The sequence below is a fragment of the Dermacentor albipictus genome, chromosome 7 (genome assembly GCF_038994185.2).
Source record: "Dermacentor albipictus isolate Rhodes 1998 colony chromosome 7, USDA_Dalb.pri_finalv2, whole genome shotgun sequence".
In the NCBI taxonomy this organism is placed as follows: domain Eukaryota; kingdom Metazoa; phylum Arthropoda; class Arachnida; order Ixodida; family Ixodidae; genus Dermacentor; species Dermacentor albipictus.
The window spans coordinates 17,607,467-17,679,555 of record NC_091827.1 but is presented as its reverse complement, the minus strand read 5'-3'; the positions used below and the strand labels follow the sequence as shown (position 1 = coordinate 17,679,555).

Sequence of the window (72,089 nt, the reverse complement as noted above, 5' to 3'; positions counted from 1 at the left end):
GACATCTTTTCGTGTAATCTTGTTGAGGCGACGATAGTCCACACAGAAACGAATCGAGCCATCTTTTTTCGTAATGAGTACTACAGGAGATGACCAAGGGCTGCAGGATGGCTTGATAACACCACGTTCAAGCATGTCTTCAACTTGCTCGGCGATGACACGACGCTCGGTGGATGACACGCGGTACGGACGCTGGCGTAATGGTGCGTGATGTCCCGTATCAATGTGGTGAGAGACGGTACTTGTGCGGCCTAATGATGCTTGGTTGCAGTCAAAAGAGGCGTGAAAATCATTTAAAAGAGTAATAAGCCGCTCACGTTGTGTCGGCTCGAGGTCAGCGGCAATAGAGCGACAAAAAACATCCGGTGGTACTCGGTTAGATGGCACATGGGGTGCCAGTGCTGTTACGTTGGCAGTATCCACGTCGTCGGGAACAGGGAAATGCACAATAACGTCAGCGTCCACAGTCTGGATGGTACCAATAGTCTCGCCACAGTGCAAAGCCAAAGTGTACGAATTTGGGTTAGAAATCAGTATTTCTGCAGCCCCATGGTGCACCGTGAGGAGAGCGAAAGGCAACAATATAGGCTGGCGGCGAATGAAGACGGCAGCGGGTGAAAACATGACCGTCGCTTCGGCAAGCGATGCACATGAAAGAGGGACAAATACCGCGCTGTGAGGGGGAAGGTCAGTATCGGAAGCTACACAGATCCTGGTAACATCATGAACTTTAACGTCGTGAGATGGCATATCGCACAGAACGGAGAACTGAACCTCAGCACGTGCACAGTCAATGACGGCGTGATGGCGCGACAGAAAATCCCAACCGAGAATCACATCGTGGGAGCAACAAGTTAGCACAAAGAAATCAATCGGATACAAAATGTCTCGAATCAACACCCTGGCAGTGCACATAGCGACTGGCTGAACTTGCTGTGCACTGGCTGTTCTAAGCAATAATACCGAAGGCATCATGGTCACTTTCCGTAATTTACGGCAAAGTTTCTCACTAATCACAGATACAGCAGCACCTGTATCGACGAGGGCAAGACATTTGATGCTATCAACAGACACTTCAATAACGTTAGCGGGGGAAAAACGAGGACTTTGATGTTCCGACGATGACGCAGTTCGTGCCTCAGGAACTGCGGAAATCAGTTTTCCGCCTCAGTAGTACTGGCACTGGGCCTACGACGCATGGGTGAGAGTGAGCGCCGACGAGGGGAAGGCGAGCGACGAGTATTGTAGAGCTGTGACTGCGGTGCTGGTATGTCATCAGCAGCGTAGACTTCCTATGGTGGTCGCTGAGGCATACGGTATGGTCGGAATCCGGAGCTGGGTGGTCGCGCGGTGCCCACGAAGGCCGGCAAGCGCCGGCGGCAGAAGCGCGCTACATGCCCCGGTGTACCGCAGGCATAGCATATTGGGCGGTTGTCAGGAGTACGCCAAGGATTTGTGCCTTGCTGCTGTGCGCTGAAAAAGGGAGCGACCTGCTGGCGAGGCGAGGGTGGATGAGAGAACACCGGCTGGAGAGGCGCTGAAGGCGGAGGAGAGAATCCCGGCAGACGAGGCGCCCGTGCAGCGGCTTCAGCATACGTCAGAGGCGCGGCCACGGGAGCCGGCTGACACGGAGGTGGAAGAGCTTCGGTCACTTGCTCTTGAATTACCTGTCGGATCGCTGGAGCCAAATATTGAGAAGGCTTCTCCGTGGTCGGCAAAATCGAGAGCTCGTGTCTCGCGCCGCAGCGGTGGCAGTCCGCACAGTGCCACATGCATATTACCCACTACAACTACAGTGCCACATGTATATTACCCGCTACACTTTGTATTGTTATTAATTATGTTATTTCAAGCGTACCCACATTAATACGTGCTCAATACCATGCGATGCATGGACCAACTCGGAAGGCCCAGCAGGAGATGGTTAAATTGGTATCGGGTCATCTTCCAGGTAAATTGTGTCTAGCCAGGGATGCAAGCCCGCGCACTAGAATGCGTGGCCACGCGCGCCGCCCCAGACGCGGACCTCGGAAGGTCAGAGCACTAACCTAACTATGAATGTAAGAACAAGGTTGACACCTTCACGCTTAAGGGGCAAGATCAAATTGTTGGTGGGAACCAATGATGGCATCTTGTTCGCCGACTTTTCCTTGCAAGTAAAGAAACAATTACAGATGTGGCAGGCGACCATAAAAGAAATACTTCAAATAAAGTTTCAATCTATCTCTGTAAAATTCAGCTCTCGGATATTTCTGTGTGCCCAAGGCTGTCAGAATGATTACATAGTTTTCGACTACGCCTTTTGTCATCACACGTTTAGTTGGAGCCCCGTCGTCGTTCTCTATAATTTTTTGTAATGCCCTAACTGTAGGGGTGTTACCCGTGTGACAAGCAAACACCCTCAAAGGTGTAAACATTCTTGCAGTGTATACAGTGCAGCTCTGGCCATGAACATGATCATCGTACCACACTCCTTCCACAGAGCAAGATGAGTAGAACGTGAATCTCATCTCTGTGGTTCCACCAAACCCCTTCCACAGCATGGAGTGGCAGGTCAGAGGCACTTTACTCAGGCCGATCTTTCCGCTCTTTAAAATTCTCCTGTCTCCCTCCTTGGTAGATATGCGCCACTGCTTTTCACATCATCATCGGCACCCCCCAACCATCATCATCGTCCCCGTAGTAAGCACTCGATTTTTGGCGAATATTCCATCATATAGGTATCTTGCACGGGCCTTGTGCTCCTTAGCTCAGGCCGACCTCTCTGCCTTCTTTCAATTAAATTATCTCTTTCTCTTGTGCTCATGCCAACAAATTCCGTTTCGTATATCCTAGTTGGCTGAATTCTTCCGATTGTTCTTGTATCGGATTTCGTAACTGTTGCTCGGTTCAGGTGGCGTGCAGTTATGAAAGACCCTTTGAACCTATCATTACGAAATTTAACTGATCATCAAGACCTCCTATTTCGTTAATTGGAGCAAGTACCTCTGCCGTAATAGAAAAATTTAATCCTGTTTACAAAATTCCCATGTAGAAATACCTACTCTAGTCTTATTATCCGCGTCAATCTGGATTTGGGGCCCTCCTCCTTGTGGTCGTACACAGTGGTGAGGACGAGCAATCGAACATTTCTTTCTCTCGTGTCGCCATTTTTCATCATTATGAAAACGTTCTTCGAGGATAGTAGCAACGAATAGACGTGGATGCAGCGGCACTGTCAACTGTCAAGTGCAGCAGCATCCACGTCTATTCGTTACTTCTGTGTCCGTGTTCCACAAGTTCTGCTGCTACAATCCTCGACGAATGAAGCAACTAGCTCAGTTAAACACCCTTTTGAAGAAAAAAAATAATTTAGAGGGACGATTTCAGGGCGCTGAATTGAATACAGCGACTCCCGATATTCATCCTACGTACCTGTGGATGAATTTTCTTTGGGACATTATCATAGGGATGCTGGTGCAGCTGTTGTGAGGTACATAATTGAATCGGGACGTTTTCCTTGCTAAATTATTAAGTCTTATCTGAGTTTCTTCTTTCTAGCAATTCAAAAATTGTCAGTAGCGCTTTTTCTTTAGACTCGCGTAATCTTTTTTTTTTTCTTAAATCACCCAATTCTTGGCCCCCCAACTCCCATAGTGGGTATGCGTCACTGTCGCAGTCAAATAAACAAAGAAACCAATGAATATCGCATAGGCCTCGCCTCGTAAAAAAGAACGCTCTCGTTGCAGCCATGCCACTCGACCCCCTGCGGCAGTCGTCGGGCAGCCGGGGCACTTCACTCGACAGCCTCGGCAAGGGATCCCGACCGTTGTCTCACTTAACCACTAGGAGCATGCTAATGCGACGTTACGCCGAGCTCATCGCCGAGGAGGATCGGCGGGCCCGCCACTTGGAGAGAACGCGCGAGCAGAAAGTATGCCTCGCCGCCGGGGCACTGGTTGCCATCGCGTTGCTCGTCCTGATCGCGTACGTGTCCTCGCGCGTCTTCTCCACTACCAACCAGCTCCAGGTACCTACCATCCTTCACACCATTCCGCCTGTTGGCGAAGACAACGCCACAAACTCGTTCATGACGGCGAGGAATAGCGCGTACGGTGTGCGATTCGATCCAGAGGTTGCCGTTCAGGATAAGAGGCTCCAGGGTCGGCCCGCGGAAGTAGCGTTGGAGGTCTCGGACGTCGACGAATCGGCCTTGGAACAGTGTCGCAAGAACTGCGCTGGCGAGGACCAGGCGAAATACCGCTACGATGTGTCGTCGGGCGACTCCGCGGACAACGATGGCAGTTTGGTTCAACTGGATACTCTTGAAGACTCCGAGAAGACCAGAAACGTTGCAGAAAGGCGCTGCCTCGAAGAATGCCGTGAAAAAGTAGACGTCAAGGCCAACTTAGGCAACGAATCTTCGCTTAGCAACCCTAATATACTGCACCAAAAAAGCCAAAAGGGGAGCTCGAAAGCAAAACGCAACGATGGGAGAAGGAACAAGCCAGACGAAAGTAATAACCACGGCACTTCGAGCCACATTACGAGTCAACTTTGGAAGCGCACTGCCTTCGCCACCAAGGCGAGACAGAGTTCAAGCCACGCCACAACGCTGCCGGATCCTGCTGCCAGAGATATCCGGAGACGGGATCACAGCCTTTTTGACGACAAAAACGTAGAAGCAAACAAAGCAGGTCGTGAGATGTGCCGTGATAACTGCGAATTCAGTGTCTTTTCCATAGAAAAAGAATTAGGTCGCAGGCACGACTCCTGCACGAATATCTACAACTACGTCTGCTCTCAGTGGAATATCAGGTATCGTGGCGTTGTCGAGCAGCGTGGCAGTTACTCGATGGACGACATTTTGATTGACAATTACGCGAAAGACCTGCAGCGCCTTCTGTTAGACGTGAATGCACCCTTTCCCACAGAACGCGAAGTGTTTGCGGAATGCCTAAGTGGTTTATTGACCGCGGAAGCCGAAGGGATCGTCCAGGATTTGATCAAGCGTGTCATCACGTCCGTAGACGATATAGTGGAAATCGTCGTACTGTCTGCCCGCCTTGGAATATCTCCTTTCTTTGACGTGGTCCTCAACGTAACAAACGACATCGTCGATGTGAAAATCGTTAATAAAAATTGCAGCGAGAACATCCTCCCTGATGTTGAGCTAAGTCCCATTCAACAAGAATATAACGGCAACTGGGACAGGCAGCTGAACGACACTGGAGTGCTTATCGCCGAGGCTATTTCATCTGGGCAGCCAAAGAATAGAACAGATAGCAAGTCGACCTTTTTCAAGACTCTTCAGCAACGCCTTTGTGCCGAAGTGCTTAGAAGTGTGCAAAGTGGGAAAATGTGCAACTTCGCGCCACCCTCCGAAGTGGCGCCTCTGTGGGATTTAGAGTGGTACATGTCCACGGGTTTTAAACATCTAGCATTGGCCGCGTCGTCAAAGTTTTATTTATTGCTGGAAAGCAGAAGTGAGCAGATCTCTAACAAGAGCATACATTCATCTGACGACGCCATGCCATCTCCGAGTTCAAGGAAAGTTCGGGACTGCCTCAGTTTCATCGACAGAAATGACCCAGAATCTCTTGCGCGCCTCAGCGTTACTCAAGTGTCTCCTGCTATAATCGACACAGCTCGAGAAGACATTGAGATGATCAAAGATATTTTAGTTCAACACGCTATTTATAACATTACCATCAGTTCACCATTCAACTCCAATTTCTCTCGCTCGTCAAGCAACTCTTCAATGGGGCATCGGGCCTCCGACACAGAGTACAATACAATTCCCAGGAAGACGTCTACGTTAGAAATTTTTCTGGAGCGTTCGACCTGGAAGCGATGGAGTGGAGCTCTCACCTGGCACAGCTCTTTGTTTTCTACGGAAGCTCTATTCGCAAGGGAACGTCGGCGGCTCGAGGTCCCGATTTCCGTATTCAACATGGACGCCTATAAAGACCCTCGGCTGAGGTATTTGAGCATAGCCAGGACAGGACTTCGCATCCTGAGGCCCATCTTCAGGCAAATCCCGCCAGAGAAGCGTCCTGAAATTGGACCATACCGTTGCATTGAAAGACATGTATCAAGCGAGAAGTGGGAAATGCCGCTGGCGAATTCGGCTTTCTCTATTGATGAAGTTATGTCATTTTTCTACTCGCTCCAAGCATACCGCCGTATTCTGCGTACCGACGGCAACGTACCGCTAGTGCATGCGAACGCGTTATTTCTACTGTACTACGTTCTCGACAACTGCAACTCGTCAATGTCCGGACCGAAGAACAACCAGTCAGATTTAGTAAGGATTCGGGTCAAGTCAGTAGCAGACGTGTTTGCCGGTCTATTATTGGAGAAGTGTCAAACGCCGACAGAAATGGCAGGTTGTTTCGTTCAACAAAACACCAACGACTCTTCACTGGAGAGTTGAATTCCATTAACGTGCACCATGTGCGATTCTGCTAAGGAAAAGGACCTTGATGAAGCCTGTATGAATTTGTTTAATTGTTTCATGTTTATAAAGATGCTTTCGAGGATACTGTTTCAAAGAGTGTGAGATCATCTTTGTCGTTGCCATCATGTGATCACTCTTAAGAGTGCGAACATAATTGTATACACTATCCGTGAGTCCTGTATATGTTTGTACGATTCTACTGCATCCCCGATTGTAACACGCAGTTTTATTACTGCCCAAACATTAAAAAAAAATACCTTGTTGCCGATTCTGCCACGCACACCAAGCAACGAAACCTGAGTCAACGTGCACCGTCTTGAAACGCTTTTACGGAACACAGAAAGGCAAACAAACGTCGGCTATGGTGTTAGGCTGCTGAGCACGAGGTCGCGGGATCAAATCCCGGCCACGGCGGCCGCATTTCGATGGGGGCGAAATGCGAAAACACCCGTGTACTTAGATTTAGGTGCAGGTTAAAGAACCCCAGGTGGTCGAAATTTCCGGAGTCCTCCACTATACGGCGTGCCTCATAATCAGAAAGTGGTTCTGGCACGTAAAACCCCATAATCTTTAAACAAACGCCTTTTTTTCCCCCTATCCTTCCACCTCGACAAAAAGCGCAGAGCAGAAGCGCTATTACAGCGTACAGCAAACTGGAAAATGGTGACCGCCTGACGAAGGCATACGCCCATGGAGGAAGGAAAAAAAGATAGCAGAGAGCATTAAGTCACTCAGGCAACCTTGGCAAGCGAACGCCCCGTAGTGCCACTCCGTTTGCACAGTGCAATGCTCAATGTCGGCCCAACGCCTATGTTCGGTCGAGGACACGGAAATCGAGATTTGCCGAGACATTTGGGGCCCGGTAGTTAGTTCTTCATTCTACGGGTAGCTTTAAATCGATGCGCGCTCAGCCGGCACCTGCTCGGCTGTTCTGCCTGAATCTCTGGTCACATTTTGCCTTTATCTCCGGTCACGTGTTGGTACGACACAGTTGGTTTCAATCAGGTTGCGCGATGCTTCCGCCCATCTTTTTTTCCCTCCTCCATGCATAAATCATAGACAAACAGCATCCGTTCGACGGCAATGTAGATGTACCTACTTTGCATTGAGCCTTTTATCTTGAGTAAGAATCGGTTTCGTTTTTGATTATGAGAATTAGTTACCATTGTAACGCGCATGCAAATTTGAACGAAGACTTTATTTTTTTTAAATGCGCGTTAGAATCACGCAAATGCGGTAGTGAAAACGAATACATACGGACTCGTTCGCTCATGACTTGGGCGCTAAAGTGTGTGTATATATATATATATATATATATATATATATATATATATATATATATATATATATATATATATAGCGCAATGGACAAAACGTCCCTCCGCCACTTCCTGCTGATTGCGCTGCTCCTCCTGCTCAGAGGTTGTAGTTGCATATTCTTGTGGAAATATGCACCAGACTGCAGCAGTGTGAAAAAGAATTTACTATGCAAAAGGCAGAGAGGTTGGCAAGAGCTGCATGTATGCGAAAGCCTGCTATTCTGCAAAGAGGAAGGAGGTAAGAGGACGAAAAAACCATTACGGCAGAATGCATCCTACAATGACCGTTGACGTTATTGCATTAGTATCAAAAAGGCAGAGAGGTTGGAACGAGCAAAATGTATGCGGAAGCCTGCTATTCTGCAAATATGAAGGGTGTAAGAGGACGGAAAAACCATCACGCCAGAATCCATCTTACTATGACCGTTGACGTTAATGCGTTAGCATTAAAAACGCAGTGAGGTTGGTACGAACAACACGTACGCGAAAGCCTGCTATTCTGCAAAGAGGAAGGAGGTAAGAGGACGGAAAAACCATTACGGCAGAATCCATACGATGACCGTTGACGTTAATGCGTTAGCATTAAATATATATAACGAAACAACGTATTGCACCGTCTAGACTAGATATATATGAGGCCTGCACTGCAGCGGGAATCCTCCTTCGCGCTCCTTCGTGCTCCTTCGCGCTCCTTCGCCACTAGACGCTGCGCCGTCTAGTGGCGCTGCTGAGAAGTCCGCGCGTCGCCTCCGAGATTGGAAACGTGGCGCGCCGGTGCCTGGGGGCACTCATGTATAGTCTACCGTACCAATGGCTGAACCTCCATGGAGAGAAACAAGTGAAAGAAATCATTCGGAAAGCGATCAAGACGACACTCAAACTGCCAATCAGTACGCCTGCACAGAAACTCCTTGCCTTGGGGGTGCACGATACCTTCCAAGAACATCGTGCAGCCAGCACGCAGGCCAGAGAGAGAGTAAACGTTTATTGTAATAGCACGCAGGCCAGCTGAGGCCGCTGGAGCCCCGGACAAAGGGCCCTACCCACGCTAAACACAGTCAAGGGCGCCCAAGAAGACCCTGACGGACAACAAAAGACCCTGTAGAGAGCAATAAATGTTTTTGATGAAGATGGTGATGACGAGAATTGTTCCCTCGCTTGGCCACGCACTCAGTGTCATATACTCAGTGACTCAAGTTGGCGAGAGGTTCATTGAAGACTGGCACATACCCAGTGCATTAATGGCGCAGCTCGCTAAAGCGTTGGCGTGAAAGGCACAGACACCCAAAAGCCTACCATTCTACTTGGGAATGCTCCATGCCACCCGGTCTTCCTGGGATACGCAACGCCTCCTCAACACAGTGGGAAACCGCTCTTTCCAGCACAGCCTCGGAAGAGCAGCGATAGCTGATTGACCGAGCCAGCCGGATAGCAGCGGCAAATGGGGCTCTATAGACTGAGGGCTCCACCCCCTGTTACTTCACTGCAAGATAACAAAGTTTTACTACTACTACAACTACTGTTACTACTAATCGAAAAGTGGCAAATACCCAGCGCACTTATGGCGCAGCCTGCTAATGCATCTGGTTGCTGTCCCTGAGGAGAGCCCTTGTGACCTCGGCTTCTTTACACTCAGCATCGGAGAGATTTAAGGCATATTTCTCGTCATTGTAAAGCTGCACATTCCCAGTGGCACATACCTAGTCACCCAAACCCAAGTTGGCATCAAAGATGTTCACTGGAGGCCAGCACAGGCCGAGTGGAGCTTACCCAGTACTTAATTCACATGGTTCATGTGTTTGCGCAAAAACTTTTTGTGGCAAGATTACTTTTTGTATGGACAAGATTAATCTTAGTGTATTGCGTCTCCAGTGCGCATCCGCATATTGGACAACGTGTATATAGTATCTCATTGTACCATATCATAATCATCCGCCACCTACCTTTCCCTGTATTTCCCACTTCCCCATTCCCCAGTGAGGAGTAGCAGGCTAGAGACACGCTCTCCAGGCCGACCTCTCCTCCTTTCTCTTCATTAAAATCTACTCCTCCTCCTCCTCCTCCTCTACCCACTACAACAGAAGCAGTCCTCTTGACAAAAGCTGAAGCCACCACGCTCTCACATCACCCGACGCAGCACATTCTGATCAGAACAGATAGCCAGGCATCGTGCAGAGCTTTGCGCGACAGCAATTTGCCGCAGCATGAATACGCCAGTCGAGAGACAGCCAGGATCGCTGCGGAATATCGACGATTACGCCAAGACCCTGCAGAGCGGTAGACCGAGCACGAGTGACGCCGAGCTCGCGCTTCAACCAGGGGTCCCAACGCTCGGTTTCAACGCGAGTTCCTCTCGTTGGAGTTTGGACATTCCTGCCAAGTGTGCCATCGTCTGTGGTTTCGCTCGAACCTATATTGACGCTCAACACGGTTCGGTCTGTCGGGAAACGTGCACAAGAAACCTGTGTGCTGCGAGACATTTTCCTGGAGGCCAGCGACCACGACGAGATGCGGCTGTGCAGCAACCAAGTTACAACCTAGCAGTAGCCGGAATAGCCCCTAATCGAGCAGCTTCGCTGTTTCAAATCCCGCGCGACAGATTGCGAAGTTGCCCGTCTTTTTTTTTTTCTCGAAGAACTAGCACGCTTTGGCGAACTGCGCCGACCAACTTACTCCCGTCGCATCATTTAGTCCATAATATTCAGCGCCTTGCGAGGTATAGCGCCCTGCAGTGCAGACACTGCGTTAGTCACCCAGAGAACGCGCATATTACATGGTTTTGCCCTCCCCCCCAAACACCCCTCAAAGCCTGCTTTCCAAAAAAAAAGAAAAACATACAGAAACTCGGAGAATTGTCTCCTCATGCGCATAGAATCCTTTGACTCGGCTCGTACTTACCTTTCCTTATGTTTAGCCTGATTTGTGCTTTTCATTCCCAGGTGGCCCGCCCCTCATTTCAATTTGGCACCCCCCCCCAATCACCCTCAAATTCAGGTTGGCCCACTCCCTATTGCTCCCCAATTTAGGTTCGCTCACTCCCAAATCACCCCTAAATTCAGGTTCGCCAGGCCCCAATTATCCCCAAATTTAGATTCGGCCACCCCCATATCACCCCGAAATTCGACATGGCTCACCCCCATACCACCGCCAAATATAGGTTGACCCACTCACAAATTTCGTGTTCCTTCCCTGCATGCAGGTTGTGCACACGCAAACACGGAACACAGGTGCTCCTGCCTAGCTGCTGTGCGCGCGCTTCGGTCGGCACTATGCCGATCGGAGCAGCAGCCAACATCATTAGGCTAACTTTAACCACGGCCGCTCAATTGAGCGGCCGTGCTTTAAAGGGAAGCTGAAGAGTCTGTCGAATTCAATAAGACGCTCATATACGGATCTGGGAACCTTATAAACCATGTAGGTCAAATTTGGGGTTTTTTTTTCAAATAGGAGCGACGTAATCGTCAGTTGAAATTGCGCTGTAGCTCCGCCCCCCGTCGAATGCCGCGCGCTGCTGCTGACGCTGACGATGCGAGCGGAGACCGGAAACCGCGGTGTTGTGACGTCAACTTTAGTGTTTTGCTCCTTCGCAGCCCGCGCGACCGTGCCTGACCGTGCTTGTTTCTGCGTGCGTGCCGTCGTAATCTGCTTCGATCGACCCTGCATTTCTTTGTTGGTGCGTCTGTGTGTATGTAGAGTGGTGGTCAACGTGCGCAGCATCAACTGATGTGGTGGGCCGATCATGCCGTCTTTCTGTGCAGCCCACGGTTGCACGAACACCAGCGGCCGCGACGATGTTGTCTTCCATTGCTTCCCACAAGACAAGAAGCTTTTAAGGAAGTGGGAGGCTGCTGTAAAGCGAAAGAATTTCAAGCCCGCAAGAACAACACTGGTGTGCTCCAACCACTTCCGTGACGACGATTATCGCCAGAATTTCCACTAGCAGGCTTTCTAAACGCAGCGCGAAAAGATCGGAGCAACGAAAACAAAGACGGCACGAGTGCGGACTGACTGATGATAACTGGTGTTGGAAGGCCTTATGAATACACGAACTCGCCCAAACCTGGATTTTGATTTACTGCGAGCTCCTTCATGTTAGCACGCTGAACGGAAGGTGCATGTTTATTTCCCGCCCTCGACGCAGGTTTCGTCGCAAAGCGCCGCGAATTTTCTATTTGCACGTGTGTTGTAAAACAGCCTGCACGCAGCTACCATAACGCAGTGCAAATGTAGAGTTTGCATGTGCTGGAAAGCCGGCGCATGCCAGGACGCTACGCTCCCCCCGTCTCTCGCGCACAGCGAGAAACCGACCGTCTCACGTAGCCGACGGAATTCGCCGCCTTTACGACTTCGGTTACGAGTAGTGTGCGGATGGCGCACAGATGAAGGTCACTACCCGTACTGCATGAACCGGGAAGCTTTTCACGCGTTTGAACCGTCTTTGTAGGTTGCCGACAGCTTTGGACAGCGCACAAATTCCGACGATCGCATCCTCGCTTACGTTCCACGAGGAGGCATGCAGGAACACAACACTGCAGTTGTTTGACCGGAAACGAGCTCACTAGATCGGCGAAAGATCGGCGAGATCACTAGATCGCTTTGCAAAAAACATACTCACCAAAGAGCATTTCCAACACGAGGAGATCCCAAGACCGCTTTCGTTCTCGTCGAAAGCACTGCTCGCACCAGCATCGTTTGCTTCTTCGAGAGGCCGGCTCTTTGCAATCGGCTCGTACATGTAGGGAGCAACGCCGAACTCTTCAGAAAAACGCAGTCTCTCTGAATTTTCTATTACGTCTTAATTTTCCATTACGGCACCAAACCACCTGGCACCGCGCTTCATGTGGAGCGGCAGCGGCCGGTCGCTAAAGTTGACGTCACGGGTCGCCCGACCAATCACAGGCGGAAACGAGACGCGCGAGCTGGGCGTGTCCGCTGCTGCACTTTTCGTCGAAATAAAATATATTTGCGCTTTCTTTCGCTCAATTTCGATACGATATTCGAATTCGGAGGGTTGAAAACCATTATGTACACATGTTCACTCATTTTTTCTGGAAAACCTTTCAGCTTCCCTTTAACACTTCACAAGACGCTCAGTAACGACGACGCTCGCCCGTCGGTCTCGTCTCGTGCGCCACTGTTGTGCGACGCCATGCAAATGCCACTAGCGGCACTCTTGACGAAAGCGTGGCGAGAGGAGACGCCTCCAAGGCGCTGTGTTCAGCACGGGTTGCTTGCTGCCTCGAGCCAACACGTCACACCCGCGTGTCGTTAGCCCGGTATTCAGAAACTCATATCAACTTGAAGCCCGCGCTTCACTTCACTTAATTGACGCCTGTCGTGAACGCACCGAAGGAAACTCAATGCGCGTCTTCAGCCCGTTCACGCCAAGCACCATTTACTAAGGTCAAGCGCATCGCTATAGAGTTGACATTCATTTCAGAATGCGGAGGTTTGAGCAACGTCGCAGGATTCTGATCTGGCTGCTACGCAATCACACAGTGTGCTTTTCCTATACGAAAGTTTCATCTTTTCTATCTGTTTACCTCATTCCCGTATTTTTTTTCTCTCATCTGTGTGTTTTGTGAAACCAGCCGAATACACGCCCATCCCAAGGTTGTAGGTAGGACAAGGTGTCCAATCTTGGACAACGGATACACTGCCAAAAGCAACGAAAACAGCACGAAAGGAGAAAAAAGAGCCACGTTTAAGCATCATCTTCATCGCCATCATCATCGCCACTGGTAGCCATGAAGTTGTTCGCAAGCTGCGTTCTACTTCGGAAGGTGTGTGCCAGGCGACATGCGTTCTTTTCGGCGTTCATCTTACTTTTGTGGATGGCCTTTCGGGTAATCCCGACCATTCCTCAGATGTTAAGACATAAGGAACTCTTCTGGAGCGGTTACGTGGTCAACACGCCGGGTTGCAAGATGCCCTTCTACGATCCCTACCACTGGACCATCAGGGACGGCGCACTGCAGAAGGCAGACAATTACTACGATATCTGTGCCAAAACCACGCGACGAAACGCGGTGCACCAGGACCTCGACGTATTCACCTTGGACGAAAAAGTGCTCGAGGAACACTACAACGCGTCGGCGAACGAAACCGACTGCTACTACCAGTCGGTGCTTAGAAATATGACGGCTTTGAACCCGGACGCAGAGCGAGTGCTTGGACCCCGAGTACGCGTCGTCTTCGGCAGGCCTCTGCGACGAGAGTACATCGTGATATCTTGCGAGGCGAACGGTACGCACCTGTTCTCCGAATACTTCCTCGTCCCAGTCGATAAGCGAGACGCCGGCGAAGCGCTTTCGCCGGGGCAGCTGAATGTTGTTATCGTGGGACTTGACGCTACGTCACGGCTCAACTTCAACCGGCGAATGTCCAGGACTCGTCGGTTTCTGGTCGACGAACGCGGCGCCTACGAGTTCCTCATGTACAACAAGGTCGGCCTCAACTCGATCCCAAACGTGATGCCGCTGCTTACGGGCGTGTCGGGCGAAGACCTGACCCGCCAGTTCAGGGGCAGTTACTATGACAGTGTACCGGCGATCTGGAAGGTGTACAAGTCGCTCGGCTACGCGACATTGCATCTCGAAGAAATGCCTAACTGGGCCCTTTTCCCTGGCAACCACGGCTTCAAAGAGGCGCCGACCGATTACTACGCGCATCACATGATGCTCCAGATGCTATATAATACCTCGGATGACAGATGGTGCATGGGTAGCCGGCTGAAGACGAAGGAAGTGCTGAGGTACGTCGGTGACATACTAAAATTTCATAAGGATAGGAAGCTGTTTGCTTTCGTGTGGCTGTCGGAGATATCGCACGACGATGTCCAGCAAGTGGCGTTCATGGACGCGCCAATGGAGCAGTTCTTCAGGGACCTCTCGGCCAGCGGCGTCATGGAACGTACAGCCGTGCTCTTCCTCAGCGATCACGGCATGCGCAAGGGGACCTTCCGCATGACTGAGATAGGCCGGCACGAAGACAACACGCCTTTCGGCCTATTCGTCTTTCCTCGCCGCTTCCTCAGCGAACATCCCGAAGTGGCAGTGTTCCTGGAGGTGAACCAGCGCCGTCTGGTGACCACGTACGACTTTCACGCGACGCTCCTGAGTCTCCCCGCTCTACTAGGATTAAGGGCGCAGCCGTCGACCACTGGCTTAACCCTGTTCAGGCAAGTACCACCGGAAAGAACTTGCGATGACGCCTTCATACCGCAACCCTTCTGCGCCTGCCTCGGTGCGGATGAGAATCTCGACGACGCGTCGTTAGGCCAGTCCTTTGCGCTCTTCGCCGTCGCTCATTTGAACGCTCTGGCGGAGACGCATTTTCCTGGCAAGTGTGCCACGTGGCATCTGGACAAAGTTGATGAAGCGTCTTTTTTCAGAGGCAACGTGACGGACAAGACGCTGATCCGCGTCTCACTTAAGACGCTGCCCGAAGCCCATTTCGAGATTTACGGCGGCATTCCAAAGGCCTCGTCTTTGGAGTACCACGTTGATATAATCGACCGCACAGACATTTACGTGAACAAGACCGCTTGTCTGAAGTGGAGCTCTTGGCAGAGCGTTTGCAATTGCAAAGACCAGGCGTGACCTCTGGTGTATATGGAGTGAACTCGTAGATGACGTAGCGGCGCCTGAAGACGACACATTCACGTGAAGTTTGAGATAAAAATGTGTGTTCTGTTTGCATTTGGACTCTCACTCGTTTTAGCTCTTGTTTTTGTGCATATTAGTCGCTGGAGCTGACGCCTTAGGGAAGCGCGACGCTCACATAAGGATATCTCCATCCGAATTCACTATTATTCGGTTATATTTCTGCGCCAAGGCATGGCCCACAACTTTTCAAATACAAAAAAAAATGAGATAGATATTAGTGCGCGTGGTATGCCCTGGCCGACAAAATCTGTCATTTTAAATTTGCCATTATTTTTCCTATATGTGTCACCAGCGCTCTGTGTTCATCTGAGGGTGGTGCGGCTCGAGGCAGCGTGTGGCCAGGAATGCAGTAATACCATCGACGAATATAGTTCCGGTAGTAGGAATGGAGGACAAAGTTTTATTTTGCATTAGTTACTCTGGTTCTAGACGCGGAAGTACACTCCATACAGGAGCACATTAAACGTTCAAGTTCACATCAGGAGGCGTCAGATACTCTCACCGCACGAAAGGTCTCCGCTTCTTTTAATAACATCGTCTTCCATAGGCGTCTAGACTATAGGGAATCTGATGGCTGTGTCCCGACCAATCACGGTCGTCTAACGAGTCGCAATGTCCTGCCCATGATATCTCATCATTCCGCCGCAGTCCACCTCCAGTAGTGCTAAATATGTGACCGTGTAGCAACGCGAATCCAAGGTCGGCGCCATTCTTCGATAGCCGTCGACCTGCCCCTGTCATACATAAGTTCAGCTTGTCAATTTTAGGTAGAGGGGTTTTTGTGGACTCGTCAGCAGTCGGTGTCAACGCTGCGTCGACTTCTGGATCGGCGCTGATGGATGGGTGGTGTAGCCTCGTGGTAAAACGTCGAATTAATGCCCTTGGCCGTGTTGAGACGCAAGAGACACCTCCGCCGCCAAGAGAGTCGAGCTGAGGGTGACCAGCTGCCAGGTTGCCCGAAGCGTTGCCGTTCGGTCATGACCTCGACGATTGTTCGAGAAGGGATGAGTGATGTTGCACTGAAGCTCGAGGGCCCACCCCTCGTTTCATTGTGTTGTTGTCTCTCGGAATAGACAGTTGTCTATCATTGTTATTGTTCATAGAAGTTGCTTTTTCATCCACTTTAATTTCCATTAATTTATCGTTTCTTTATTTCATTTAGTAAGTACAAGTAAGTTCCCCTAGTTGTCCTTGGTGTCAGTGTTTGTTGGCTTCTCACGATATGATTAATAAAAATCGGGCCCCTCGGTTATCCCCCTTCCTTCTCGTTCTACTATGTGCAGACACTCTTTCTCAGATGTGCTGAGCGCCTCTTCTCGCGGTGTCAGTTTTCGCCTGAGGATATAGTACGGGATGCTCTTCGACGCTTTCTTTAAGTTGGGTAAGGACGACACCTAGATCATGGTTGCTGGCTTCACACTGGAGAATTAATGCCCTGTGGAAGTCTGGATAGGCAAGCAGAGGCCGTGAAGGCAAAGCCTTCTTCTCAAAAGGATCCGCATAATCCGAATAAGGCTTCGAAAACCTTCCACTTTCGTGCGACTCACGGACTAAGATTTTATTTATCGTGTGCGCAAAGGACCCGCATTAAAGAAATAACAAAAAAATAATCAGTGCCCCTAAACTCCGTTTGAAGGATGACCAGCGAAGCTGTATATGTGGGCCCCTAAATGGCGGACTGCACCTCCGCCGCAGGTCTGCCAGGTATTGCACTACTTTCGGGATCAGCCCACGTACTGGGAGTGCTTAACGCATGCTTCACCTCCACTGGGAGTTGGCGTAGTATTGCACTATCTTGGGGATGGGCCCGCGTATGGGAAGTGCTTAACGCCTGCGTCATATCCGCCACCGGTCGGCCCGGCATTGCTCTACCTTCGGGATGTCTTTCTACACGTTGACACGATAGCGAGGAAGGTGGCCCTTAACAGCTTCGCTGTAGAAATGTTGCCTAAATCACGTGCTCGAAACTGCACTAAGATTCGAGCTTATTTCAACATGCTTGAATACACGCTCTAAGCGCTACTGAAAACGCTGCCGTCTTATGAACACACGCGCGAAACACACACCAGCACATTGCTTCTTTGTATCCGAGGAAGACACGAATTACAGGAACGGCGCAAACACTTTCTAAAATTGTGCGGTTAAACAATGGCTCCGCTAAATAAGGCCCTTTACTTTCAAAGAAAAAAATCTCGTGACCACTTCCGAAAAACGAACTTGTACTCAAGCGCGCGTCGTTGTAGACCGCTTGACGGACTACAACGACATCACGAAGGCCTATACCGCCTGGCTCGCAGGACTCTCCCACCCCCGCACCCGAGGCTGAGTCATACGGAGTCGGTACTACTGAGACAGCTCCAGACCGGATTGCTACCGAGCCCGGGAGGGATGCATCGCATGTACCCCGAGACATACCCGACCGATAAGTGCAGAGTCTGTCGGAGGGAGACGGTAGATTACACGCACATCTTGTGGGAATGCATTAAAAATCCAGAAGAAGCAAGATCAACAAAGATCCCACCGCGGCTCGAGGCAGCGGCGAAGAGCTACGACCGAGACGATCAGCTCTGGGCCGTCCAGCAGGTCTTCGAGGCGCTCGAAAGGCAGGGACCCAGCGAGCCGGCAACGGCGAGCGGAGACCCGCGCCGAGTAACGCCGACTTCGAGGATGACGTAGGCCCTCGTCGGGGCGCGCGAGCGCCCAACTGCAGGCATAAATAAAGTTTGCTCCAATCCAATCCAACCTGTGCGAGTAAAAACTATCATTATCATTTTCATTATCAGCAATGGCTCGTGCCACTGGTCGCGCCTTCGCCGTCGTCTTCTTCCACAGCTGGCTCCAATGGCGCTCATCATATCAGCGTTTCCATACTGCCCCTCCTTCTTCGAAGGCACTGACGGCACTGGTCCACTGCCAGTCGGCGCGGTGATTTCGGTCTCAAGTTCTTTGTCTCAACATATCGCGAAACGAAAATGCAAATGTGTACAACGAATGTATAACACGAATGAACGCGAAAGCATAAAAATAAATGTGTGCGCGTACCTTTCGTCAAGATGACCACCGATCAAGACAATAGATGTGTTCAGAAAATTCTGCGTTACCTCTTTGTCGTGTCTTACACCGCTTCGCTGGCGATACACTTTCACAGAGCGGAATGACTCATGATTTTTTTTTTTACTATCCATATTATGTTTCCTTCAAATTATTTTCGGTTGCAATTTTCAGTTAATCTTCCTATTTGAAATGCAACTGCCCATTTATTTATTTTCACTACTAAATTGCACAGTGTATATATATGTTTTTCTCAACAATTTCACCTATATATTTCATCGTGTCACTTCCGTACTTATCCTTATGTTTGACACCACTCGAATTTTAGCCTACCCTCAACCGTGGGCGAAACAAAGAGTGTCCGTTATTGAGCTAGAGTGGCTGAACTGGTATGTTGATAATGTTGCACCTTTGGTTAAGAGTGACGATCTAGATGGGAAGTGAGAGGAGTGATTGGAAAGAGCGGTGTCATAGAAAGTGAGAGAAATGACAAGAAAGACCACTGGAACTTTGCGCTTTTTCCTTTCACATTTCTCACTTCCCATTTAGGTGGTCATGCTGCTAATTAAAGAGGCATTTTTCGAGCACCGCTCAAGCTCCTCTTTGGGCGGTGCTCAAAAGAGCGGTGCTCTTTCCCTTCTCTTTGAGCACCGCTCAAAGAGAACGGAAAGAGAACAAGCAATGAGGGAAAAGAAGTGCCACCTTTAATCATTATCTTTAGAATTCTTTTTTTCTTATTGTTATCTGGAACTACCCCGTTCTTGGCCCATCCACCCGAGTAGGTATGTGCCACTAACATCTAGGCTCTACATGAACACCTTCATCGTCATCAACATCGTCACCAGGGAGGCGTTTACCAGGCGACAAGCACTCTTTTACATGGTTTCGGGGTTCGTCGTATCTATTTCGGTTGCCCTTTTGAAAATCACGTACGTTCCTCAGGTGTTCGGAGAGATGGACCTCCACTGGAGTGGCTTGTACCTTAGTTGAGGGAATCATCATCATCCTTACCATCATTATCATCATTAATCGGCCATAGTGTGCACGCGGCCGCCATTCGTAAAGGGGAAGCGTTCAAACGATGGCGACGTCCGCGGCGGCTACGAAGACGGCGACCAACAGCGATTCTTTAAGCAGCGATGATTTGGACAGCCCGCCCGATACCCGGGCGCAGGAGCGCCACGCGGTGGTGACTACTGTCGAAAGCGCCAGCACTAAGCGAGAGTTCATGCGCACCTTGGACAAGGAGAGCGCTCGAAGTCGCGCCGGTTGCCTCATCGTCGGCTTCGTGCTCTTCAGCGCTCTCACGCTGGCGCTGGTGGTCGGCACGGTGGTCATGTACCAGTCGGAGTTCTCGGCGAGGCCTCCGCCGACGACGGCTGACCTGTCGAACGTGACGCAAGGCGACAACGACACCGTCAGCAGTACCGAGACGAAGGACGCGGATTCCCGTGAGTGTACAACGGCGATATTATTACACGCTTCGTACCAGCGTGCTGTGTAGGCGGCGAGCTTGCTGGCGGGGAGGCCACGAGAACAGACGCGGCCCGACACAGTTGGGAAGGAGTCTAAATGGTTTCTTCCTGGGTGGCTTCGCAATCTCCGCTTAACTGAGACTTTTTTATGCGGTACTGACGGTGGCGCGTGTTGCAACGTGATTGGTCCACGTCAAATTAATGCGATTCAAAGGGGGTCAAGAGGATATCGTAAGTAGTATATATACTTTTTTTAAATTTATTCACAGCCATCTTACAGCGAGAAGTTTGCGCTTCACGCACCAGAGGACGCCACAGGGCGCCACCATTGAACGCCTAAGTCAGGAACAAGCAGGCATCAGTAGCCGCTGGCTGCTCCAGCTACCTCGCGCCGAGAAGCCCGGGATCACTTAGTACTTTTTCATATCTATCATAGATCCACTGCCTCTGCCGCTTTGGCCAAATTCTAGTGCCTGAATAGCGGCTGTCTGGGCCATGCTTGTGGCCGCCATGACCATAACATAGCCAGCAAACGCGGATCAGAAGACGCTCGATAGCACGCGGTGTCAAGTGAACAATTATGGCGGCGCGCATGGGTATGGTGCTGTAAACGATATATAAATGCATAGCTCAGAAATGACAAAAGACACAAGTTAACGAATCAAAGAAAGAATCATAACTCAAAACGTAATGTGATAAAGTAATGTCAAAAATTCACGAAAAGCTCCAGTCTCGAACAGAAGCTTTCTTTATATATGGATAGTTAGCGCTCGCTTCGAGGTCAACATCCGTTCGAGGTCTAAATCCGGTCAACTGTCCGTTTCGAGCTGAAAAAAATGTGTCCCCGCGTACACCGCCTCGCCAAAGCATACTCCATATGTCCACCTATAACATTGTAGTTTCTGCTCATGCAGCGTCAGTGCTTGTTGGCATGCCATCAGTATCACTAAAACACTAAAATATAGAGCAACTACACTGTAAACGGAAATAACTCCGACGTGGGAGTATAACGCTTGTCCTCTAGCGACCCTCCGGTTCGGAGTTTATTATGCTCCGTATGATCGGAGTAGAATTTTTACTCCGTGCGAGCGGAATTTTCGCGTGGAATTATGGGAGGTATTTTTTTCTATCTTTTCTTTCTTTTTTGGTTTGCAATGGACGGAGTTTTTTTGAGGTGCAACGGGAGTATAAAAAGAGGCATCGCGTCAGTTTGCACGAACATCTTTACATACAGAGGCTGCTGGTCAAATTTCGAAATATGCACACGAGACCGCGTCAAATTCGACGAAACAAGTCAATGAAAGCACATACATCATGACATACATAAACATTTCAGAAACGCCCAATGCAGGAACTTGAAATACATCCCACGTACACGCGATACCCAAGAAGCAACGGTGCCAGTATATATAGCCACGATACTGTGTGCCTCTAAACCGCCTAGGGAGCAGCTGTGCTTCTTTCAGAATTACGACTCCCATGCTCGTTCATACGAGACGTGCCTCTCTGATATTAACAGAATACCTTAATCAACACAAAACTGTTAATTCAGAATAGTGAGAGAAAAAAGTTAATGGCGTAAATTTTCACAATTAGCATGCCATTCTGAGTGCTGGAGCGACTTCGCACACTGCCGGCGTTCGCGGCCAAAAAGTAGTGCGTTAGTTACAGTAAGCAAGAAAAATGTAAGTGCGTCTGCTTCATAGCAAAAGTAAATTTTTGCGATATAGTGGTAGCGTAGCAACAAATTATTACGTGTGAGCATGACCCGCAGCAGCCGACGTAACACCGAAAAATGCGCAGTCATACATCTTATACACCGCACTACTTGCTCCGCGTCCGAGCAATATCTCTCGGTTGTGAAAAGGAGCTACATCGCTGACCTGTCGAGTGAATCCTTAAACTCGGAGCCAGCAGGCATGCGTCTAAATCAGTGTCTAGGATAGAGCGTAATGTTAATGCAATATCGGAAGCAACGACGTGACCAAAACCTATATGCGCGATAACAATTCGATGCACATCGCTCAATAAGAAGCTTTATTTACAGTACGCACACTTATGTCCTACCGTTTTTCTTCGGGTGAAAATATCCGTTCGCAGATACATAAAAACAGTTGCTTGCACTCCGATCTTTCTCACTGGCAACACAGCACCGCAACGAACTTGGGGTACGCCATACATGTGCGACTAGCACGGACGTCGTCGCTCGAACAGTGGCTGCTGTTGCCATTGCTACGCGGTCCTTTCAAACATTACACCAGACGTTGTCAGCATGTACCCAAAATGACATAAAAGTCGCATTTCACGTACTGAACAACACAAGCCAGGGTCACGCAGCACGAAAACACAGTCAGGACCTGAGCCGACATCACGAGCCAGTGAGCAGCTTCGAGGTATACCTAAGCCTTTTTCCGCACTTGAAAACGTTGCTCTTGCATTCATCGTTGTCAGCAAAGTGATCAGAGCAAACGTACTTGAAGCTGAGAAACAGCGAGCTTCAGGCATGCCTATAACACTTTCTGGAAGGAAATACGGGAAACAAATTGACGAAACGCTGTCACGGAACGACACTTCACAAATGTAAACAAACCGTCAGCCATGAGCACTGCCGACTCCGCCGAATGCGCCCGGTCGCTGGCGAGGCGCACAGCCTCATGGGAAGCGCCACGTGACCAAGCTCTTTCGGCGGAGGGGAGTTTTTAAAACTCCCTGTCGGAGTTTCACGGGAGAACAAGATTTTTAAGCGGAGTAAAATCGCGTCATGTCGCCCTAATACTCCCGCAGCCAGCCAGCGGAGTGAAACGAGGGAATGGCGCTGTTTTGCTCCCATACATCGGAGTAAATACTTGAGGAGGGGAGGTTTTAGGGTACATCATCTGTTAAAAACTCCCAGGTGGGTTTATTTTCGTTTACAGTGTAGGGCGGGGCATGACGCTAGGATGAAGGGGTTCCAGTGGTTCATTTCGGGTTGGCCTCACAATCTCTTCTTATCGTGCCTTTTTATGCGGTACAAACGGTAGCGTGTTGCAACGTGACTCGTCAACGTCAAGGTGCAGTGATGCAAAAGGGCCTCATGAAGATATAACACACACACACACACACACACACACACACACACACACACACACACACACACACACACACACACACACACACACACACACACACACACACACACACACACACACACACACACACACACACACACGCACACACACACACGCACACACACGCGCGCACACACACACACGCACACACACACACACACACACACACACACACACAAATCCAGCTGTCCTGAATGCTTCGAGCTGCAACGTCACTCACTTGACGATATAGATATAGCTCAGAACACCAAAGCGTATGTAATCTAGTTGGGGAACAAAATAAAAAAAAAATGTTCGTGTACTTATGTTAAGGAGCATGATAAGGAGTCACACGTGGTCAAAATTAATCAGGAGCACCCCGCTACGTCGCAAGTAATAATCTAACCGGGATCGTAAAACACCAGAATATGGTAATCTAATTGCTGCTTCGAGAGGGTCGTACCTGAAACGGTGTTTCAGGAATTAAAGCATGAGGACTATATGATACCGGGAACAAGTCTCGTGGGCACGAAAGGGCGAATTAAGTTGCGTTGCCGTTGTTATACTTGGAGCTAATAAAATGCAAATAACGCATGCTTTGTAAGCTCCCGAACGTGAACATGTGCACTTGTACACTTGCTCTTGCCATGCAGGTTTATACGCTCCAGACGTGCAGAACCCCATGTACGACTACACTGTAAACGAAAATAAACCCAGCTGAGAGTTTTTAAGAGGTGATGTGCCCCAAAACCTCCCCTCCTCAAATATTTACTCCGATGTATGGGAGCAAAACAGCGCCATTCCCTCGTTTCACTCCGCTGGCTAGCTGCCGGAGTATTAAGGCGACATGACGCGATTTTACTCCGCTTAAAAATTTTGTTCTCCCTTGAAACTCCGACAGGGAGTTTTGAAAAACTCCCCTCCGCCGATACAGGTTAGTCACGTGGCGCTTCCCATGAGGCTGTGCGCCTCGCCAGCGACCGGGCGCGTTCGGCGGAGCGGGCAGTGCTCATGGCTGACGGCTTGTTTACGTCTGTGAAGTGTCGTTCCGTGACAGCGTTTCGTCAATTTGTTTCCCGTATCTCCTTCCAGAAAGTGTTAAAGGCATGCCTGAAGCTCACTGTATCACAGCTTCAAGTACATTAGCTGTGATCACTTTGCTGACAACGATGATTGCAAGAACCACGTTTTCAAGAGCGGAAAAAGGCTTAGGTATACCTCGAAGCTGCTCACTGGCTCGTGATGTCGGCTCACGTTCTGGCTGTGTTTCCGTGCTGCGTCACCCTGTCTTGTGTTCTTCAGTACGTGAAATGCCACTTCTATGTCCTTTTGAGTACATGCTGACAACGTCCGGTGTAATGTTTGTAAGGACCGCGTAGCAATGGCAACAGCAGCCACTGTTCGAGCGACGACATCCGTGCTAGTCGCGCATGAATGGTGTAACCCAAGTTCGTTGCGGTGCTGTGTTGCCAGTGAGAAAGACCGGAGTGCAAGCAACTGTTTTTATTTATCTGTGAACGGATATCCTCGCCCGAAGAAAAACGGTAGGATATAAGTATATATGTGTGCTTAAAATAAAGCTTCTTATTGAGCGATGTGAATCGAATTGTTATCGCGCATATAGGTTTTGGTCACGTCGTTGCTTCCGATATTGCATTAACATTACGCTCTATCCGAGACACTGATTTAGACGCATGCCTGCTGGCTACGAGTTTAGAGGTTCACTCGACAGATCAGCGATGTAGCTCCTTTTCGCAACCGAGACAGATTGCTTGTACTCAGAGCAAGTAGTGCGGTGTATAAAATGTATGTCTGCGCATTTTTCGGTGTTACGTCGGCTGCTGCGGGTCATGCTCACACGTAATAATTTCTTGCTACGCTACCACTATATCGAAAAAATGTAATTTTGCTATGCAGCACATGCACTTACATTTTTCTAGCTTACTGTAACTAACGCACTACTTTTTGGCCGCGAACGCCGGCAATGTGCGAAGTCGCTTCAGCACTGACAGAATGGCATAGTTTTGAAAAATAACGCCATTAACTTTTTTCTCTCCCTATTTTGAATTAACAGTTTTGTGTTGATTAAGGTATTCTGTTAGTTTCAAAGAGGCAGATCTCGTATGAACGAGCATGTGAGTCATAATTCTGAAAACAGCACAGCTGCTCCCTTGGCGGTTTCGAGGCACACAGTATCGTGGCTATATATACTGGCACCGTTGCCTCTTGAGTATCGCGTGTACGTGGGATGTCTTTCAAATTTCTGCATTGGGCGTTTCTGGAATGTTTATGTATGTCATGATATATGTGCTTTCATTGACTTGTTTCATCGAATTTGACGCGGTCTCGTGTGCATATTTCGAAATTTGACCAGCAGCCTCTGCATGTAAACATGTTCGCGCAAACTGACGCGATGCCTCTTTTTATACTCCCGTTGCACCTCGAAAAAACTCCGTCAATTGCAAAGCAAAAAATAAAAAAAAGACAGAAAAAACCTCCCATAATTCCACGCAAATATTCCGCTCGTACGGAGTAAAAATTCTACTCCGATCATACGGAGCATAATAAACTCCGAACAGGGGGGTCGCTAGAGGACAAGCAGTATACTCCCACCTCGGAGTTATTTCCGTTTACAGTGTACGCTCTGCAGGAACTCGAGTCCGCCGCACCCAACGGCGAACACTCGTCGGGCCTGTTCTGCGGCACACAGCCGAGTTGGAATCTGGCTTCATTCCTCGAAAGACAGTTGGACGACTCGAAGGACCCTTGCCAGAACTTGTACGACCACGTCTGCTCGAGTTGGCAAGCCGAGCACGTCGACAAGGCCGCGGCGAGGGGCGGCGCTTACTCTGTCGACGACGCGCTGCTAGAGGAATACGAGAAGAGGATCGGACGGGCGCTCCTGGACAACGCCAACCCGTCCCCACAGCGTAGCCAAGCCCGATTCCTCTACGGCTGTGTTGCTGGAAACCTGACCTCGTCGGACGGCCTCGTGAGAGACGTCCTCTCCAAGCTTGCCGCAGTTCGGGACGCCGACAGTGTCGAACCTTTGGCGGAGGCGTTCTTCCAGATGGCCCGAATTGGTGTGTCGCCACTTTTTGACTTGTCCATTAGCGTGGACGACGACACGGCGAACGTAAAGCTTTTGCCTCTCGTGCCACGAAACGCGGATGCGTCGACTCAGGCAAACGGAGATAATGGCCGAGGCACCGAAGCGGCTGCACACAGGAATGAGAACAGCGAGTTTTTGAAATCTTTGCTGCGTCACGTCTGTCGCGAAGCAGAGAAAACGCTGAAGAAGGCTTGTCGCTGGACGCTCGGTTCGAACGTGTCGGCACCGTGGACCTACAAATGGCTAAAGTCCAACGGATCCGTGTTGTTAACTGTGGCAGCCGCCTCGACTTTGAAACCGTTCTGGATTCCTACAAATCAGAAAGACTCGAAAAACGAGAGCAAAACGTCAGTATTTAGTAACTTTTCGGCACTAAGCAAGACTGAACGCTTACGCGAATGCCTGAAATTTATGAACAGATACGAAGTCGACACACTGGCGATAATAGGGATGAACATCGTTCCAACTTCGTTCAAGGATGAGGCCTTAGAATTACTGCACAGCCTCAAGACCAGCCTCGATGCAGCAACAGCCCACGGCTTCAACGTTTCTGTGGCCCTCGGTCCTCTAAGGGGGTTCGAGAGAAGCTCTAATGCACACAACTATGCCTTAAGTTCCGTGGTTGAGGACAGCTTTCTCAATGCCTCGAGACTGGAAGGGTTCATGCGGGACTCGACGTGGAAGCGATGGCTTGGACATTTCGACAGGAACGCCCCGATGCTGGACTCAGCCCTGACGCTGTCCATAGGCTCCTCCACGGTGGTGGTGCCCTTACCAGTATTTGATATATTTGCACCCCAAGATCAATGCTTACACGTGCTTAGCCTCGCCAGAGTAGGACCTCGCGTCCTAAGAAGAGTTCTTCGTCAAGAACTCGCGAAACACTTAAGGACCTCTCGCATGCAACAGTGCGTTTCCAAACTCTCCGATTCAAAAGTTGTAGCTGATCACGACGTACCGGACGTTGAGGAAATTGCGGCGTTTTACGTGTCGTTTCAAGCGTACCGCCGTCAGGTCGGTGACGGTATGGCTATTCCCGGATCGTCCTTGAATAGCGACGCATTGTTTTTATACCACTACGTGTTTAATGAGTGCGAAGCGGTGTCAAATTCGACACAAATCGGAAAGCGGCTGACAAGTTGGGCGCGTCGACGCCATGTTGCATCAGTCGCGAAGGCATTCGGCAGTTTCGCCTCGGGCAAGTGTCAGCCCATGCCGAGGTCTGGGGGTTGGACAATGAACGTTTGCTTTATGGTAATGACACTGAAGATTCCTAAACCGGCGTTGGGAACATTTGTGATTCTTAAGCCACGCAGTCGAGAACTGTGGCTTGCCCTCTTCTGGTTGTGCGCTGGTGGAGTGATAAAAGTGAAATGCATAACATGTAAAACTATTTAGGGCGATGTAACGGTGAATTTATTTGCATAAGCTACAGTAACGCAACAGTGACTGCTTACAGGCTGATTTTTGGTGTTTTGCAAGCGGGGAACATATTTATTGCGTATACAGTAACACAAATGTACAAAACACATTGCCTCATTATTTGTTAGAAATCGACGAAAAAAATTATTTACCATGGAAGATAAAGCTACCGCACAAAGATAGAACTGACTCAAAGAAGTCAACAAGAAAAGCGTGGGACTTGCAAGTAATTGTTTATTAAGAACTGCCGGCTAATTACGTAGAGCCTATGTTTCACATGGTAGAGGACGAGCGTTAGTTAATGTGTTGGATCCTTTCGACTTCTTATTGACTTTATTATCTGGTTTGAAAACATGTGTACAAATTGACAGAGAGGAAACGAAGGGAAAAAGAAGACGCAGCAACCACAGCGGCACAATGTGTGCCCATTCATTAAGGAGGAGAGAAAGGCATCGAAATGCGAGATAGGAAAGAAGGGGAAAAAGAACATGATTAAAGATTCGAAAGATTAAAGAAAAGCAGTGACACAGAATAAGGTACGTCGATAGGAACCAAACAGGGCTTCCTGGCTCATTTTCCACAGCTATAGTTACTTAATTAGGTATTGTATTTGTTTTCTTCCAAACTTCGCTCTACGGCATTAAGTATTGTTCCGCAGGTCAGTGTTTCGACGCCGTCCATCACTTTTCATAAATACGTAAATCATTGGGAGTTGCAACCTAATTTCATGAAAGATCATTTCACAACCGCTTGCCTAGAGAGGCCCTCTCGACATGTTGGGATTGATGACTGGCTTCGGCTACAAGTGCACACGTTGTAGGTGGAAAATATAGCACTCGGCGTCCCATTTTATTTTACATTCTTTCATGAAACACATACTTCTATACAAAATTTCTGGCATCCTTTCTTCACATTTCCTCGGATGTTACCCGAGAGATCTTTCTTTCTTCTTTATCGCCTCTCGAAAAGCTGGCCAACGCCTCTGCACAACCATTTTATTCCTTTATTATTTGTTTCCTCTGTAATTGCAGGCATAGGTTGCACTTATATTTAGGTCTTTTCCTACTGGCCTAATCTCGCCTATCCTTCATAGTGGGTATATGTTATATTTCAAGGTCATCATCACCATCATACTGAAGAAGAAGACGTGCAGCATAGTGTCAACGCTTCGAAGGCTGCTTTCGCCTGCGACCCGTTTCTTCGAAACCTGCTTGAAAAAAATTCCGCTCGTCGCAGCAGCGCCGTTTGACCCATCCCGACTGCGAACCATTCCCTCCCGAACGCTGCAAGACTCGCCATGGCCACTACCATCGATGAAGACGAGTTCGACGAGGAACCCATGGCTGCTCCGAATGCCGGGGCCTCCGCTGCCCCAGATAAGACAACAGCCACGGAGGAAGAGCGCATGCGCGCGGACTTGACCCGCGTGCGAGAGCGCAAAATCGGCATCATCATGGGCGCCGTCCTCATGATCACCTTGACCTTCATCCTGGGCTACATCGGTTTCGCGCTCTTCTTTGGGCCCACTGCTGAATTCTCGTTCACGCCCGCAACCCACCGCGATCTGACGACGCCAAACGAGACGGACGGCGACAACTACACAGTCAGGGTTCCCTTGCCGCCCTCTGGCGGCCTTCACTACGACTACCACGAGAGGTCGCTGGTCGACGAGGAGAGCGCCGCGAGCGCCGCCAACCTCTTCTGCGGGAGGGCGGAATGTCAGGCGGCCGTTCGCGCCTTGGAACGCCAGCTCGACCCGAGCCACGACGCCTGCAGCAACCTGTACGATCACGTCTGTTCCAGGTGGCAGAGCCGGCACAAAAACCTGGCGAGTGAACGCGGCACGGCCTCTGCCGACGACATCCTTGCCGCTGACTACCAGGACAGGCTAGTCGCTCTTCTGCTGGGCAAAGGACACGCTTTTTCGGAACTGCGTAGCCTCTTTCAAGACTGCGTCGATGGACACTTGGCTACGGAAGAAGACGTGGCGAGCACGCTGGATACCATCATAATAACGAGCAACGATTCCTCGGCCCAAGCTGTTGCCGAGGTCGTCGCCCGAATGGCCTCTTTGGGCGTGTCTCCATTTTTCGACGTCGCAGCCAACGTCACAAACGACACGGTGTACCTCACGCTTCTGCCGCTGCGGCTATTCGACGAAGAAAGCTCAAGTCGCGGCGACGTTTCGAGCGCCGATGACGAAGCGGCGCACTCGAGGAGTTCTTCGTCAAAACACGAGGAAGCATCCGCGTTTCTGGAGGGCCTCAGACGTCAGCTATGCTCAGAGGTAAAGCAGATGGCAGGCTCTGTCAATAACTGTGTCCTCACATCTGCCTCGAGCCTTTCTCCTTGGAATGCTGAATGGTATCGAACAACCGGGCATGATCGTATGTTTAAGAGCGCCATGGCAACGCTTCAGCCCTTCTTAGCGCTCACGAAAGAGTTTTACACGATGTTTGAAGACGACAAGGCCCAATCTTTGTCCGCTATTCCCGACCATTCTAGACGGCGGCAAGCCTGCTTGCGTTTGATAGACAGCTACGACAGCGCTTCGCTCAGCTCGCTAGGAGCTAGTGCCTTTCCTCCTACATTACAGCGAGAAGCGAAAGAAATCTTGCACGCACTGAATACATCGCTGGTTGAGGCGTTTCCTGGCGCACCTTCGATTTCGTTCCGGTTAGGCCTACCACCACCTGCCGCGTTGACGAAGCAGGCGCTGATGCCGAAGTATAGCGGACACGTTAATGAAAACTTGTCCACCACAGGTGACTCCAAGTTAAAGACGCTCCTGCGTGTCGCCACCTGGAGCAAATGGACCGATCTTCGCCACGGAGGGGCTTCTGTAGCGCTTTCGGCGATGCCATCATTCGTGGAAGACTCGTCCACGGTATATGTACCGCTGCCCGTCTTCAGCGTAACCACGACAAAAGATGCACACTTGCAGAGCCTCGGGCTTGCCAAGATAGGTCCTCGAGTGCTGAAGACTCTCTTCCACAACAAACTTGCGACCATGCTAAGCGAGTCCAGGTTCTCGCGCTGCATATCGGGGCGCCGGATGAATGGTCGTTCCGTCGTGCCTGGAAGACGCGTTGGCGTCGATGCGGAGGAAGCGGCCGCGTTTTACGTCACCTTGAGGGCGTACCGTCGGCAAGTCGGAGAAGCGTTGCCGATTCCCGGCTCCCCTCTGAACAGCGACTCACTGTTCCTGCTCCACTATGTACTTACCAAATGCGAAGTCACCTCAACCGACCACGATGCGACTCGCAACGGATCTTCCGCCAACCGTGGCAGGCGCCAGGTGGAATCGGTTATTGCCGCGTTTCCCGGTGTCCTGTTTGAACAGTGTCAAAAGCCTCTGGAGCCTCCCAGCTGCGATGTTGACGAACCGTAGTTACTGGCGGCCGGACTAGGTGGAATTAGTGCAGAAGAGTTGCACTGAGCTTCAAGAAGTAAAAAAAAAAACCCTTATTGTTTTGATAAAACAGTGCTCTGTACGTTGTGAGCTTTCCTCGTATGCACAGTGCCCAAGTTCAAACGCGAAAAATTACGAAACTATTCCAATGAATTATTTCGTTTCCAGTTTCACCTGAATTTGTAACAGTGGAATGTTTGATGATGCAAAATGTACAAGTTGGACTACTACATGCTTGAAAACCAGCTACCGACTGATTAGGCGGCGCACTTGCATGTAATTACGCGTAAAAGACATTTGTTTATGTGCGCATTTCAGTTTATGAGCGCTATATACAGTACACCGCTAGTGAATTATACAAAAAAAAAGCTTTAGTGTCAACACCGAAAGCTGAAAGACAAAAAATTCAATTTTGTACACGACACGATGCAGCCACGCGATATATGATGCAGCATTTATGCACAGCAAGCCTTGCGCTGTTTCGTCTGGTAACTGTGTGAGTAAATGTTCACAGACGTTTGCGAACATTTTGCTCTTGAGAAGAAGAAAGCTATCTTCAATGTCAGCTTTAGGCCGCTGTCCAAGTTCATTGTCATCCTCATCACCATTGTCCACGTCGTCTTTTGTGGAGGTGGCGCTCCCCGGAGTTGAACAAGTGGAGAGACATCGCTTCTTGTTTCTATTTCCTATCCTGGCAAATTTTACAGTTGGTTTCATTTAACTTATTTCACTTCAGTATGCTGCAGATTGTCGTGTCAGCCAATCATAGCAGCTAGCGGACTGCAAGAGACCGCGCTCTCCAGGTGTAGTATTAAAGCGGTAGCTTTATAGTTCGCCCACTATGGATGGCCGTCGGCCTAACTCGCACAACAAGAAAGGAAACTGGGCCAGAACATATATATGGCCGCTTACCAACCACTAAGTATATGCTATAGCATAACACGTTGGCACGGCGGCAGCGCCAACAGCGGGTAAGCGATGGATCACTCGGGTTGAAGGGATTAATAACGTTACGTGTTTCGACCATTATGGCGACACATCTGGGACGTGTGCAACTCGGGAAGCAGACGACCTGTGTTCCAGGTCAAATCTTGGCTCTCAGGCCCGCTCGACACGCTCCTGGAGCCGCGTCAATCACAGAGACCAATCAGAGCGCGCGGTTGTTCTCAGCGAGCCGCAGCGAGCTCAGTAAGTGTGCATAGCTACACATCACGGTGGCCGCGATAGCTGCGCTACGCAGCAGGCGTAGCTAAATACATGAAACTGTAGTGCTGGAGTGCCTGCACCCGCTCATGTGTTCCATTCTAGCCGTGCTACGTGGTTCCAGCCAGCTTTGTCCTGCACGAGCTTGACCGAGAGATAGTAGCCACATCCAAAGTATAGCATTTTCAAGCGCTGTCGATAGATCAGTACGAAGCGATGTCTACCAAGGCGCGCCAGGACCGAACGGGATTGAGCAGTTTGAGGCCATATAGTTGAATGTTCTAAAGTAATTGAAATTAGCGAGGCCTGATGGCTACGACACCGATAAGCAGCCAAAGTTTAATTACGACGCGGGCGGGTGCGGCCCGCGCATGTGCAGACGACAGTCGGCTTCTTCCGGAAGTACGTAGCTCTTATCGAAATTTGAAGCGAACATTTTCGTTTACTTCCGCCCGTTTAGTGAACAGCATCACTGACTTCGCATAACGTACACATTACGGTAAGATCGAAACGCACAAATCCAAACAGCCTTCTGGATTGGTGTCGGCTAGCTAGCGGCCCATACCAGTCGTCTATGTGAATGACGAAATATGGCAGTCGCCGGCAGCCTCGAAACGGGTGTGGAGGTTTTGTTTGAAGAGAGAGCGTTTGAAAAAAAGGTGACCCCGCGCTCCGCTTGCGAGCTCCACGCCCAGCACACGACTGCAAAATTTAGCTGAAATGTTTACAGCCGGCTGTGCTATCTGCGGTCTGTATTTTTCACCAAGCCTGAGGGGTAGTTCAGGGGAGGTATATTCTGTAGGAGTCCACCTATGCATAGTATGTACGTGACGTCACATCCGCTGCTGTCGTCTGCTTCCGCTACCTTCCGCCATCTTGGGGAACCTTATAAACAGACGCGCGCATAGGCCTATAGGTTCCCCAACATGGCGCCGCCGTAAACCGGAAGTCACGGAGTATCCTTGAATGACGTACGTGCCTACTATGTATAGTGGACTGTCCATTTCGGCCGCTGCTGATTGGCTGGTGCCTCTCGTCTCCTCCTCGCTCGTGCAGCTGCATCCAATCAGCAGCGGCTGAAATGGACAGTCCGCTGGGCGGGCTCTTACAGAATAACCTCCCCCCCCCCCCGCCCGCCCCGCAGGACTCGTTTAAAGGGAAGCTGAAAGGTTTTCCAGAAAAAATGAGTGAACATGTGTACATAATGGTTTTCAACCCTCTGAATTCGAATATCCTATCGAAGTTGAGCGAAAGAAAGCGCAAATATATTTTATTTCGACGAAAAGTGCAGCAGCGGACACGCCCAGCTCGCGCGTCTCGTTTCCGCCTGTGATTGGTCGGGCGACCAGTGACGTCAACTTTAGCGACCGACCGCTGCCGCTCCACATGAAGCGCGGTGCCAGGTAGTTTGGTTCCGTAATGGAAAATTAAGAGGTAATAGAAAATTTAGAGAGACTGCGTTTTTCTGAAGAGTTCGGCGTTGCTCCCTACATGTACGAGCCGATTGCAAAGAGCCGGCCTCTCGAAGAAGCAAACGATGCTGGTGCGAGCAGTGCTTTCGACGAGAACGAAAGCGAAGTCTTGGGATCTCCTCGTGTTGGAAATGCTCTTTGATGAGTATGTTTTTTGCAAAACGATCTAGTGATCTCGCCGATCTTTCGCCGATTTAGTGAGCTCGTTTCCGGTCAAACAACTGTAGTGTTGTGTTCCTGCATGCCTCCTCGTGGAACGTAAGCGGGGATGCGATCGTCGGCATTTGTGCGCTGTCCAAAGCTGTCGGGAACCTACAAAGACGGTTCAAACGCGTGAAAAGCTTCCCGGTTCATGCAGTACGTGTAGTGACCTTCATCTGTGCGCCATCCGCACACTACTCGTAACCGAAGTCGTAAAGGCGGCGAATTCCGTCGGCTACGCGAGACGGTCGGTTTCTCGCTGTGCGCGAGAGACGGGGGGAGCGTAGCGTCTTGGCGTGCGCCGGCTTTCCAGCACATGCAAACTCTACATTTGCACTGCGTTATGGTAGCTGCGTGCAGGCTGTTTTACAACACACGTGCGAATAGAAAATTCGCGGCGCTTTGCGACGAAACCTGCGTCGAGGGCGGGAAATAAACATGGACCTTCCGTTCAGCGTGCTAACATGAAGGAGCTCGCAGTAAATCAAAATCCAGGTTTGGGCGAATTCGTGTATTCATAAGGCCTTCCAACACCAGTTATCATCAGTCAGTCCGCACTCGTGCCGTCTTTGTTTTCGTTGCTCCGATCTTTTCGCGCTGCGTTTAGAAAGCCTGCTAGTGGAAATTCTGGTGATAATCGTCGTCACGGAAGTGGTTGGAGCACAGCAGTGTTGTTCTTGAGGGCTTGAAATTCTTTCGCTTTACAGCAGCCTCCCACTTCCTTAAAAGCTTCTTGTCTTGTGGGAAGCAATGGAAGACAACATCGTCGCGGCCGCTGGTGTTCGTGCAACCGTAGGCTGCACAGAAAGACGGCATGATCGGCCCACCACATCAGTTGATGCTGCGCACGTTGACCACCACTCTACATACACACAGACGCACCAACAAAGAAATGCAGGGTCGATCGAAGCATATTACGGCGCCCCGCACGCAGAAACAAGCACGGTCAGGCACGGTCGCGCAGGCTGCGAAGGAGCAAAACACTAAAGTTGACGTCACAACACCGCGGTTTCCGGTCTCCGCTCGCATCGTCAGCGTCAGCAGCAGCGCGCGGCATTCGACGGGGGGCGGAGCTACAGCGCAATTTCAACCGACGATTACGTCGCTCCTATTTGAAAAAAAAAACCCAAATTTGACCTACATGGTTTATAAGGTTCCCGCATCCGTATATGAGCGTCTTATTGAATTCGACAGACTCTTCAGCTTCCCTTTAAAGGAAGGCATGCACTCACTACAGTCAGGGGGCCCGTCATAATAGTCTATAACGGTGTTATAACGGGACCCCTTGCCGTATAGTTCCTGAAATGAGGGCGCGCCTTTTCGTTCCATCGCATGCTACGTGCACAGAGTTTCATCAGTCAGTGATTCGCCCGAACCTAGGACCGCACAATCAAAAGCCCAGCGATTTTCCCCGGCGCCATGAAACCACGGATGGAAATGTTCGCTATTACAAAGGTTCTGGATCGGCAGCTATAGTCACAAAGTGTTTTGGTTGCAGTGAAGGACCCCCTCACTATAGTCAGTTCCTTAAGAGAAATCTTGGACCGGTCTATTAATTACCAAAGACATTATATCCATCCGCGTCTGACTGTCCAATCCCGTTCCTTATTTTCAGCTCGTCATTTCATTTACCGAGCTAAAAACGCTGTTTCGGCCCGATATGACCCATGTGCTTTGGGAATGCCAACGCCATGAGGGAGAGGGACAAGGAGGAAAGGTGAGGACAACAGCAGGACCCTCTGAAGCAGAGCGCCTCGCTGAGAGATGGCAAGCCGCCCTGCTCAGCGAAGCACCCGAAGACCAGGAGTGGGCCGTCCAGCGGGCCAGGGCCGTTGCCGAAGATCTCGGAAAATTTTCCTCGGGCGATGGATCCCTGGCAGCCTAGCCCCGGGGACCAACATCAATAACCCTTGGTCAAATAAAGTTTATTCCTATCCTATTACGGCATTATTGTTTGGCCCACTGAATTCTTGGGTAGCTTTCCTTAGTGGGTACGCGCCATGGCTTGAGCTCATCATCATCATTATCATTTTAAAAAAAAACGACAACAGCAACAACGCCCATTTTCACCATGCAACCGCCAAACGAGATTGGAAGACAAGGAAAGTGATAGCTTTCTGCGGGCACGCTCGGTTTTAGCCACTGCAAGCTGTGACGCAAGTCACCGGCAAGATTCATCGGTTGCATATACGTCAGATATGCGTTTCAAGTTGTCCAAGTGAGCCTTCTACGACCTTGTATACAGAGCTGAAAGCGTGTTTTTCTTTTTTTAATGAAAGGCTGTAGCACGCCAATACATTGACAGTGCGCGTTTGCGCTAAGCGGAAGTGCGAACATCAGAATTGCAAGAGTACCATGAGCACATCAAAGCATTCCGATAACATCGCCGCGAAGCATCTACGCAATGAAACATCAACGGACGTCACCGTATGAAACGCAAACTCGGTACTAATGAAATGCATTGACCTTTCGCAATGTTGTAGGTCAAGCCACATACAGCTTGTGTTTAGATCTTTGCGAGCACCTTTGAGCGAAGGACACGACATTCGAGGAACAGTGAAACAAGAACGTCATCAGGGAGTCACCGACGACAGTCGGTGGGATCGACCGGGTTCTTCTAGACAACGTAAACAGAGATAAGTACTCAGGAATAACAAGACGCCCTCTCCTTGATTTTGGAAACACCAACGAGTGGTGTTTAAACTGCAATAAGTGTTTAAAGGCTTGTGAAGAAGCAATAGATGATACCGTCCCGCTAGGAGTTACCCAACACACACTTGCTGCTGCGGCAACGGTCGCACAGAAGGCAACAAAGGTGTGGATGACTGCATTGTAGCCGCGAGCTTGTGGTGATGGGACAGTGAAGAAGCAGCCGACAGCGCTCATTGAACGTGCAGCGCAACTGCTGTGTGCATAGCGCACTATATAGCACAGTGAGGGAGAACGAGACAGTTGCACTGCTTTTACTTGAGGGTCAGTGACCGTTGTGGCCGACCATGGGAGATGAGACGGCAGAAGGTACTGGTGCGGCCGCCAACACCGGAACAGCGGACACCGGAACAGCGGACACTGGAACTGCCACCGCCCAGGAAGAAGACCCCACGTTCAAGGGGAGCACTATGCACTACTGCATAGGCATCGTCCTCATCGGCCTGTTCGTGTTCCTCGTGTACACCGTCGTCGGCGCACTAGCCAACGTGGAGATTAACTTTGACATTCCCTTCCTGACGAGGGGCAACACGACCACCACGGCGTTGGCGGTGGCGACCAAGGCATCCTCCAATCTGACCGCCAACGGCACGGTCAACGTCAAACAGGTCGACGACGACATTGAGATAGTACAACTGAGGGACGACTACTTTGTGCCAGGCGAAGACGATGAAGAGGAAGTTCGAGTGAATTATGGCAGATAGCGTTGAGTGGATCGCCGTTAATCGCAACTCACAGGGAGCGCTGTCTCCCCGTCGCCAGTGTCTCCACCGTGTTCGTTTTGAGCCAGCCTTCAACGTGTAAACAACGCTTTTGCACTTTGCCGAGGTGCGCGGGTCCCTTGTTGCTTTGTGACTCCGAACTATGAAGAATTTAGTCGTTGTTTAGTCATTACAAGGCTTCACGAGGCGAACAAATGCGTCAATAACCTGTGAACAATATAGTTACTGCATACTGAATACTCTGCGTACTTGAAGTTGTCCTCTGCGTATTTAACGATGAAACTGCGACATTCTGGCAGCGTAGTTAGATGCCCTTGGCTGCGCCCGGCGGAAGCTTTTGTGGGAAGGACAAGACGCGGAGTTTCTGTGTCGGCGAATCAACGTTCTTTTGCGTCCACGATGTGGGCAACAGTGATCGGCAAGTGCAGCGGTGACTGTGGAAGTTTGTCAGCGTCCTTGCGCACAGGACTTGTTACGAGCTAGCGGATGACATCGCGCCCCTATAGCAGGGACACAACAAGCATTTGCTTCGGAGATAACGATTGCAGAGTACTTAGATAACTAAACTTCGTTGAAAGCAGCTAGGCTCTGGACACTCCTGGTGCAGTTCGCATTGCAGAGTAATGCGTGAAACGAAAGTGCAAGGAACTGGGCGGGTATACCCCGCACTGCAAGATTTAGTTTTGTCGCATAAGGTGGTCATTGACCTGTGCTTTTAAAGTGGGCTAGGGTGATGTTTATTACAATTGATGCACTGTAACTGAACTATGCACAATCATCCACGAGGCAATTGTGACTGCGTACTTTTCACCCTAGCTCAACTACGAGTGTATGTGTGCACGGTTTGCGCACCAAAACACTAAATTCGCGCGAACATGCCGGGGAATTCACCGGGGGTGTACTTTTCGTGCCAACGCTGTGAATGCATGGACTGAGGTGTAGCATGGGTGCTTTTCGCACCACCAGCAGATGCGAACTGCAACGTACACGTACACGTACACGTGACCCTCGTATAAGCACATAATTAAATCACAAACGAGGAAACGCGCTCATCATTTCGCCGTGTTCGTAAATTAGCGTACGACCTAATTAAACCGGTCACTTTGGTCGCTTTTACGGACTCGCATAGCTCCATATGTGGAAGCTGACCTTCGAAAACCGTACAAGCGCTGGTTCACATTTCTTTAATTTGGGCTTTCTTCTCGCTTTCGCTTTAAAATGTTTGCGAAATTGTAAGCCATCTCGTCGCTCACCTTCTCTCAGTGGTATTAATATTACAGCACTAAACTGTTTCTTTGCATGTTACGTACATCTGTTAAGTGCATTAGAGCGGAACCAGGCTTCCAGATTGTGTTAAGTTCGTAGAATGACATTATCTAGAGACTGGGCTATTCAATTAAACGCGCTTACACTCTGCAGGCGTATAGAAGTGTCGTCCAGATCTGAATCAATGGCACTCGCCTACAGAAGTATTGCGGAACACGTGCCATCTCGCAAAGCTTACTTCGTCCACCAACTTGCCCAAATTGTTTCGACTACTGAGATAAACGGTGATGCAAACGTTTTTCTTGACTAACCTGGCGTGATAGTTACGGCAGGCGTGAATAAACGCAACAAAAGCGTAAAACAGAGGTCCTGGGAGTAAGCTTTGTGTCAATTACGTGCAGCACCAATCACTACAATCAATTTAGCGCAACTTTACGAAAAAAATCCGAGGACACCTTAAGTACTTCTTGTGAGTTGTGGCTGCGAAAAACAATGTCCCATTGACCGCCACTAAGCGGTCTTTCTGGGTATGAACTCCTCGCCGGCAAGCGAACGCCTTGAGGCTCTTGGCCAATAACGCTTCCTAGACAGCACAAGGTCGGTGCACTTCGATCCGTGTCGTCACGCTACCTTGCCCGACTTCCACAGAACCTAATGGGGACGCTTCCAAGTAAGCCGCGGTGATTTTGACGGTGATCATGCCACTATGCCGATTTTAATGAAATTTGTTTCATTTGAGAGAAAATGTTAAATTCTAGGGTCTGTTAGTAGCGGAATTTCATTTAAGGCCTCAATATCTTAAAATAAATTTTCGGAGATTGGCATGTTTCGAAAATATCAAAGCACCAACTTCACTCATTCGCAGCTCTTCACTCAGAACAGATATCGCAGTTCTGTAAACTGCATCCGTTAGAGCATTCAAAGTGAATGAATCTTATATATCTATTGATATTTTAAGTGAATTCATTTCATTGTTTATAAGGGTATTGCAAAAGTCCTACCCACATATTAGTGGTATATTTGAGAGCAATGTATATACATTGATTTTGTTCACTTTAGATGCACTATTAGATACAATTTACAGAATTGTGATATGGTTTTTCATTGGTAAGTATAAAGGTTGTAAGCTTGGTAGTTTCACTTTCTTGAAACTTACTGCTTTCAACCAATTTTATTAAAAAGTTGACAGCCTAAATAAAAAATTCGCTAACAACAGTCATTAGATTTTAACTTTTATTTTAAGTGCAACAACCTTCATCACTTGACATGCAGCAACCTCATCTGAAGTAGCGAACCCTGCCTGTAGCAGCGCTTACATCTTCAACTTCAATTGAACACTTATTTCTCTCTCTCTCTGGGGTTACTGCAATGCACGTGAGCTTTCAATCACTTCGTATTCCCCTTCTTTCTTTCAATCTCTCATTCCCTCTCTCCCGGGCAGGGTAGCCAACCGGAAGTTTGTCTGGTTAACATGGCAGCCTTTCCTTCTTTCTCTCTTATGGCTCATATTTACTGCAGCACCATCAATATGCAATTTCGTTGTCGTAGTGGTCGCAGCCCCTCACATCAGCGACACACGTCCACTGTGGTGGAATAGGCCTAGCATTTATTAGCACGCGCACAAGTAAATATGAGAGAATATTTAAATGTTAAAGTTGAGTAAGGCTTCGTTAGAGGGAAAAGTAAATGTTTCGGAGTAGATGGAATATTCAAATTTAGGAATGAAAATGAACCACAAATACACTTTTGTAACAAACAAACAGCGTACGTTGCAATTTAGTACACGAAGCTGCATGAAACGTGAGAGAAATTCTTACAAGGCCGAGAACAACTTCCCGCAAGAGCGGCCAATAGTCGAGGCGCACAAGGCTACGAAAACAGAATCTGCCTATTTTCGGTAGTGTGCAAAGTTTTTCTTAAAGCGAAGCTTTCTTTATCCACTTTACGCTTTACCCTATTACCCCTTTACCCTACGTTGCTGGCGTAGCGTTATCGAGTAGAGAACAACTTGGACAACTGTTCGTGTGGGGGAGTAATGCGCTCACTCACGCACCATTCCCCCAGAAAGCGCATGTGCCACTGTGACGCAATTTGTAATGAAGCCTTAAACCTATTTTAACCCGTGTCGTACACTTCGCTGTGCGCCTACCTCTCGTCAACATTTTTCACGCGACAAACATCATACATCGCCTTTGGTCCTAGTGACACAGACAGATAGCAGTAACCGCTGACGAGGTTGTGCTCCTGTCATCTGCTGCCGCTGCTGCTGCTATACCTTGCCGACTTCAACAAGCTGCGCATCATTTAAATTCCAACATTGTTGTTGTTGTTGTTGTTGTTGTTGCTGCTGCTAAGCTGCGTATGTATTAGGAGTCCGCTGTCACAGTAAAAGAACGAAACGCTTCTGCAAGGACTCGGGAACATAAAAGCACGGTCCGCTCGGATAACCACAATCTATTTAAATACGCTTCTAACTACGACAAAGAAACCAAAAGTAATGTTGACCTCCGTGCCCGTTGGAGGTTCAAAAAACAAGGAAAAGAAAAGAGAATGGAAAATAAAACTTTGTGCGGCGCATTTAACGTTTGCTGAGAATCCTTTTAGCCAATCAGCCCCAAACGAGGACGTCGCCATGTGCTGTCACCATGCAGGCCTCGCCGGCTCGCATTAGCCGCGTAGAGATTACTTATGGCTTTTAGAGCCCGCTGCACTTTTGGGTATGCACTAAATACGCGCTTGAAATGAAAGAGCTTCGCGCGCGAGAGTCGGCCAAGTGGTTTCGGGTTTCGGCGGGGGCGATTTCGCACGCAGAACCCGATCCCGGCGCAAACGACCAAATGCGTCCCCAGGGGTGAACAGGTGGGCGGGCTGTGTTGGCGTGTGTCACAGTAGAAGGGGGGCCGTGATTGACAGCAGTGGGCGAAGGACGCCCGATCGTGTCACTCCAATACCAGAAGGAACCGAGTGCAGAGAGTTCAGAAACATACAAGATGACAAAAAAAAAGTTTGCGAGAATGACAGCGTAGCAGAGAGCGTGGTCTCTCCGGGAAATGACTGCGTGAGAGGTTTCTGTCGTACGTGCTCGAAGAACACTGGCACTGCGTGGGCAGTTAGGCGCCCTGTAATATTACCATAAAGAATGAAAAGAAAAGAATGGGGGGGGGGGGGGCTTATTTATTCAGTGGTTCTGCGCCACGCAAGCGACGCACCCGACTAAATACAGTTCACCTTAAGTCATGTATAATTTTTTTTTTCAAGTTGACTTTTTTTTTCCAACTCTATTGAGCTGAGCAATCGTCTAGAAGTTTCTGTGCATGACATGCCTCTTGACTAGTTTGTAAAGTATTTCCATGTTGTATAATTGTTTATTATATTCTTCATTCTTGTTCCGGAGACTATAGCACCGCGTGCATTCTATGTCGTATGTGTGCTTCTACTTAGTACTCACTCTTGCTATGCGCAGCTATATGCATGATGACAGCATTTGTAAATAAAGAAAATCAAAAACATCAAAGACGCCTGAATAAGTTATGACGAGGAGGAAAACTATTTTCCTCAGATGTTATAATTCTTTGAATTACTAGGTCCTTTCTTCTGCCCGGCTGCGTGAGGTGGCCGTAAGCCATTGAATTTCGGTGATCTCCAAAGGCCAGTTGGACCAAAGGTCCAATTCCAAAAGTCCGTAGCTGGACTGCGGGATCCGAGTTGGACGACGCTACCTCCCAGTTCGAGGTGTTAAGTTGAAATTCGCTCACTGGCTTTTAACCCGGGGGAGTTCCTCAATACATGTTCCAGGTCCGCCTTATTGCATTTGCGCCAGGTGCCAGGTCCACCAGGCCCGTCGCAGTTTTTTTCATTTAGGTGAGAAGCAGCCCGGATATATTAGTAAATACTTGTAAGGGTTGGCAAATGAGCCAGTCCGCAGCTGCCTCCGGGTGATCTGTTGCAGTTTATCCAGTGATTTATGTGGAGGGGGGGGGGGCATTTTTTGCCTACCTTCGCGGTAGTGCACAGTGATTTCGTGGAACGACACCACGCGATCCCTGGCTGAACCCAGGTCGAGGCCTCCCCCCGCCCTTGCTGACGAAACCTAGGGCAAAATTGTGGGTAGCCTAATTTCTGGGTGCGAGCAATGTGCCGGGACCCAGATGATTCGACTCTGGCGATGAAGTGCTGGATATTTGTTTAGAAACTGCAGGGCCAGTTTGGCGATTGTGCCACTGGCAAAGTTTCAAACTGCAGCTTCAGAATCGCTAAAAATGACTTTCGCGGCGGTGCCATGTATAGCCCGAGCTATAGCTGCCTCTTCTGCTGCCTCTTCTGCTTCCTCTGCCTGCATGCAACTGTTGCTGCAGAGTGGGCCTACCTTTAATTGTTGGCTTTGCCTAGAGAGAAGGCATGTCGACTTGGGTATTCCTCAACGTCGACGTGGACTATATCCTGCAGGCCAGAGTAGTGATTATGTAGAGCTTTAGCTCTTGCTCTATTTATGTTCTTGTGATGTTCTTGCAATGTTCACGATGAATGTTTTTTGGTATTGAGTATATTCTTAAATTTCTGTGGTATATTAGTGGGAGTTTACATGCTGAAGTGTGTGTGGATCTATAACGGATCCCCTAATCCTCCAGTATGTGTCTTCCTACTACAGTTTTGGATGGTCTCTCCAGCTGGGCTAGTTTGTATGCCTCGACCGGCTCCTCTAGTGTGCCGTAGTGCCGAAGTTAATTGGTCATGGCGATTTGCGTTGTCCTGGGATTGTCTGCGCACCCACGAGATGTCGCTACAGTGTTTGCACTATAAGCACTGTCACCAAACTGCTACGAAAGAACGAAACATAAGGAATTAAAGCGGGAGGACGCATTGCATGGCGTAGAATTCCACCGAACGACCACCGGCCGACGGACGGACGGACGGACGGACCGGTCGGTCGGTCGGTCGCGTTGAAGATCTGCAAACTACCACCAATTTCACCGCATTAATCCTTAGCGTACACCGACTACTTTCGGCTGAAGCATGTCGCAGCATATAACAAACTCCTCCACCACACCCCCCTTGTTTCAGCCAAGTACAGCAGAACACATCGGAATTGCTAAATGCGTCTTTCGTCCTAATACGCGAGCGCGCTGCGATCACTCTTGTCCTATTCCAACACCACGGCTAAATATACCTCATTTCGCGGACCTAAATCAAGTACCGTGCATGCTCCACCTCATCCCTCTACTCCCCCCCCACCGCCGTCGCTTTCCGCGTCCTTTGCAAAGCGCATAAAAACGAACACCGAAACACGACAACGCAGAATTCGCCACGCTGCATATACCGCGCACGGTGGCGCCACTGCTTTAATGCATGCGAGCCGAGCAACGCACTTTTTCTATCGTCTGACGGTGAAACTAAAATAACGGGATCGCGCGGAGAAACGATTAGCAATCCTGCCCCGTGGACAAGCAATTTACATCCCTCGTTCCCTTCTTGCATGCTTGACGTTGTGTATCCGCGCGCTCGCGGCTTCTTTGTTTCGCCATTCCGAATTTCGTCATGAGCATATCGTTACTCTCACCATGTTCTTTCTCTCTTTTTTTCTTATTTCTTTCTTTCTTTTTTTTATTTTTATAATATCGCTAAATCGGCTCCCCGCACGTGCGCCTAAATGCGGGGGCGATGGCGTGTGTCCGCCGGTTGGAGCATTAAAAAAAATGCGAGAAATTCCCCGGGACGCCAGAGGTTATTTACTTCACATTTCTTTATTTTGTTTTTCTTTTTCTCCATCTTTTTTTTCTTTCTTTTAGTGCGGGCTATGCCATCGCGTGAGTTGCCGGACGCGCACATCCATTTTGGGAAGCGCGCGGTTCGACTTCGTATCCGGCGCTCCTCTTCAACGTCGACGCGTCTTTTGTTTCCCCGCCGAAGGCCACGGTACATGTAACGCTCTCTTTAGCATGTAGCGCGCCGCGTCAATGATTGACGATTTTAACTGCGAACTGTTGTTAGGCGTTACGAAATGAGAACACTGTGTTCGTTCTTTTCTTCTCTTGTCCTTCTTTCGGCACGTTTTCGTTCTGGCTAACGTGGCATATATACGGTAAAAGAAAGGCATAATTAACGCTGTTGCGCAAAGCGACGAAGAGACAGGACTTCAAGGAGCGAGGAAAACAGCACACGACACCTGAAATGCGCGCGGGAGTCCTGCGCTGTCTTTCTTTTCTTTTTTTTTTCTCGCTTAAGTCCCCCGTCCCTTCGTCGTTTTGCCCAACAGTGCTAATTATGTCGAACCAACTAGTCCACTGCGAAATTTTCCTCCAAAAGAACCAAATAAAACCAAATACACCACACACCAACCAAATAAAACTTTAAAGGTAAGGCGTTTCGGCTTCCAGGCGGAAGCCTTCTTCACAACGGGGCAAAAAAAAAAAGAAATGTTGAAGTCGCTGTTTAGGTATGTTTTAACATGTAACACAAGAACTGCGCGTCAAATGCAGGGGGGGGGAGCGGGGGGGGTCGAAGGCGAGAAATGTTCCTTCGTTTGAATTGAGTGGTGTCCTGTTGACTGTATCTCGAGGGGCTGAAGGTGCAGACATGACTTCCAGTTTCTTTCCTCGCCGATTATACCAGAGTTAATCTAATCTGTATCGTGCTCGCTCGTTGATGCGTGCTCTGCCAAAGCATTCCACGCTACTCGTCAATAACTCCCACTAGGGAATAGCACGCGAAACAAGCTCAGAACGTCGCCGTAAATTGCGTGTGCAGTACGCACGCTTTTACAACGATCAACGAAATGACATGGCTAAAGAAAAATTCCGGCCCAGTGCATCTCACTATGACTGTCAACGCACCGCACTGCTGGAGTAATGAGTGGTCTTGGATACTGAAAAGATTTTGCGCCAAAAAACAACACACACAAGAAAGACGACGACACCATGCGCGCCCGTGGTGTCGTCGTCTTTCTCGTGTGTGTTGTTTCTTGGCGCAAAATCTTTTCAGTATGCAAGATCACCAACTAGCACAGCAGTTAACTCTTCTAATGAGTGGTCCTTCTAGGATTTCCACTGCTTCAAGTTGGCGGAGGCCACAAGGAAAGCTGCATTAGGCACGGCTTCCCAACCGCAGCCAGTTTTGTGCCACTGTCCGTGTAGAACTGGGGTTGAGCATATCTGACTTCGAACGAACTACGGCGCGTTTGCATATGCTTGTTCTTCAGGCGTGAGATTTTCATTTTCGTCGCCAGCTAGAACAGTGCACCTTGTCGTTTTTTACCGTTATATTGTTGTCATGCGACGCGACTCACCTCTGAAAGCGCTAGCTTGCACGACTGAAACTTGGCGAGGGTGGTACGCGATATTTCGAAGCGTGCGCCCACGGTCTAGTGGATAGAGCAACGTGATGCTCTGCTGCGGGGTCCGGATTTAAAACCAATGTTCGGGAATGTAATTTCCATTTGACACGAAGCGTTCTTGAACGAGTTCAACCCAGTTTACTGTAGTACGTATAAGGCCGTTTCCGTGGGCCGATCCCGAAGGCAGTGGAGTCGAAAACGTATAGGCCGTTCCTGCGGATACGTGCCACTGCTGTGTGCCACCCTTCAATGAACCTCTCTGACGCCAACTTGGTTCTCTGGGTACAACAACATGCGCTGCACCGCGCATCAGCTCCCCACACGTCGCAATATCATGTACTGTTCGCTGAAGAATAGTTACATGATTCGTGCGAACCATTCTCTACCAAACCTTTAATGCTGTGCATAACTTCGATGTCAACTAGAGTTGAATCTGCTCGATTTCCTTTTTTTTTTTTTTTTCGCGAGCGAGACCGACGTTTCAGGGCCTATAGATAGCACACAGCAGCCCCACACTGAAGTGAAAGAAGTAGGTTGAGTATGCGAATCGCATTAAAATAGAACATGTCTGCGCAATGCGTCACCGGCATCGATCTATACTACCCCGGATGTGCAGCTTTGCGTATACGTGGCCTGGCGATATGCGAGAGTTTTAGAATTTAGAAAGAGAAATTTAGAAATATATTACAGCTTTAGAAAGCTCGCCTCCATGCATGCATGGCGTTCGCCGCCAGCCTTTCCCGTAAGCATTATGGCTGCAGTTTGCGGGAAGCGTGAGGAGCACTGATGGATCTTTGAATGCTATCGCATTCCACTTTTAATTGCGAAGGTTAAGCGTCCTGCAATTTTTAACGCGATAACTTTAAGGGCCCCGCGTCACAGAATATCCGCGTCGGTGCCTGCTCCGATATCGGTATAAGCGAGTAAGTGAGTAAAGACTTTATTTGGAAACAAGGTATTGGCGGGTGACTTTGTTGTTAGGCAGCCACGAACCCCTGGGCCCGGGCAGCTTCTTCAGCTCTGGAAAAACGATCCTGACCCATGCATCCCGATCCACTCAGGCACGCGTCACTGAACCAATGGAATTTCTCAACGTGAAATGCGTCAGAAAATTCGTAAAGTATATTCATGTGGCTTGGTTTATTACGTTTTGTCTGGCTTCATTGTTCTGAACTTCAAATCAATATGTCATTGCATAGATGCAGGGGGCCCAACGAAAGGGCAGAATCGTTTAACTGCAGCGGTTCAGCCTGTCGAGGCGGCCAAATCGAAACGCGTCAAGCGTCTCAATGCGTTCCCTCGCCCGCGAGAAATTCGTAGGGGGTTGTTCAATGCTGCTTGGCGGTGCATGCGTCCGTAGCTTAACGGCTCAAATATCTCGCTTCTGCGCTAGGCGTCCCGTGTCGGAATCCTGTGACCGGACAATTTTAACGGTGCTATATAGTAATACTGTATGAAACTCCGTAGTATGCACCACGTTGTGGTGGTTAGCACGCTGCTGCTCACCAAGAAACCCTAATGTGTGCCTGCGCGCAACACTCGTGTCAGCAGCGGAAGCCATAGTCGTCCCTGCCCCGGCTCCGGCAGGGACGATTCGGACGAGCGCGACGTGGGCTTCGTCGCTCTACGAAAGTTCCTCCCTCTACGAAAGTTCTGACGGCATTGGACCCACCGTCAATCGGCGCGCAGATTGGGGTCTCATACCCTTTGCGTCAATGTATCGCGAAATGGAAACACGTATACAGTTGCGCTCAAATTTCGCGTTATGGAGTATCGTAATCGTAGAATTTCTTTTTCTTTTTTTCAGCCAAACACGCCGCACGTCTAGGGGGCCTTCTTATTATTCACGCGCGGACCGCGCATGCGTCGTCTATACCAAGACAGCACGACGACGCCGACGACAACAATGCAACACGAGCGTCAGCATAATTTCTATCGCAAGGAAAAACAAAAGTGGGGGGCTCCGAGGGCGGACGATAATTGAGTTAAACTTGTAAAAAAAAATTAAAAATTAATGGCTGAGACAACACGCGCAATTTCGCTCATTCATGACCTGCATCGCCGTTATTTTCACTTTTCTTTTTCATCTTTCGGGCGCAAAGAACCTCTACGAAAAAAATGATAATAAATAAACGAGAAAATTACCAACCACAAGAGTAATTTTCGCGATGTTGCATGCGCTCCTAATTAGGCGTATCGATCTTTATATTTCTTAAATTTTTTTTTTCTTGTTCTGTCTCACGCAGCCTCCGATGGCGTGACGAAGCAGGCGCGGGTATTTTTTTTTTTCTTCATTCAGGATGAACGGCAATTTAGAAGCCTCACTGGAGATGTTCGCTCGTCCGAACCCGCAATTTGTACTCCCTCACGGCTCTTCCATCACTTCGCGGCATTCTGGACCCCTTCTTATTAACTGTTATTCTTTCACGCGAGACTTTCTAAGCACTGTTCCCTTGACTGTTAGTTCATTCCTTCGTATTTCATTTCACGCGATTATCGCCGTTCAGCGCTTATTCACCTGCAGGCACGCGTTAAAAGTATTTTTCGCGAGTCAACGGTGTAGCTATTGTCCTCGGTTGAGGCGGCACGAAAGAGAGGCTGTAAACCGGTTGTGATTGAGAAAGTGTTCCTTCGCAACCCCAGTATATTTAATTGACTATTAGAAGGATGATTACTAGAAGAGAAAATCGAGGCCAAACGTCTTCGTAGTTTTTTTTTTTTTTAGTTTTGCGCAGGACCCTGGCACCGGTACGCTAATGTAGCGTCACAAATATGTATTTTTTTTGTTGAAGTAGCTTTTATTTAATATGGACTGTTGTAGTGAAGTGAAATTATCGAAACTTGCTACGTTTAGTATTTGCCTTCTTTAGGATACACTGCATATAGCTCCATCTTTACCCATAAAAAACTAGGCACGAATAGACACCGCCGAAATCTGTGACGTCCCGGCAAGCTAGAGTGCTGGAACATTAACACAGCGTCCCTACCCTTCTTAGGTTATCGTATCATTTCTGGCTTACGAAGCCCGCTCTCGTGTTAACAGTGGCTGTTTTATTTATACAGCGAAACTGTATATGTCTCACGGATCCGTCAGTCTGTCGCCTGTACTCCGAAAACTCCTCCGGCGCAACCACATGCGCATGCGCGAAAAAGAGAGGCGCGCGACTGGCTGCGCCAGTAGTGACGTCGTTGTTCTCCGTCGCAGCCGAGCGCGCGCGCAGCAATCTCTCTCCGCCTCCGAAATGGGTAGCTCACGCGTACTTCCGAGGAGCAGGCAGCTTTCTATCAGCAACGCCGCGAGCAGAACCGGTAACGAGCTCGTCTACGCGGTGCCGATGCTGCAGTCCGGGCACAAGAACAGGCTCGTGTAGTCGCGTGCAAGCAGCAGCTGCGTGCCGAGGATCCGGCAGCCTACCAAGTTGTCGTTTAATGAACTGTCGGGACTAACCCAGTGATAAACACGGCCGCACGTCTCAGCTTCGCTGGTTGACTATCTGTACGGAGGGCTTGGGTCGTGATTTCTTATTTATTTATTTATTTATTTATTTATTTATTTATTTATTTATTTATTTATTGGTATTGTGTGAAAGATGATGTACTAATAAATTCATGGTTAACATGGCGCACAAAAGACAAAGGGCCGAGGAAGTTAAACTAGTTACTGGCTCGCGACTGACTTTATTTTTTGGAAAACGATGGTAAACGTTTATGACCCATCTAAGCGCGGTGAGCATGTGCAGAACGAATCGAAGATAGTGAAAGCCACAAGAGGTAGAAAAATGTCATGTGTTTGTTAAAGAGTGACTTCGTTATCAATGAGTGCGAGAGACGACTCACTAATGCACATATCTGAACGCTTTCTTATATGAGAAGGCTCGTCTATTTCGCGTGTTTATTCCTGTGAGAAACGAGAACAGAGGTGTCACAAAAGACAGGTTCCCGATGACAGCCAGAATACTTAGCCAAGTACTCTAAAAGCTGAGATTGGCTGTGGCATTTTGCAACTAAAACAGCTCAACTGATTTTGATGCGAAATCGCCAAATGGCTCATTGAGCGGAAAAGCCGGCGTCCCGCGTTCGTAGCAGTGAAACGGAGCCTAAATTACCATTGGCTACGACGCCACGTCACGAGCCAACACCACCTAGATAGCACAAGGCCTGTTTACTCCGATCCATGACGTCACGCTACCTGGCCCGAAATTTCTATTGAGAAGGCTGGCGTGATGAAAGCAGTGACGTCAAAATCACTGTTGCCTACTCGAGAGCATCTCCATTAGATTCTATGGCAGTCGGGCCAGGTAACATTACGTCATGGATAGGAGGGAAAAGGCTTCTATTATAGGTGGTGTTGCACGAGCGCGCCTCAACGGAGCAGAGCGGACGAAAGGGAACACCTGCTGGCGCACCTGCTGCGCACTTCCCGAACAGACGACATTTCGCGAAACTCTAGATTTCAAGCTACAGTGACGTTTCACATCGTGAACGCTGGTTACGCGCAAGCGTATGGACGCCGCGAACAGAGAGAGAGAGATTATAAAGAGGAAGAGGAGAGAACTTGCACCGCGGCGTCGAAGCACAAACGGAAAGGGTGCGAAGGCGGTGACGGACGTTGCGACGGTGCGACACCAGGTGGGCCACAAGGAAAGACCATATTATGCAACACAAGAAAAAAAATAGACGCCGCGAACAATGAGCGTTGTTAGGCTCTAGCACGTCTTAAGATCCCTCCACATGTCAAACAAGGCCGGAAACGTTAACTTCTGCGCGATCAAAGTAAATTAGCAAACAGTGCGTCGTCTTTTCGTTCATCAAGCGCACACGCGACGAATGGACCCTTGCTACAAATAGCACGTTGTGGAATGGAAGTGCTCGATGAGTAAGAAGTGTCAAGCCTCGATGCATGTGTGTCTGAGTACAAGAAACTACATTAAGTCGTGCGGCCGAAATTCTTCCGCGACGGTTTTCGGCTTGCGCTTTGTCCCTGTCGCTGTGGAACACGCTTCACGTTGATCATATTATATTATGATTATTAGTAGTAGTGGTAATAATAGTAATAGTAGTAGCAGTGAACCAGCCACATCGCCAACGCGCGGCTCTGCTCGGCTCGTGCTGTTGAGTGCTGGCGTCTTTTTGGACAGTGCTCCGGGCTGTCTGGCCGTTCCCGGTCGCTGCGCCTTTGCATTAGGAGCCGCCAATAAACCTCTTCTCAATTGGTGCAGGTGCTGGGACTCAACCCCGTCGCTTGAAACCCTGGAACTGCAATCAAAAACGCTACCGCCCGCCATGACCGACAGCTCATCCCAAACGGCGCCGACGCCACAGTCCGTCACCTGCACCGGCGTTCCACGACAACAGGAACCCAAGATCTTCAGCGGTGCAGACGAAATGAAGATACGAAGGAGAAGAAATCCGAAATCAAATAAAATATCGAACGAGTAGTCGTCTTTGCATGAACAAGAAGAAATAAAAAGAATTTAGAAAATAATAATTAAGGCAAAGCAAGAGATTCAGGTAACGGGTAACGCATTAATCATGAACAATATTTTTTTTTCTGTCTTAATTTGTCTTGCTGGTATTTCATTGTTATAATTTGATGAAGGAGGACTCGATCGGTGATAATATGGTAGTGCATGGAAAACATTACCAAGGTAAGCTTTTTGTTTCCCAGAGGTAATGGTTTCTCAGTGGCAGAATACTTGCTACAGTGTACCTTCTTCATGCAGATCTCGCCGATATTTCTTGTTCGGAGTAATTTTCGCAAAAAAAGAAAAGGAAAGCTCGGAGTGCGAGAATCGCCTGCACCTGGAAAACGATAAACATTACTTACGCGTCGAATTAAACGCTGCCACGGCACCTAGGAATCAATTTGTTCTCCGCCGCCAACAACGTTTATATGCGTACAACGGAACCATCAATCAAGAGAAAAAAAATAATAATAAACGGGGGCTCGAGCGTTACGAAGCTGCAATTTCAGGCGCCTCCGTTTTTCTACGGACCGTTTAGAAATGAATTGGAAGAAGTGGCATGCAGACAGACACCCGTACATTTACAAACCCAGAAACACATAGCAGACACAGGTTCACATAATAAACACATGCGTTCGCGGAGAGAGATCTACATTCACGGATTCGCACACACAGAAGCACGCATGCGCATGACACAGGCACGTACGCGCGCTCACAGACAGACATGCACGCACGTGCAGACACACCAAAGGAGAAAGAGAGAGAGGGAGAGAGGGGGAGGGCATTGAGCCCTGATACATCCACTTCGCGCCAAGGCAATTGCTACTAATGCAAGCATGGCTGTCGCACGCGTTGAGACGGTGCAATCATATTTGCTCACGTTCGTTACATGCATAGCATGCATGTGGTTCTGAACTCGACCGCCTTTTTATAGCTTTTTTTTTTTTTCCTACGCCAGCCTAAAGGCTCGCTGCATACGCACGCAACTAGCAAAATTGCGTTGCTCAAAAATATCGGCAATCTTTCCCCTTTTTTTTCCTTTTTTCTTCCCTTTTTCCCAGACAATTTTGCAACAATAAAACCGATTTTTTTTTTCTCTCTCGAGCTATTCCGGCCGGACCTGGCCGACGTAGGCGTTTTAGAAGCGCCCCTCCACTCTCTTCTTCCCGCGGCCATTCTTAATAACGGTACTTGTTGAATACATTAGACGGATTCGATAATGCCTCCTGCGATTCAAAAATAAACAGAAAAGGTAACACGAAAAGGCGAGAATCACTCGAAACAGGGCCGGCAGTACCGGTAAGCAAGCGGGACCGGCTACAGCAGGCGGGCGGGCAGGCAGATTCTCCCAACGAACACCTGCGATTTTCCGTGCTCGAATCGCCGGCTACACACGGTGGCGCCACTGGACAGGCCGGCACGCGAGATTCCCGCAAACAGTGATGGATCGTCGGGAGCCGCAAGATGAACGGTTCCCTAAACTGGCTCTCCCCCAATTTTCGCTTCTCTTCTTTTTTTTTTGCGCCACTGTCTTTAGCGCAACCGGCTCCGCAAATGCACGGCTTGACGAGAGAAATACAATATAAATGTAAAAAGAAAAACGCCGTATAACGAAAACAAAAGACAAGAAATCAATAACGCAGGGGGCGCTCCTTAAACGCTGCACTTTGCTGTACGAAACAGTAGCAAATGAATGGAAAAGAAAGAGAGAGAGAGAATATTGGAAAAGTCGAGTGACGTTCTTGGACGTTGTTCTTGTACGATGGAAAAAGAAAACTATGCAAATTTCTCTGATGAAATGCATGCGCGCGTGCGCGCTGTTGCAATCTCGAAGCCTGTTCGTACGTCTTCGATACGCGCTCCTCGTCTATGCGAAAATTCACGCGAGTAAATTGGAATACTTTTGGGACGGCCGGGAAGCTTACGTGCAACCCATGTGTATAGACGTGCATAGGTGGGGACTTGCGAAAGTTTGCAAGTTATGAAACACCTTTATACACACACACACACACAAACACACACACACACACACACACACACATATATATATATATATATATATATATATATATATATATATATATATATATATGCGGTCATGTTTTACGATGGTGCCTGCGTGCCGGTATACTTCGGTTCTCGAAGTGTTTCTCGAGAAAACTGTGGGGCAGTAAACTTTCGAAGTCTGAATTTATTCAGTTTGCTGGGAAAGGGAGAGCGAGAGAGAGAGAGATACTTCCAACTACCGTCACAAAGTTTTAAGCGTGTCTGTGAAGGAAAATCGTGTGTATTGGTGTATATATGCCCGTTCTCTCTAAACAAGTCTCGTTCATTGCTAGCTCTATATATAGTGGGTGATTGTGGCGAACTAGAAAGTAGTCCATATTGATTCTCGTTGTACATCTTCTCTTGAGACCATTACGCCTTGAAATGCAGAAGAGCGCAATCTTTGCAGGATTGAACATTTTGCAGCAGCGTTGCCCTTCGTCAGGCCTTCATATACTTGCACTCATGTTACAGCTAACACTTATCAACGCTGTGGAAGTGTGCGGCACTGATAAGTGTTAACTTGAATGTCAGCACACATCGTCCCGGATTTTGAGGACGCGTTTCTCGAAACAAATGTTAAGCTCTGCGTGGAATACTGCTTCATATGTCTTCATTCACGATAAAAGGCACCGCACGAAGTATTATGCACCGCGGAGACTGCAAGCGTTTTTACAACGGGCCAACTCGCTCAGCCCTTCATCTTGATTCGGTATTATTTCATCATGGATCGGCTTCAATTCATCCCGCTGGGACACGTGATACAACTGAGATATATCTCGCTGTTTTTTTTTATTATTATTATTGTTATGTTTCACATGCTTTGGCAGTGTCCTGTGACTTTCACAGACTCTGACAAGGAGAGAGACTGGTGGCGGCGAGTCCTATACGCAGTGGAGTTCTTTTCGATCAAGTACAGGCCGTCTAGAAGGCCCATGATACGGCGGTAAGATTAAACGTTACTGTCCCGACGTGGGAGCCGCCTGCGTCAACCTAAGGGTTGATCTTCAGGCAGGACATTAAATAAAGTTCATCATACCATACCATGACTCAATAGGAATAACCATAGCTCCAACAAAGAATCTGCGGGGCACGCACTGTGACATCTGCCGTTTAAAGATCGATGTTCCCCATTTCCAGCCATGACCGCGAGTAGCCCTAGCGAAAACTCTCAAGGCTACATTTTGTACATATTACTCAAATACTCAATAAATTTGACGATGAGAGCCATCGCCGTATATATAAAGTTCAATTTTAAGAACATCGCACGAATCGTGCAGAGAAGTCATGGGTTCGGTGCTTGCCAAACCCCACGACGTACTTGTATATGAAATAGTACTTTCTTTCAATTTCACTTCCTTTTTTCTTTATGTAATGAGCCCACAGGCACTTTCAAAACAGTGCACAACCACTTTTCGGCTGAGGAAACCACGACAGTTCTCGGAAAGTAAAGGACTGATTGATTGATTGATTGATTGATTGATTGATTGATTGATTGATTGATTGATTGATTGATTGATTGATTGATTGATTGATTGATAATATGAAGCTTATTGCGCATGTAAGCCTAACTTATATTCAGTAAGCTACTAAAAGAGAACTGCATACTTCGAGACGTCCAAGCAGCAAGAGCGAAAGAAAAAGGGCTAATTATTCGTAAATTCCAATGAACGGAAGAAGACATTGAGTTGCCCTGTGTTTTTCTTGGCTTCGTTGTCTATTAGCTTCATATGGATGTCCCTACAAATCGAGCGTGTCGGTACACTCTCGCTTTTTCATAACCATCGCTTTGGCTTACTTCTTCCTCTTGCTTTCAACTTCCTTCACAAGAAACTTCCCCCTTCCACTAACTCGCTCTCGACAACCCCAATCTTCCAGGAAATCCCTACCACAACACGAGTAACTCGTCCCTCTTCAGGCGCTAACAGGACGTCCAAAACCCACGCTTCCATTCTTCGGGCAGTCAGAAAATATCTGCCGCTGCACGCCGATATATCTGCGCCATATAAGCGAGCACACATGCTGGGTTTCTTTCCACCATTTGGCGCGAATTTCTCACGAGACGTCCAGCACACGAAACTGCTCGTCGAAAAGCAAAGAAAAAAAAGGGGGGGGGGCGGTTTTTCGAAACCCCCACATGCTGCTCTGCTTCCAGCTAAACCTCGAGTGTCCAAACACGGCATCTTCTCCGAACACAACCCTTATATACACAGCATACACGAACATCTACCTACGGGGCACGTGGTTCAGAGAATCGCAAAAAGATAATATAGAAAAAAATAAAGAAGCTTCTGAGAAGAAGGTTATACATCGGACACTCGAATGGATGTTAAGGCGCAGCGTGAGACGTCTATGTACATTTCGCGCTCGAATACGCCCGGACGACAAGTATATTGTAAAGAAAGGGTGGAGGGGTAGCTTCGCAGTGAGCTGTGCTTAAGTAAACACGTACACACGGTAAACCCTATAGGTACATGCGCACTATACTCCCACCGAGCGAGCAACACAGGCGTACGCGCGTCGAACAGTCCACGGGTCGCACGTTTCTAAACGCAAAACAGAGCCTCGCGCGCGCTGCGCGTAGCACGAACTGCCACGGAAGCAGCGACACAGAAAGTCTGAGTTCGAAAAAGTAAAAAAAGAAAAGAAAAGGAGGCATACTTTAGCGGAAAGCACACGGTCCGATGTCGCGTATCTTCGAACTCGAAGACACGTATGAAGCCTCCCTGGAAAGTAAATAAGAAATAAATAAAACAAAAAAAGAAAAATGGTAGACCACGGAGACCCGCTGATTCCGGTTGACACGACCACAAGCGACCAGGGGCTGGCGACGGGACAAAGAGGACAAAGGGAGGAGGTTGGAGAAGGAAAATAAAAAAGGCGTCAAGAGACGCCTTTTTGGACGTCTTCTTCACAGCAAGAGGGGTCAGCGGAGTTTCGCTTGGTCGTCGCAAGAATAAGCCCCCACCGCTTGTACTACGCCCGGCGGGGGTCTGAGTACACAGATGGACGTGCGCGAATACTGCCGGGCAAGCGAGAAAACATGCGCCCCGCTCGCCACTCCGCAGCCGCGTCTTCGCGTCCGTCCGTCGCCATTATGGACCGGACACCTTGTCCGCCTCGGAGGAGGGGAGGCGCAGTTTACCTTCGCGGTTTTGCGTGGCCCCCGTCGCGAGCGAGCGAGGTGACAGGAGATATTCGCGTCGAAGACGCTAACGCACATAAACACACACGCACAAAAAGTAGAAAACCGGAAAAAAGAGTGACGAGTGGGCATGTACGTGAAGGCGAGAAGGTGGGGGGGAGGAACTAAAGAAAGAGTGACGAGTGGGCAGTGTACATGTAGGTGAAGGTGAGAAGGTGGAGGGGGGGTATGGAGGGGGGTATGGGGGGGGGGGGTCGCTGCGGGACAGCGACATCGGCGACGAGGAGGTGACAAGAACCCGGGGCGACGGACCGGACATCTTGACACTCCTCTCGTGTTTCGAGTGAAGGGAACGAGAACGGAGGCTGGGGGAAAAAGGTCGTGCGGTGAAGTTGAAGTGCGCGCGCGCGCGCGTGCGAGCTTTTGTAGGCGTGTAGGATATACTGCGCAGCAGTGCGCTGCGACTAGAAGCGCCGGTCGCGAGGTGTAGAGTGACCGCCCAGCCAGGGAACTGTCAAAACTCGGTCCCGGAGCCAAGACGCGACGAGTTGACGAGACGCGACCGCAGAAGAGGGTCGACGCGCATTTTATAGTTGATGATGCGACGGTGCGAGGAGGAGAGGGGAGGGGGTGGAGGAGAGCAGGGCGATTTCGCTGTGAACCTCGCTGCCCCTGTGTTTACGAGGCAGTTGACGTGTAGCCCCGAATACGCGTCTTCTATTTCATTGTTATTATTATTTATTTATTTTTGTGTCTGCCAAGAGGGACATGTCCGGGCTCCTGCTGCCCCGAGTTGCTGCGTGCTCCTGCGAGTTATTCTATAGGTTCCGCACGAGTTGTCCGTCAGAAGAAGTTTCTGTCTCTGGTTTCTGAGGCAGCGAAGACTTTAGGCCCCTTATCTTTCGTGTTGTGACGGGTCTTTTCTTTCTCTACGTTAGCTGCTTCAGATTAGCTATCCTGCTCACTTAAGATGCGCTGGACGCGTAAATGGTCGCAGCGAGGGGTTCTTGTTATTCAGCGATTTCACTGCTGATATTGTTACGATATCTGCAGGCGCGCTGGAGTTACGTTGGTCTTGGAGGGAATTAAACATACTAATAGCCAAGATATCAGGTGCATGCTGTAACTTCAGTTATCGAATTCAGCATAAGCAGCACAGTACGCGTGTAAAAAAAGTAATAATTCCGCAGAACACCACTTTTGGTTCTGTATATTATATTGTGCCATGATGAATAAAGGTGGCGTATATACTGTGTCAAAAAGCCCTGTCTAAGCAAGCTAGCAACTTACCAAAGTACAGTTTCAAGCAAGTATGAGTTTCGGACATACTATGCATTGCATCAGCATGTGAGAGCTTTTATTTTTTCCCCTGCCACAAGCCAATTGATCGTAGACGGTGACACTCGAATTTCTTACATTTCGGCGGCTCCATTCCGAATTGACTTATATACTTCACCAAAACTTCTCAGGGAATGCACCAAGGTTTTAAACACTGGATTTCCAGGAAAGCCTTTTCTTTTTCTGCAAACAGAACTAATACTAATAAAAAATTGAAACGCACTATGAATTAGAGGACGTCTATATACGCGAAGGCCACAGAACTGCGCTTTCGAACCAGCTCTTGCCAGGCACGCGCACAGAGGGAGTAATAAAGCGTTCGCATACATATTCACGACCTTGGAGCAGTGTAGCACGCGTCCGCGTCTCGTAGTCCGCCCTGTAGCGCGTAAGAATGCGCGGGCACGAAGAAACACACACAAAAAAAAGGTACGCGAATTCCGAGCTCCCGAAGGCGTAAACGAAAACGTTCGAGCCCGGCGCTTTGACCTTTCCGGAGCGAAGCGCATAAAAGGAGACACCGTGCCGAGCTCGAAACGACAGACAACGTAGCAAGCTTACACGAACCTGGCTGTATACAACGCAAGAATTGAGAAATAAACACAGGAAATAAAAGAAAGAAGAACAAGAAAAATGAAAGACCGCGGAGCAATCTACTCGACAAACAGGGCCCAGCGGAGCGCGGTTTTCGAGAAGTCGTTTGGTGAGCACCGCCGCGAAGAGCGAGCCGAACTTCCAGGAGAAACGAAGAGGGCAAGAAAAAAATGAGGAGAGCGACCTGGATGGAACGAGGCAGCTCGCCAACGGTTTTTTACGATGTCGGCACGTGCTTTAGCCCCACGTATGAGAAGCGTATAGCTTTCCACGACGATCGGTGCGGTCTGGGCGTCCACTGTGTAAGAAGTCGTTCCGAGAGAAATACCCGTAACGTACTGTAGCATATAGGCGCACTGAGTTTGTAAGCTCGCGGTCGTGTAGTTTCGTGCAGCGTTGCGTCAGTGGCAACCTCAGAAAAAAAGAAAACGCAACCTGTGGTGAACACAGAAATAGCCAGGCTAGTTGGTGGTCGATATTGGAATGCATCATGCAACCGCACAAAAACAAGGGACAAAGACAGGCGCGCCTGTCTCCGCGCCTGTCTTGTGTGTTCCTTCTTTGTCCCTTGTTTTTGTGCGGTTACATGATGCATTCCAATGTGGAAATATATGCCTAATTCATCGATCGCATGATCAAATTAGCCACCATCACATTTTTTTTTTCTTCTGTCACAGGGAGCCTTTGCCCGCTAGATCTAGCGATCGAACTACACATAAGGCAGTACAAGTTCGACACAATGCCGACGATTCTTGTTCTAGAGCAGAGAGCATATAAAATAGGCTAATAAAATAGAAAAATAGACAAATAAAATAGTTCGTCTGCCTAAGAGGTCTTGCCGACCTCCTAGACTTCCTCCACACCTTCACTCTGTGCACAGATTCTGGACAATACATAAGAACAAATGAAATGCAAGTGTCAGGACATTAGTACAAAGGTCATGAAGAGTCAGTTCAGCAAAGTTACAACCTTACATGGATTTCTTGTGCATAGAGCTCACAAATGGTCAATATTTGCAATTTATATTTGAAAATATGTAAAAAAAATAACGTATTTAACGTTATCACTCAAGAAGTTCGTCGCTAAAGTGTCTATAGCTAAATCCATATAATTAAATGTACCCGTTTTACGGAAACGTCGTCTTTCTATAGATTGTAACGTATACGTATATTTCATAAAAGAATCATTATTGGATACAGATTGTCCATAAACTTCAATACGCACTGCCTTTTAAACTGACAGAACAACGCGCAAGGAATGCGCTCACGGGGACGCAACGTGGGAAAGCTTGCACGCAACTAGACGACACGGGCAACGTTGGTTCCAGCGACGAGCTCGCGCACATAACACGTAGCGCGCGCGCGCGCATATGCGCCCGCTTTACGGCCCTCAAACTGGGCGAGCACGAGAAACGGGTATCACGTATTCATGAAGAGCTCGAAGCATCTCGCTGCGCCGACGGGCGCCTGTACGCGCACGGTGCTGTAACGAGCGTGTACACCAGTACGCGAGTGTGCCTATAGAAATGAAAGGGCCTCCACAACAACCGTCTCAGTTCCCTGACGTTTTTTTTTTCGTTTTGTTTCCTTGTTTTTTTTTTCTGGTCGTCTCGCGGTGCGTGCGTCCATAGACCACATACGTGTATAGAGTTCGTTCGCTTCAGGAATGTGAATTACTTTACGGAAGGTACAGACAACGCCTATGCCGGGAGCGGTGGGGTGTCGTAAATACACGGACGGACAGACACCCGTGCTTGCGCAACAGGTCACGGCGTCTGCATGCGACTGCGGTAGGTCTGGCGCTCCGAACGAAGAAAGAAAGAAAGAAAGAAAGAAAGAAAGAAAGAAAGAAAGAAAGAAAGAAAGAAAGAAAGAAAGAAAGAGAGAAAGGAAGAAAGAAAGGAAGGAAGAAAGAAAGCGAGACGATGCAAGAAAAAAAAGTGCGTTCTGCAAAAAGTGCGTAGCTGTAAGGCTTGACCATATAGATTGATTCTTAACAGGGTGTAGTTTTAAATTTCACAGTTCTCACGCTTACGTGTAGGCTGCGTCTTCTCTTTCGTAATTGAGACTGAGCAACCGTGCCCCTCCTCCTGCATGAATATTAGGTACATTTCTTTAACTGTTCGCATTCGACCCTGTAATAGGGCAGACATATTCAACTGAAGTGAAGTGACTTACACACCCACAACATTTTAATCCAGTGCACATTTAGTACTCGCTAAAGTTCGTGTTTACCGAGTTTAGCCGTCTAGCGACATTTCAAGTGGCGATTCGGAAGCACGTTCAAGCAGCCATTACGAATACTCAGCACGAAGTTGTGTTGGCCTCGAGATCGAACAGAGTCGGCTCCTAGCGGCGAGGTGACGAAGCTCCTAAGTGTGGATGCCGGTGGCCCGTCGCCACTCCAGCCGCAGTGTGCAGCGATTGTAGTTCGCGAAATCACGATGGATGTTGACGAGGACGGTTTGTTCGATGGTTAGTAACTTCTCAACCTGTTATTCTTTCATTTTTGTAACGGAAATTCGTAAAGTAAATCGCTGTACGTTTTTAGTGTACTTATGCGAAAAGCATTTGCTTAACGCGACCACACCATGTGCGCTCGTCTCCTTTCAACGTGTTGTGAGGTTAACATGCGTTCTTTTTCCGTTTTACAGCACCCTTGCCTCTAAGCACAATTCTCAACCATGTTAGGGACGGTGTCAGGTGTCTCGTCGAAGGCGACCAAGTCGTTGCGGCGGGCTACATCATTGAGTGTAGTGCCGTCGCTTCCACCTGCTGCTCTGACGGTCCTGTGCACGTTATCGCATTCGTGCTGCGGTCGTCCGCGCTTAGTAAAGACCCACACCGAGTCGACCAGAATTTGACCGACGAGACAAAAATAGCAGAATTGAACTGCACATGCCCTGCAGGGTAAAGTATTGCCTCAAGTTGTTCGGATGTAGTTGGTCGCGGCGCGTATCGCGATTTGTTTACATTACATCACACTAAGCTGACTCGCTGATTTGCGATGTGTTTACGTTATGCGATAAATTGAGAGAACTTATGTTGCTTTATCAATTTTTGTTTTTAGCCAGACCTACGAAATCGCGAGTTAGTTTCAGAGTAATACTACCATTGTAAAATGTTTTCGAGTCGCTTTATAACCAGTTGCAACCGTTACGCGAAGCTCAAATAAAGCATGCAACGTATAATTTATGTTGTATCATAATCATTAGATCCCTTTAATTACTTTCGCATGCAGGCACATGAATTTGCAGTGGTGCTTGAATGCAGTGCATCGGGCTTCAATTTTTTCCGCCCCCCTACAAAAGAGAGAAAAAAATATATCAATATGAGCAGTACCAATAAATTCGCTCGCGCATGTTCGTTCATCGCTTAATGGACCATCCGCTGTTGGCTCGCGAAACGACACTGTTTAATCTGTACGAGATCATGCGTACACACTTGCCGTGTTTCGGTGCTCGTATTTACACTTCTGAACACAGAGAACAGTTCCAGTGGCTGAGGAAAGACAACGGAAAACGTGACAACTAGTCACGCTCGGTGACGGTCGTTTAAACGGACTCGCAGCTGAGCGCGAACCTTGAATTCACTGCGCAGGCGGCGCATGAAGTTTATAAAATAAATTGCATGTGTGGACACACGGTTAATTTACTTGCGAAAGTATATAAAAGCACAGGCAACTCATTACTGGCATCCCAGGCCACGCCGAGACGAACTTTCGCGGACTGCAACGATCTTCACACGCACAGCAACCACACAGCAACTACGCATGCAGCAAACATTAAAGCCCAGATTGCCGATTAGGATTCCCAAACGTGATATCATATTGGACTACTCGCCCTCCTTTTTCGTCAGCGAACGCTTGAACGCACCATCGTCGAAGTGCTTACTGCACACCATCGCATACTTGGAAGGCGCCTTGCCGTTCCGAAGCCTGACGAGCCATTCTCGGCGACGTGCCGCGTCAACGGGACAGTAGTCAAAGCTTATCCCTGGCTCTGTGCAATATGTGCTGCATTGGGGAACCGAACAAAATCTCACGATGGTAAATGAAGCGTTTTCTGCGGGCACGGAGCACAGAATCGCGAAATGAAAACAGCAGCTCCCTACACTTCCACACACCGCACGGGCGACGCATCCACACTAACGGGGCGACGGTGCTGCCACCTATAGGTCGATCTCGCGGCCAATAGCAAATGTATTCCAAGATAATATGTTGATATAGAACTATTTAAAAAGAAAACAGGTCACTGAACACATTCGGACAACTTATTTAATCAAGAAATAAATCAAGGAAGAACTATGGTTGAGTATTGCAAGGAAAAATATGTTGTTTACGTGCGTTTCCTTGGCTTCTCTTCCATCCTAAGTCACCAGGATATTACTTCAGTCTCGTTGGATTTAATTTCGCAATCTAGGGACGAAGTGGTCTCGCAAGGACGTTGAATTATTAATATTCACATATCTTCACATATCTTCAAATACATACTAATAAACATTATAAGCTAAATAGAATGCTTACATTAGTGGCGAAAACTTCTGAGCAAACAAAAGATACCTAGAACATACGAACGCTGCGCTGAAACTTGTGCTTGAAAGTATGCCGCCTAAGAATACAAAAATATTCTAAGTTAGCAGTTATGTCGACGCTTTATTTGGCGGGCCCCCGTACTGAAGACGACGACGCGGCGATGATGATGAGCGTATATGGATAAAGACGATGAAAGGGGATAATTGTGTTCAAAATATGTGTATTTATAAAGGTTGCCGTAATAAAAAGATGTGGACAGGAAAAACAACTTCAAACGTGGTAACAATTCAGCTGTCATGAATTTGGCTTATCTTAAGAAACAAAATTTTTGTTGACGTTGTCTTTATGAGAATACAAAAAAAATTAACAATTCTCGTATAACGCTGAGCAATATCTTTTGGAGTGGAAGAGTGTTCAGCGGTTTCGTTTCTAATTCAGGTCAAATCCAAATAGTTAAAAAAGAAACATTCTTGCACTTTTCTGATTTCGCTACAACATTTTGTCCAAATTAATGTATGTTTGCTTCGTAATTTTCACTGACAATATTCAAGCAAGTGCTGCACTTTTTTTTCTTTTTTGTTTGTTTGTTGTAACTGGGACCAACCTAAACTGTTACTGTACCTGGGTGCCCTATGGCTTTCAAAGTACGTATAATAAATGGATGTTTCTAAGAGAAATCGAGTGCAGATAAACTCGACCTTACCGCAAATACGGTAAGATGAGTTGAATTTCAAGTTGGTTTACTCTTGTCATTGATATCGGCACTGTAGATTTATTGAATACCTTTGTTTTAACAACCTTTGCACTTGCGTCGCGAGAACATTAATTAGGCTATTCAGCGTAACTATGAAAATTCAACACTCGTGTAACATTTCCAGAAGGAAACTTGCAAAATCAAGAAGGAGATGACAGATGGAGTAGCAAACCTTGATATAAAGGTTATAAACAGCGATAAGGTGCCTCAGACAGGCTGGCCAACGTTTCGATAGGAGATATATAGTCGTCGTATGGAAACGTTGGCCAGGGTTTCTGAGGCACCCAATCCCTGTTTATAACCTTTATACCACAAAAGGAAACTTGTGTAAGAGAACACCACGTTTCAAGCATGTCTATACTTTTGACCTTGCCATCTGTTATTGTTTTGACTCATATTTCTTTTCTATATGACACGTATTTGCTTTTGATCTTTCTGATAATATGACAAGAAAGTGTACATACATTTAACCAAGGTCATTCAATAAAGTATTGAAGGACCCTGGTTACAGCATCGATCTGCTGCGACGAGGGAACCGAGTACGATACTAATCGTCGGACCAACCTTGGTCATGCATGTGCGATTTACTTTTGGTAAGTGCCGCTCATCGGTCAAACCGTTTCGCGCCAACTTTTGTTGCTGGCTCTGTGCCACTGCTTATGTACCACTCTTAATGAACCTCTTTAAGACCAACCTGGGTCACTGGTATACGTGACACTGGACAGGTACCGCAAGGTATCTGCCACTCTTCAATAAACTGCAGGTTCCACGCCAAATTGTGTCACTTGGTAGGCGTCACCACAAATTGTGTCACTTCTTTGACTCCAAATTGGGCCACTAGGTAAATGCCACCGGAAATGCGCCGCTCTTCAATGACAAAAAAAAAAAGTCATTAAAATTTTTTCGGTGTTGGGAGGAGTTGAACGCACGTCATATATATTTTTATAATCTTGTCTGAATACATTGTTACGTAAAACGAGATGAGGCGTGACTATTTACAATGTATTTACACTGAGGTACACAGCAGCTACCAGGATGGTGGACAGCCTACACACCGGTTTGGTTTTTTGGTTTGGTTTGGAGCCTGTAGATGTAGCACAACCCACTACGGGGGATTGGCCATGAATCGGGCGGCAGTGGGTTGAAAAAGAATGAATACCTAAATAGGAATACCTAAATAGGAAACCGGGCAGACCCGTCTTCTTCGTCGTCTGCTCCAGGCAGAAAGTCTCTCTCGGATCGTGTTGACTTCGTAACAAGATATTCATGCATGCGCCACGCGCAGGAACTTCCCTGCTGTGTCACTAGATGGCACAGCGTGCCCAGAGGAAACACGAGGGAGGAAGCCGGTTGCCTCATACATGACAAGCCTCGGTGGTGACGACACTTTTGCCAATGCATTGCTTCATTGTTAACCTCATTAACAATAGTCATCCCGAGATGGGTTCTGTCGGAATTTTTGTTTTACATGGAACCTGTGTAGGTCTTGAGAATTGTAAAACCTCGGATTATTCCGCACGCTTTTTTTTTTGGGGGGGGGGGGCAGTTATGGTATGCTTTATTGCTATTATTTTAATTCGGAGGATTCGCCGCAGGCATATGTAGCATGCAAATGTAGGGGCATCAACTAAACACATGCGGCCCTGTGTATTGCAGGAACGGCCAGCTTTCCTAACAAGCTGCAGCGTTAGTATTGAGGTCAGCCTCTCTACGCAACTACCCGCCGTGGTTGCTCAGTGGCTATGGTGTTGGGCTGCTGAGCACGAGGTCGCGGGATCGAATCCCGGCCACGGCGGCCGCATTTCGATGGGGGCGAAATGCGAAAACACCCGTGTGCTTAGATTTAGGTGCACGTTAAAGAACCCCAGGTGGTCAAAATTTCCGGAGTCCTCCACTACGGCGTGCCTCATAATCAGAAAGTGGTTTTGGCACGTAAAACCCCAAATATTATTATCTCTACGCAACTTCAAGCCGATAGTCAGCGTCCTAAGATGGCGCCACATGCAGTTTACGAGGGTCCGGCGTCTGTGAGGGAGCCGAGAACGTATAAGATACGTTTTCCTTTTCCTTTTTTCTCCCCTTTTCTGGTGCAGTCTTCTACTGTCCTGTCGATTATGCAACAACTTAAATCACTAAGCATGTGTCTGTACTGGTAGCGGCCCGAATAGACAACTTCGGTCAAACCGTGGGCAACTGGGTTTGCCCCACTGGGTATGCTTCCGAAGAGACAACATGGTCTACCGGATATGAGCAGCTATAGGCGTTTCCCACTGGGAAGATGTTCGTGTAGACAAGTCTAGAACAAGAGGAGAGAGGCCTAGAAGTAGGTAACAAAGCGAGAGTGTGGAGAAACAAGTAAAAGGTAACAAAATGTGACGAGCGTTGACCTACGAAGCAGTGAAGAAGTTGGCAACCGAAAAGACGAAGTCGGTGACCAGCGAAATGAGGAAGTCGGCAGCAGAAGTAGCCGAGCGTAAAGACAGAAGTTAAAACGCATGAAAAGAATGGAACCAGAGCGCTCTCTGAGCGAGACGCCTCCAGCTACACAGAAGTGAAACAGTAGAAAGGGAAGACGTTTTAGTAAGCATCAGCGAAAGTTTCGCTTCTCGCCGATTCTCTCATATGCGTGGGATCAGCTGATCTTTCTTGTCATTCTTCTAGCCAATATATAGACAACACTTGCGTTTCGCCAGTCTTCGTGTGTAGTATACCCCTTTTAAAGAAAAAAAACATTTTTTTTTTTTGCTAGTCTTGTGCGAGTATGTGTTCTATACATGTAAATGCGATGCGACCTTACATGACACAAATGCCTGCAGAAACGCACCAAGGCTAAGACTTATTCAAAACATGAGGACGGCCACCGTAGTTTACCGGCAGCTGTATTGCCTAGCCATAATAAGGAACTAACATGAATCCCAGTTCCATGGGCTCGATTGAGAGAGCGATTGTGCGTGGAAAGCTGTTTTCCTTGTGCGAGTTCGAGCACGCAGTTCAGCCTTTGGTGTAAACAAAACCAGGGACACTGAAACAACCGCAGGAGCATTCGAGGAAGCGATTATATACGCAGTAAAAAGACGCGGTAGCTACACGGCGATTGTTATTCAACGTTATGCTCATTGTCCGTCGCAGCGTAATTAGGGAAACGATAAAGGAGGAAAGAAAAAAAGAAGAGGGATGAAAGGCAGAAACACGGTATGCCCAGTTCCAATGATCACTGTACATACAAATGTCAGGCAACTGCTATTACGAGCCAAAAAAATAATAATAATGGCAAGAAAAGAACGCGCGGTACAATGATTCAGTGGATGGGCCAAGACAAAAGACCATCCGTCGGCTGGCAACGCGCATGCATCTCACGAAACGCAACCAATGTATAGCTGGCACGCATTCTGCGTACCGCATGGAGCGCTCGTGCCACGTGCTGTCATGCATACGCTCAACAATTCGTTATCGCGGGGGAACGCCTCCATTATTCTCGCTAATCACAGGTGACTGGAGGTTCTGGCGTAGCTATATAGAAGAGGCCGCGAAGAAAGAATCCTCGCCGAGAGTGAAAATAAAGAAGTCTAAGCGCAGCGTTCCGCGTTCTTCCGTGTGTGTACACACGCACAGGCTACACAGGGGGCGTAACGAAGGCGGCAGCCAGAGATGCGTTAATTCTATACAGACGACTGTCGTCTGCTTCTCGTCGAGTCCGCCGTCTGCTCCTCGGTTCGCGCATGGATTGGCTCGGCTCACAAGGCTCGGACAAGGAATTGCTTCTCTATTCCTTCTTTTTCCCTCTCTCTCTTTCCCGCTCTCTCCTTGGCTATAGCTTAGTGCTGTCTCCACAATGACGATGATTGCCCCGCAGCGTATGGAGGATTGTGCGCTTCGAATGAACTGGCTATGGCGAATGCGATTTGCGTATGCAAAATAAAGAAAGAACAAGGCGCGCGTGTATTATGGTTCTAAAAGAAAATTGCTCTTCTCGAAGAGTACGAAGAGAGGAACAACAGACGGGGAAGACGCTGTAGAAGCATGTTTTCGTTACTGGCCGAGCGGCTCTGCTTATGCGTGTCGCTACTATGCGATGCAGGCAAGCCGAGGAAGAAAAAGAAAGGCTCCTCGCATAATGAGCCCAGATGAAGACGTCGTCTGCAACGGACCGTGAATACGCAAGAGGCTTCTCGTGCGAGAGCGCAGGGAGCTCGTGCGCGAGCTACGCTACCGGTTCATTAGCGTGTCTAGAGGAGCATGTGGTAGCATGCGCTTGCGCTGCACGGACCTTAATTAGGTGCAGGAACGGTTGTTTGGCCTTCTCTTTTTGAGCTGTCTACTTTGGTATAGCATTGTATATGAGGTAGCACTGCACGGAAACTCTGCCATTCCGTAAGTTCCGCGAGCGGCGGTGATTGATGGCTCTTACCGGCTCTCCAAATGATGTGACTCGGGGATACACAAGTATTCAGCCACGTTATGATGTTTAGAGAGAAAGAGAGGGGGTGCGCTTCCTTATTCTAAGTGACCGGACAGCAATTGCACGTGCGGAACGTCGTGTTTGTGGACTGTGAAATTCAGAAAAGCGCTGGGAAACAGAAGCGCATGCATACGCCTCTCCAGGTGGCCTCCGTGAACTTTGGCACTGTCGAAAAGTTTCTCAGAAAGGTCGGCCGAGAAGAGAATTGTTCCGTGCGCACATTTCATATGCGTAGCGCAGAGATACACAAGTGTGATACGGTTCCAGCGGGAAGGCACAAAGGTCGAGTCAAGGCACCCTCGAAGAAAGCGCACATGTTCATTTTCTCTTTATTCGCGAGTTTTAACCTGGTGAGCATTCTTTCATCGCAGTTCTTGCATCGAGGCAGCACGAATAGCCCGCAATGCGTGCAAACCAATTGCTATGCAGGCGGATTTTAATTAATTTCGCGCCTGTTGTAACATTGCAGATATATATGCAAATAGACATATTGCCGATCATTTTCAATATCATTGTTGCGAATATCTACGAGTCCCTCTAGAAGCATCTATCTTTTTATTTGAAAGATGTTTCGTGAAGCCAACACTTGTCGGCGGCCTTACCACTTAAAATATCTGACAAGTCCTGCATGATGTGAGTATAGGGAGCAAACTACCTTACACGTGGTGCTTAGATTACCGCAAGATCTATTTTAGAGAATAAAAAAGAAAGTCACTTTTCGCGTTACAACTAATAATAAAAAAGGTAATGCATTTACCATCTGCCACATCTTTCGTGCAAGTACACTGGCGAGGGAGAAGATAACGCGTGCTTAACTCCCGCCAAAACAAGCTTGCTCAAAAAACAAAAAGTTTAGATGACATGCAGAGAGTGCATCAACGAAGTCACAGCATGAGCCCAATCTAGCTACCACCTGTTTAGATTAAAATAAGGTAAGGTATGCCAACGCCAGCTCGCAACAACCAGTGAACTTTCCCCCTCTACTATGTGCAAAAGTCGAGAACGCGCCAGATGAAATTTTCGATATTTTTTGTTTCATCCATCTTTCTAGTTAAGTCAGCAGAGTCGAAGCCAAAGTCCGAGCCAGAGTCACTCTGTGAGCTAATCACATAACTGACACAGAAAAAAAGAAACCCCATAGATTGCAAAAACAAGTAATGCTACCTTTCGCCGCGCTTCCAACAACTCCCTCCTCCCCCGCCCTCTCTTTCCACCCTCTCCCGAAACCGCGTCGACAGCGAACGCCCGCACTCTATTTCAATTTCCGCGAGAGCCCAGCAGATGGCGCGTTCTTTCACGCAGCGCGCTGACGCTAACAGCACATCTACATGGCACAGCTCGTCGCCGCCACACTCTCGACTTCGGCGCCTTCGCTTGGCTTCTTCGCACCGCGAGACGCACACGCACGCACACACACACACACTCTCGCGTACAGAGGGCGCTGGCACTCGCGAAACCGCGAGAGTGCCAACAACGACCGCGCCGGAGCGTCCTTCTCTCTCCCCCTCTCCCTTTTCCTATTTTCTCCCGGGGGTTTCTACGAGTCCTCAAACACCATTATCCCGCTTCGCAGACTCCCCATGGCTGCCGGAGCCGCGGCTGCGCCGTATCAGCCCTCTTCACATCAACCGCCAACCTACGCGGGTACATAGACAGCAGCGGTGAGGACCGACGGGGACGTGTTCAATCTATCGTGTGGATACTTTCATCGCTTCCTTTCCGCGAGAGCTTCCCCGGGGTGCGCGCCCCAGACAGCGCTAAGCGAAGAATAAGAAGGTAGAGAGACGCATCGACAGAGATATCAAAACAAAGCGTTCTATACACCCTCCCATCCTCCTCCTCCCCCCTTCCGTGCGACGCTCCCACCTTTCCTCGCCTTGCCCGCAATTCTTGGTCGATGGGCCGTCGACGACACAAAAACCAACCGGGGGGGGGGGGGGGGGGGCAGCCCGACCAACCAATCGGAAACGAGAAATCCTCGCGTCGGATACCGGTGCACCGCCGCTATCAGACTCCCCTTTCCCTTCAACTTTCCTGCTTCTTTTTTTCCCTTCTTCGTTCTCGTTCCCCCCCTCTATCTCTCGCCCGTGATCTCTCCCCATTCTCAAAGCCAGATCCTTTCATTTCCCGACACGCATCCCTTTCTCGCATCTCGTTTCCTCATATAACCGGCAAAGAAGATCACTGCCTCCCGCTCCCCCCTCTTCTCTCTTTCAATCTTCCCTCTTTTCTTTGTCGCCTCGTCACATCACGCCTCATTTCGAGCGCGGCGCGTCGTCGCCACCGACAATTACAATCGACAGCAGGGTGGGTGAGAGAGCGCCGGGTGTCGGCGGCAGCCAGCAAAAATAAAAAATAAATAAATAAGTAAAATGAAGAGACGACGCGACGTCGACATCGGCCGAGCTTTACAGAATCGCGCCGGGGCCTTACCCAGGCTCCCCCCCCCCCCTCCTTCTACTTCTTTTCACTCGCTCTCTTTCATGTCTACCCAAACCCACGCGCTCGCCTCATGTCACGGAGGGCTATGTAACGCGATGGGAACGCACTGCCCAGACAATGGCACCGCAGCGAGCTATACTGTTACTACGGGGGAGGGAGGCAACGCAGCCGCCGTATCGCTGCGCAGGCCTCGCCGCCATCGCCGCTCAATGGCGACTCGAGGACGACGCGGGGTTGTCTCTATTCGAGAGCCATGCATAATTCATGTTATGCGTGCGTCGGATACGTGTTATGTCTCGCATATACCTATACCGGGGGGCTGGCACGTTCTAATGCGGGTCGAGTGCGATGTGTCGGATACGCTTTCGCCGCTGCCGTCACGTTAGAAGAGACGCGCATGTGCGCTACTTGAAGGGACAGAGTGAATAAGAACGCTCACCCCTGGCTCAATACGGGGAGTCCATTTTGATTCGACAGCACACTAGAGTTCTTTTTTTTTTTGTGTGCATGCACAGAAAAGATGTCGCGTATGACACGAAGGGCGTGATACGATGCCTTCAATGTTGCCGTGAAAGGGTGAAGGCAGGCGAGTTAGCAGGCTCGAAATGACAAACGAAAATTTTCGCTCAGACTTCCTTTCTGACGTAGTAGTTCTGCGGAAACCCGCAAGGTGGAGAGAAGTAGTGAATAAAGGGAAAATGAGACATCCACCTGATCGTAGCAATTGCTACAAAGGAAACCCATACGGTTTCCTCGAAAGAAAAGCCTGAGGCTTTTTCTTTCGAGGAAACTCTTGCCTTTGCTTCGTGTTGTCGACAAATTCGACTTCGCCCTGCCATCTGCTAGCCGCCTGGTTAGCTCAGATGGTAGAGCGGTTGCCCCAGAAAGGCGGTGGTCCCGGGTTCAAGTCCCGGACCAGGACGAATTTTTTTTCAACTATGAGGCTTTTCTTTCGAGGAAACCGTATGGGTTTCCTTTGTAGCAATTGCTACGATCAGGCGGATGTCTCATTTTCCCTTTATTCAGACTTCCTTTCTGGAGGTGAAATTTCTCTCAAGGAACCAGATGCGACGATGGTCGCGACTAAAAGTTCCTTGGGAGCCATTTCGCCCCGGTCCCTTTCGCGACGACAGTCGGGAAAAGGACCTCGCTGTCGCCTGAACATATTACATGCCTTAAACGCAGAGCTGATATTTAACGAGTCATCGGACATCACTGGCGAAATTCCCCAGGCTAACGCGACCGTCCCAACAACACCATATACGTATATCGAGTCCGGTATGATTTGCATAATCGCGTTCGAATAAAGCACATGAGCGTGTTGAACTTGTTGAGCTTGAACTGGTTGCATCTCTCAAGACATTCGTTGACCCTTAGACCCACACCTTACTATGTAATTAAGTATTCCTGTGTGGTCGTAATACGGA

At 48.7% G+C, this 72,089-nt stretch overlaps 2 protein-coding genes and 1 non-coding gene across 3 annotated transcripts; all 3 read left to right on the top strand.

Annotated features, from left to right (window-relative positions):
* Positions 1-13,365: 13,365 nt before the first annotated feature.
* LOC139047341 (uncharacterized) lies at positions 13,366-15,458 on the top strand. Its single transcript, XM_070521158.1, has one exon. It carries the CDS (start codon positions 13,506-13,508, stop codon positions 15,357-15,359), a length of 1,854 nt encoding a protein of 617 aa, XP_070377259.1. The 5' UTR covers positions 13,366-13,505; the 3' UTR covers positions 15,360-15,458.
* A 4,063-nt stretch (positions 15,459-19,521) lies between these two features.
* On the top strand, positions 19,522-51,322 carry LOC139047340 (uncharacterized). Its single transcript, XM_070521157.1, has 2 exons — positions 19,522-19,927; positions 51,106-51,322. The coding sequence occupies exons 1-2, from the start codon at positions 19,558-19,560 to the stop codon at positions 51,171-51,173; spliced, it is 438 nt and encodes a 145-aa protein (XP_070377258.1). The 5' UTR covers positions 19,522-19,557; the 3' UTR covers positions 51,174-51,322.
* A 20,188-nt stretch (positions 51,323-71,510) lies between these two features.
* Positions 71,511-71,585, top strand: TRNAS-AGA (transfer RNA serine (anticodon AGA)). Its single transcript has one exon. It is a non-coding gene; the product is annotated as a tRNA-Ser (tRNA).
* Positions 71,586-72,089: the final 504 nt, after the last annotated feature.

Coding starts and splice junctions, on each gene's coding strand:
- LOC139047340 (XM_070521157.1), top strand. CDS start 19,558: ATGGCGACGTCCGCGGCGGCTACGAAGACGGCGACCAACAGCGATTCT. Junction 19,928..51,105: donor GACGAAGGACGCGGATTCCC/GTGAGTGTACAA, acceptor CAATTGGTGCAG/GTGCTGGGACTCAACCCCGT.
- LOC139047341 (XM_070521158.1), top strand. CDS start 13,506: ATGAAGTTGTTCGCAAGCTGCGTTCTACTTCGGAAGGTGTGTGCCAGG.